This window comes from Biomphalaria glabrata, chromosome 4 (genome assembly GCF_947242115.1).
Source record: "Biomphalaria glabrata chromosome 4, xgBioGlab47.1, whole genome shotgun sequence".
NCBI classification, from domain to species: domain Eukaryota; kingdom Metazoa; phylum Mollusca; class Gastropoda; family Planorbidae; genus Biomphalaria; species Biomphalaria glabrata.
In genome coordinates, this window is record NC_074714.1 from 46722425 (window position 1) to 46794513 (window position 72089).

Genomic DNA, 72089 nt, shown 5'->3' on the forward strand with positions numbered 1-72089 from the left:
CTGTGTTGTGCTGTGAACTGTATTTTCAAGTTAGTTTACTTCCTAAAGCCTAGTTATAAGGTGTGTTTTCTTGAGTTTATTCAAGTAAGGTTACTACAAAGGTTACTACAAAGGCTTGATATTTTTATTATGAACAATGCTCTGGCAAAGTTTGAACCTCCATTGATACTACTGTCCCATGGACAAGCTAGCATGGAATTGTTTCTCTTAATAAAGAATCAATAAAATGTAACATGGGAGAGAGAACACTGGTCACTAAAAGAACTGTTCTAGACAGCTTCAGACAATGTGCTTGCTGAAATTTGGAGTACTCCTAACAGGTATGATGTATATTTAGATGAGCAGAGAAAGAGATCTCATCTGAACATGAACATAGAATCAAGGAACTATATCATTAATAACCATTTCAACCAATCTAAGAAAGTGGGCTTAAGAAAAGGAGTGAAAACTGAAATTCTTGAATAAACAGGAAAGTCAGTAGGAACTAATTAGATAAATTGTGTTTAAGTTAGTTTGACTGGTTTATCCATTTATCAAACTGCATTAATATTTATTTAAGCTGTTCCATTATTACTGGACCAGTAAATGCAGCACAATACAAACAGGGTTGCTAAGACCAATGATACTGTTTGCAAAAAAAGGATTTCAAATCTCTCAATACATTTAGACAAGATGCTTCAAAGGCCTTTATCATTCATCAAGACATTGTTAAGTTGCTGTTTCTGTTGATATTCAACCATCAAGTTTTGTAAGGCTCTAAACATGCCTAGCATAAATCACACAAATTTAAAATTAAAAAAAAAAAGCTAGAATGACCTATATATCTTTGAGAAAATCAAAGATATAGCTTTTTAAAAAGGCTGCCTCTATCGTATGTTGCGAGAGTATAAGTAGAATGCACATACGTGAAAGGCTCATTGACGCAGCCATCATGGACGACCCAGTGTACGACTTCATTCTGGGCTCCTGATATGTTCCATATTTCTCTCTGCCCGTCGGTAGCAGGACGAAAGTCGCTCCATTGTTCATGGCCGACAGCCATGAGTAAACGCTATTCAGAACATTGATAATTTGAGGGCATTCCCATTCCTCTCTTGTAGGTATGGGCAGTGTTATAGAAAATGAGTATTAGAGACTACATAGTTGCTTCTGCCATAAATGTGCTGAACAGGCAAAATGCTCAAACGAAAAGCATTTAGATGAAATATATTAGTTCGATTCTAGGCTGTCTACTTTAACTCATGTAAACATTTGTTTATTTTGCTTAGGTCCTTCTGGTACAATGAAACCTGAAGCGGCCAAGGTAAATTGGAGCAGATCTACAAGTTCCATAACTTTCAACACAACAAAATCGTAATAGATGGTGACCCTAAGTCTAATTTAAATGAAACAATGTCTAACAATGAAAATGATGCAGAAATTCCTATTGTTGAAAAAGACACTAACTCAGTACAACTAGATTTAAATTTAAAATCGTGACACTGATTCAGATGATGATGTGACTAGATCTAGAAGAGGGGCTAGACTGAAAATGTGTTGATTTCTTTAATTGCAGATGTTGGACCTGTACACATTTTAGAATGGAGTGAAATCACCAATTGACTATTATTTTAGTTTGAAGTTAAAACACCAATTGACTATTTTAGTTTGGAGTTAGAACACCAATTGACTATTTTAGTTTGGAGTTAAAGACTATTCGACTATTTTAGTTTAGAGTTAAAGACTATTTGACTATTTTAGTTTAGAGTTAAAACACCAATTGACTATTTTAGTTAGGAGTTAAAACACTATTTGGTTAAAACACTATTTGACTATTTTAGTTTGGAGATAAATCACTATTTAACTATTTTAGTTTGGAGTTAAAACACCAATTGACTATTTTAGTTTGATTATCCCTGAGGAATTTTTTTGTCACAATTTAGAATGGAGTTGAAGCACTATTTTGGTTTGATTACTCCTTAGGAAATTTTTGAAACAATTTAAAATGGAGTTAAAACACCAATGGACTATTTTAGTTTGATTTCCTACCTTTAGGTATAAATAAGGCACATGAGCGCGACTAGATCTAGTTCATTCAATCTGAATCAGTGAATGTGATAGATCTGCGATTTCATTTGTGATTGCCTAGTCTAGATCTAAAATCTAATCATGTCTAAGTGATCTATGCTGCTTCTGCTCCTAGTTCAAAAAAAGATTCAAAAGTTTCGTAAAGAATATACTGACGAATTTCCCTATATTTCGCCTGCAAGACATTGCTCGCAATTCACAGTTAACTATGCTGGAAAATATGACATTATGACAATATTTTTATGTCAAGACGTGCATGCCATCTTGTACACATAGCTGCTGAAAAAGGTGCCTCTTGTCTTCCTCTGTTTATTATTACCTTGACAAAAGCAGCAAAAGGCTAGGAGCTTTTAAAGACACGCAACTTTTGCATAAGTCAAACAAAACAAGATATAGAAGCATGTATGCACGAGTTTTGGATAACTGGGAGCCTCTTCTAGCATTTTTCAAGAATGAAGAAAAATTATCCACTACCTCTGCATCAAATGAAGGACTTTAAAACTAAAAAAAAAAATTTCTTCTCCCACTAATAAGTTAATTTGCCTTTTTTTAAATGATGCCCTGCAACCGTTTGATGAGTTCAACACTTATTTTCAAAGTGAGGAACTAAAGATTCACTTGATACAAACAAAGCTACAAATACTTGTGACATCTTTACTAATTAGACACATTAAGCCATCTGCATTGCTTGGGGTGAGAGTCACTGAAGTTGACAACCTAAACAAGGACAACTTTAAAGACAATCCAGACCTACATTTAGGGCAAGATGCTTCAGATTTCATGGAGAAAAAATGAAGTGCATCTCAGAGAGGAAAAATGAAACATCTTCTATGATGGAGTCAAAGCATTTTTTAATGCTGCTGTAGAATATCTGAAAGTTAAGCTTCCACTGAATGAAGAGCTGCTTAGACAATGAGACATAGAAATAGTTGATGTCCATAAACGAATCTCTTCTATGATGGAGTCAAAGCATTTTTTAATGATGCTGTAGAATATCTGAAAGTTAAGCTTCAACTGAATGAAGAGCTGCTTAGACAATGAGACATATAGACAATTAGACATATAGAAATAGTTGATGTCCATAAACAAACCTCTTCTATGAGTCAAAGCATTTTTTAATGCTGCTGTAGAATATCTGAAAGTTAAGCTTCCACTGAATGAAGAGCTGCTTAGTTGATGTCCATAAACAAACCTCTTCTATGATGGAGTCAAAGCATTTTTTAATGCTGCTATAGAATATCTGAAAGTTAAGCTTCCCCTGAATGAAGAGCTGCTTAGACAATGAGACATATAGAAATAGTTGATGTCCATAAACAAACCTCATCTTCATCTGTATCACTGGATTATTTTTTAAAAAGATATCCAGTACTGTCGCCTAAAAAATGTTAGTGCAGCTGATTTGAAGCTTGAGTTTTCACTATACCAAGCCACTGACATACAGTCTTGTGTGAAAGAAAGATTAGATAGCACATGGGCTGCCGTTGGAAAAATGAATGACAATGGTCAAAATTTGTTTAAAAATGTGGCTGAGGTTATGCTACCACTACTGACAATCCCTCACTCATCTGCACATTGTGAGAGAATATTTTCTCTTGTGCATAGAAACACAACAGAGTTTAGAAGTTGTCTAAACAATGAAACCATTGAGGCTCTACTTAGGCCTGGAGATAGTGAACTGGAAGACCTGAAGAGTGCTGACTACAAGTCACTCCAGGCTTCTCACTCTGGCAAGAAATAATAGGAATATTGCAAAGCACTGTAAATAGTGTAAATAACTTTATATAGTGTATATATTGTAGAAGCACCTTAACTGAAAGCAGAATGTTTCAAGAATGTTTTAATGGATGTTCCAATTGAAAAATCTTGATCTAAAGTTCCACATTTTCAGCCTGAGTGTTCCATATTCAGGGTCTGCTCTATACATTTAGCATCATACCTATAATACTTGTACTCTTTTATTCTTTTATTGATCTACAGTTGGGGCACACCACAAAAGAACTAACCCAAGTTCTTTACAAAAATATTTATGGAAAGAGTTAATTAATAATTTAAGTAACTTCATGTGTAGGAACAATTTTTTTAATGTATTTATATCTAAGAGTTTTATTTCAGATAACTTTAGGTGAGGCAGAGGAGCCATCAGTACCTACCTATGGATAAAAGACATCTTTTGGAATGAAAACTCAGACAAAAAAACATGATGGCTGCCTTGGACTGTAATAATGACGGGTTCGAGTTTGAAACCTGCCACCATCGTGCCATGTCAACTTGCATTTGGACTCGGACATAAAAATTATTCATAAAAAGTGTCCACAATGAACAGACTCAGACTTTTTTTTACACTGAAAAACAACCAGGCCAATAAATCTAAAATCAGATATTTTAGGGACTTGATGGCAATAATTTGAATCATGAAGTAGTGGAATCAAAAACACCAGTAATGGCCAAACTATAGCACGAAGGCATATTTATGGAACACTATCTGGCCACTCCAGCCCACCATGCATAGAACTCACTGAATCAATAAATTAAATAATTTTTGTGCCCTCTGACATGCATGTCAGAATATATACTTCCCCCAAAAGCTGAAAAACAAAAAGGTTTAGAAATATATTAAGTGTAAGTCGACATAAAAATGAACATTAGTAAATGAGAATGATTACAAAAAAATGTGGCACTACTGAGCACATTGAATTCTTGGTTCCAGTTTATAATATCCCTTCATGTAGAATATGAACAAAAGTTTCTAACACTATCTTACATTTCCTGACAGCCAAGTGAAGTACTTAGTTACAAGGAAAAGTGAGTGCGTTTAAGATTAAAGGGTTACTGTGTACTGAAAAAAGTCTAATTTCATTTTTACTTTTATTAACACAAGTCTGTTAATAATTGTTATTTTTAATTGTCTACAGTAATTTATTTATTCTCTGTGAAAACACAACAGATATTGTCAAGACTAAAGTAACTAAACTTTCTCATAATGACAGGGTTAGTTCAACAGGTTGTCCTTTGATAACTGTCCCTTTTGATGGTACCTGGCACAAAAAAGGACACTCATCACATATTGGTGTAAGTGCGGTCAGTGAGTTTGACACAGGACTTGTACTTGATGTAGAAATTATTTCAAAACTATTGTAAAAGGTGAGAATATACCTCACCTCATACATAACCATACTATAATCAGTGGAAAAACAACCATAAAAATTATTGTCAGAAAAATTTTGAAGGCTCTTCAAATGCAATGGAGGAAGAGGCTGCTAGCAAGATTGTTCAGCGATCAGTGGACAAACATCAGCTTGTTTATGCAACAATGATTTGTGATGGTGACTTTAGATCACACACTTTAGTAAACAAGCACTCAAGATATGATGTTCCAGTTCTAAAAGAAAACTATATAAACCATATATCCAAGCACATGTTTAATGCCTTGGAGTCATTAAAAAACACAAATAGGAGCTATACTACAAACTAGCAAGGCCCAAAATAGAAAAACTTACCAACACATATTCCAAAAATTTGAAACTTAATGCTCTTGATGTTAAAAAAATGAAGCTAGGAGTGTTAGGAGGATTTTTTCATATGATCAGTACTAAGGAGAAGCCAGTACATAAATATTGTTCAGATGGAGAAACCTCTTGGTGCAGTTTTAAAAGCCCTCTGGCATTGAAACAACAACCAAGAAACCAACCACACACAGACTTTTGCTAATGAAGTCAGAGAACTAATTTAACCAATAATAAAGAGATTGAACCTCAGCTACTAGAGGGATGTGCTAAAATGAGCACGCAAAATGCTAATGAAAGTTTTCATTCAACTATAGGGCAAAGATGCCCAAAGTCTAACTTTGCATCTTTTCAAACTGTTCAGACAACAGTCTGTCTAGCAGTATTAACATTTAATGATCACCATGAAGGACTATGTTCATTTTACCAAAAACTAAACATTGACTGAACTGTTCAAGATAAATTGTTTTATGAGAAAAAACAAACAGCAAAGATCAAATTACCTAAGCGGAAAATTCCAGAGCTTTGAAATGGAAAAGGAAACCTTAAAAAAAAAGGTGCATAGAAATGGAAAACTAACAAGAAATTAAAGAAGTGGAAACTTAGGCAAGGGGACAATTTAATGATTCAATAAATGTTTGACTATCTTTTCATCAACTAAATTTTTTTTTTAAGTTATTGTGTGACGATCACACTTGCCAGGGATTATATTATCAAACTTCTTAATTCAAATGAAATGAAGAAAGAAATATCTCTATATTATCTTTAATAATACTTCTCCAACTTTCTTATACAAATAACTTCTCAATTCAAATCTTAAAGATACACAAAACTTCACTTATAATACTTCAACTACTGTAACGTCAATTAAGGTAACTTCAACAAATAAAATTAATGGACCCCGTAATATCACAAAACTTATAACTCTATCAAACCATTACTAAGTGAGGACCATTGCTCTACAAGAACCACTACTATGCGAGGACGCTGTCTAACTGTCTTTCCCCTAATTTATACCTTTCTTAATCGTACATTCCAGAATCATGGAAACTTCTCCCCTAATTATTTTAGTAACTTTGACCTTCTAGAAGCTGACGTATGCTATTTTTTCCCTAAAACTCTTTCTTTGATTGGATACCTAAAATTAACTTGTTTACGCTGGACACTAGCACTGGTTTGACCTTGCTTCTAGAACTTGGTCGAAATAGGTCACAGACTTGACTCGTGACAATTGTCAAATGATGAAATGTACTTTTTGCTGAAAACGATAAGGCAGGCGACCCAGAGACAGAAGCAAATGTGATGGATTGATGATGTGGAAGCAGATCTGCTACAGCTTGGGGTTAGGGCATGGAGACGAAAGGCCCAGGAGAGATCTGAATGGAAGGATGTGTTAAAGCAGCCCAGAGCCCTCCATGGGCTGTAGCGCCACTGGGATGGATGGATGGATGTACTTTTTGCTGACCTCCCCCCCCCCCCCCCTGTAGAATATTTCTAGAATTAATAAAAATACAGCTATCAAATTTGACCAACATATTAAGTAATGAATATTAAAAAGAATCAGCTCGGAGGCAGAAGCAAGAGGTTCATTTGACCAAAAACTGAACATAGACTGGACTGTTCAAAATAAACTGTTTAATGAGAAAAAAAACAAACAGCAAAGATCAAATCAGATCAATAGAACATTAGAACTAGAGTGGATCTAATCCAAATTAAAACTCTCATAAAGCCATTACTTTGTCCAATTAGTAAGAAGCCCACACTTACAATTACTTGTGATGAAAAAAGTAGAAAAGGTCTTGCTGTAAAAATCAATGTAATGTGTATAGATGTCAAGAGTGACAGACTACTGTAAACAGTTCATATACATCTGCTCGTTCAGAATCTGATTCAAAATTTAACGTCAACAATTCTGCAGCTTTATCATCGGCTTTATGCGAGTTTGGACCCTATACTTTTAATAAGATCTATGAACACCTCAACATTCCTGGATTATCAAAACAAACTTTTGACCGCACATCAAAAATATTGTACGATAAAGCATCACATTTGAAGAAACAGTTTGAAAAGAGAACAATGAATTTAGTTAGAAAGGCACATTCTAAACTAAATGGAACTACAATAATCCCAGAAAATGTTATTGACATAGCAGTATCCTATGATGGATCATAGTTCTATGATTAGCCTCGGTTGTGTTGTTGACGTTCTAACTGGATATGTTCTTGACTTCCACGTCATGTCATCATTTTGCCTAACTTGTCAAAAAATTGGTAAACCAATCAAGAAAACCTCGCCATTGAAATACAAAAAATGGTATGAAAGACACAAGCCTAAATGCCATATCAACTACACAGGTAAAACATTATTTTTATTATTAAAATAGTTTTTAAACATAATTGTTTACTGTAATTATAATAACCGTTTATTGAATTAATTTTATAAAATAAAAATTAAAAGCAATTAAAACAAAAAGGTTTTGGTGTATAAATACAATATTGTTGTCTTTAACAATTGCTTGAGAAACTATTTGACAATAGTTTATATTATTTCTATCACTAAAAATTTAATGTTTTTTTTTTTTATTTGAAAGGTTTTTCAGCAATGATGGAGACCACTGCAGCAGAATTTCTTTGGACCATTCAAAAAGTTTAAACTGAGATACACCACAATGTTGTCAAATGGTGATGAGAAGTCTTTTGTTAGAGTATCAGAAATTGATCCTTATCCAGGTCTTGTGATTACAAAAGAAGAATGTGTCAACCACGTAGGAAAAAAGTTAGGAACTGCACTTTGTAACCTTGTGTCTGACTGTTGCAAATGAAAGATAACCCTGGGTGGCAACGGCTTCGGAAAGTTAACACAGAATACCATAATGAAACTTTCTAATTGCTATATAAGGGTTATTCGGAAACATAAAAGTGTGGATGAAATGAGAAAGGCCATTTTAGCTACTATGTACAATGGCTTTTCAACTGATCAGCACCTTTGCCCAACCGGTGCATTTTCGTGGTGTTCCATAGTGCAGAACAAAGTGCCTGGGAAACATCTTAAATGTGTCAGTATTCCTCTAAAATATGAATTATTGGCTGAACATCTAAAACCTCTCTATCAGTGATTATCCGAACCAAAACTGTTACAACGATGTCTCCTGGGAGCTACCCAGAACTCAAATGAATGGCTTCACTCTAAGATATGGAGTGACTGTAACAAAACTAAATTTGCCTCAATGGTGCCATTGAAAAGAGTACAATTTTCTGTGCTGAGCTCTGTTGCTGAGGTCTATTGCTGTTAGCAAGTCTTTATAATCAACAACGAAAGTCAGAAAAGCTGGGCATTGTTCAGTCCACAGTCATGTGAACAATTAGTCTGGTCAGACTGGACATCAAAAAGGGAAGATGAAAAGTTTGATATAAATATTAGAACTGTTGCAGCATATGAAAAATTTTGCGGACTTATGAGTTTAAATTCACTGCATAGAAATACATTCCTAATTTTATCAAATGCTGTAAATACTGCAGCTAAAGAAGCAGGAGAGGAATTTATGAACAAAGCAGCTAACATTGTTCAAACATATGCAGTGTCTCTGGCTGCCCAGTAGTTACCATTAGTTTTGATGGGTCATGGCATAAACGAGGTCATTCCTCGCACACTGGTGTGGGTACCACCGTTCACTTCGAGACAGGGCTCATATTGGATACGGAAGTTCTATCCAACTTTTGTCAGTTATGTGCCAAAAGTAAATTACATTAAAAGTGTCAGAAAAATTTTTATGGATCAGAGGCAGACTTTTTTCACATTCCATAAATAAAAGACACCTCGTCTAAAGCACCATGTTATGTGATGGTGATAAGTCACATTCCGTTGCTATTTAAGTTATTGCTATTCTCAAAGAAGACTGCATCAATTCTATTGCAAAGAGATTGTTCAATGCCCTGACTAATTTAAAAGCCAGTAATAAAAAATTGCTGAAGAACAAGCTGACAAAGCCTGACATAGAAAACAACCATATGGGAAACACATGCCAACGAATCCAAGCACCGTCAGTGAACTGATATTTGCTATTGTGAAATGACTAACAGAACCAGACTTATTGCAAAGATGTGCCAAAATGGGAACTCAGAATGCAAAGATGCCCCAAAACTGACTTTGCATTACTGAATTCTGTTCAGACAGCAACATACCTAGACATTCAACAATGGTGGCATTGGAATTAAAAGTTTATTCCAAAAATTAAATATTGACTGGACTTTAAGAGACAATTCATATTATGGGGTAAAACAGAAAAACAAATAGCTGTTAGCAAAGAAAAGAGTGTCAGGGATTTCCAAGTGGGAAAGAAAAAAAATTTAAAATATGATGCAAAAGGAGCATGACAGAGAAGTGCAAGAGGGTGTAACATATAAGGCTGGCTATTTTAATTGTTGAATGTTTTGTTGTTTTTTTGTACTGTATTAATGCTGAATTGGTATAGTATAGAAGTTTTAATATGATTGTTTTCTTATAACATAAAATTCATGTATAAAACTTTAAATGCAGTTATTGTTTTCTCACATTTATAGTCACTGAACATTTCTTAAAATCTTAACAACCAATAAAGGTAGGAAGCTCATTTTTTGGTGTGCAGGAACATAATAAATAATACAGACCCTATGCTAGAAAAAATAGTAATGCTATTGATAGTTTTTGAAAAAAAAATGTTTAAATAAAAATAAAAAAAAAACTTGAAAATTAGGTCATGACAAAAAAAAATATATATATGTATATATTTAGTACATCAAAACTTCTTTAGTATCATGTTTCCCAGTTGCTGGTAGCAAATAAGAAAACTGAATGATAATGTAATTGTAAATAGATCTGTCTGATGGTTTTGAAACCAAAAACAAGTTTAGTTTTGCACCTAAGAATGAGCTTGGCATAAATGAACATTATTTATCCCAGTCATCTTCTGTTCTGGACTGCTTTTCTGCCCTCTTCACATGTACCATCATGGATATTGTGATAGAGTACATCAATGCCTATGCTCTAAAAAAAGTGAAGCAAAACACCCCATTGAGGAGAAGGTCAAGATTTCAAAACTGGAAACCTGTAACCAAGTATGAGATGATTAAATTTTTGGCAACCACCATGGCTATGGGCTTGAACAAAAAGATAAACCAAAAGATTATTTTTCGACAGATGATATTTATTATATTCCATTTTACTCTGAAATGTTACAGAGGGACAGGTTTTTGTCATTACTCTGTTCAATGCTACATTGTGGACAACAAGATGCTGAAGGAAAAAACAAGATAGAGCCATTCATCAATCCCTTGATTGAAAATTACAGCACTGTCTACACGCCTTTCCAAAATGTGGTCGTCGATGAAATGATAGCTATACAAGCAATTTAACCCTTCAAAACCATATAAATACCATATCAAAAGCTTTGGGCTTGTTGATAGCTCTACAGGATATGTGCTTAATCTTCTGACATACTAAGGAAAAAACACCTCATTTGACCCAAACAGTGACACGGACGGAGAGCAGGCAGTACAGATTTTCAGCACTTTGCTTGGCGTCATTGGCAGAGGTTACCATGTTTTTGCTGATGGCTTTTACACGACCAGAAAACTTGTGGACTATCTTTTATCAGAAGAAAAATAAAGCCACAAAGGCTTTCTTGATGAAATAAAAAAACTAACCATGAGGAACATGAGTCTAGATATTGGGAGACAGCTGAAGAAAAACTAATGGTAGTAAGCTGGCAAGACAAAAATGCTAAAAAGCCTGTAGCTATTTTATCTACCATGGGAAAAGTTGAAAACAGAGAAATAAAAAATAAAATGAAGCCTGCTGTCGTGGATACGTACAACAAGTACATGTATGGTTGCAATCTCGTTGATCAGAAATATTTGAATATAAACCAGATTATATCATTTTAAATATTTTTAAAATATTTTTTTCACTCTTAAAAACGATATAGCTCTCTGGCAACAATAGACAAATTTAGCTACTAATAGACAATTGTAAAAAGCTTCAAAGTCAAAATTTAAAATGTGTACATGAAAAAAAAGGTAGCACATGTTGTAGACCCAAAGGATGATATTAATTTGTAAAAAAAAAAAAATTTTTTTGTTAAATTAACTCATTCAATACGTAACGCCGCACAGTGGGCCAACGCGATTTCGCTTGACTACGTATCACCGCAGGCTGCGCCAAGCGTATATTGTTTCTTTAAATGAGTATTTCTTCTTTTTAAAGCACTTTTATTTCAAATACTTTTCATTACTTCTATTCAGAAGAGGTTCTACTTCCTTTATGTTGTTTTGGTTTGATTATAGCGCAGTTTTTGATTTTGTTATAGACATTTTACCACGCTGTGTTACCGTTTTTGACACAAAAATTTGTGACAACAAAAAACAGCTGATTCAATGGCTTCTTCAAGTGATAGCTCTAGACGTATTGTAATAAATACAGATGTATAAAGGCTGAAGAAGCTAGTCAGATGATTCTATTTGATTCTGAATCGGATGATGATAGATCTAGTGATATTCAGAATCTAGATCTAGAACTTGATAGTCTTCGAGACTGTGCCTCTCAGTCTAAGTCTAGCAAAAAAAGGAAGGAACCTGCTTTAGATTCAGATCAGAATCCAGGTAAAAGCATGAAACTAAGCAGTAGTTCTAGTAGACCTAGGCCTAGAGTCTCAAGACCTATTTATTATGATGAAGATTCTGATATGGACCCACAGCTTATATTTGATGACAGTGATGAAGATTATGAGCCACCAACCAGACCTCGCCCTCAGCCAACACTTGTGGAAAAAACTGCTGTAAGTAAAGGGAAAGGGAAATGTTCTAGATCTACTAGTCTTCAGTCTGTTGATACCAGCACTACGTCTAGTACATCTAATTCTTCTGACTCTGCAGATCCTGAATGGGACCATATTACATATGGAACTACTGAAAATAATTTCAGATTTCACCCTCTGAAAATGCCTGGAGTTTGCCCTGATCTACTTTTAAGTGATCAATCTTCTCCACTTGATTTTTTTCATGCAATCTTTGATGACAGAATTAAAGACAACTTGATATATTCTATCAATTCATTTGCAAGAAAAAAATGCCAACTGAACAACCCAACACGAAAGCGATCTGTCTTCGGACAATGGACTGACGATACAAGAAGTGAGTTGGACAAGTTTATGGCAGTGCTAATAAAAATTGGAATTGAAAAAAAGACCGGCTATTTCGGACTACTGGACGACGGCTGCAGAATTTTATGCTCCTTGGATTCACCACGTATTCAACAGAGAATGCTTCCAAGATATCTACCACACCATGCTTCACTGTGGCGATGAAGCATCAGAAGGAAAAGAAAAAATAGAGCCATTCCTGAATTTATTGACAGATAAATTTAGAAAATGTTTTTATCCCTTCCAGGAGCTCAGCATTGATGAGATGGTCATTGGTTTTAGAGGTAGGTGGCAACACAAAATGTTTAATGCCACTAAACCTAGCAAATATCACATCAAAACCTTTGGCCTGTGTGATTCTGCAACCGGCTATGTTGTCAATATTTTGACTTACTTTGGGGCAAATACCTCTTACAATCCTGATGCAGATAAGGATGGGGGACAAGCTGTGCAGGTTTTTGACACCCTCCTTCAACATGTGGGAACAGGGCATAAAATTTTTGCTGATCTGTTTTATACCACCCGGAAACTCATCAACTATTTGCTACAAAAATAGCAATACTACACAGGTACACTCAACGTCAACAGACTCGGATTTCCAAAAGCAGTCAAGAGTTTCTTACTTACTTTCTTACAAACATATGAAATGGTTCCTCCACAAAGAAAAAACAATGCCCTGTGTTGCTTTCAAAGACAAAAAAGCAAAAAAAAATGTCATTATGGTTTCAACAGATGCTGAAGTGGGCACCGCAAAAGTGAACGATGTTGACAAGCCTTCGATGGTCGACACTTACAATCGAAACATGAATGGGTGTGACAAGCTAGACCGGAAAGTGACCTACTACTGTGTCTTTGAAAGAAAAACCATCAAGTGGTGGAAGAAATAGTTTTATTGGCTGTTTGAAATATGTCAAGCCAATTCCTACATTTTATTTTGCCTCAGCCAGAAACCTGGTGCAAGAAAACTGTCTCTGAAAGACTTCAAGCATGTTTTAATTCGACAGCTTACACAGAATGTAGTTTTGAATGAACAAATCAGAGCTAATGGTAGACAACAAGAGACAGGTTGCCTGGAAAAAACTAAGAGTCAGCATATAGTGGACTACAGCAAACGGGACAGAGACTGCGTTTTTTGTTCTACGAGCACTAAACGGGCCAGAACCCATTTTTTTTGCTCTGGATGTGAAGCAATGCCTCATTTACATCCAAAAGGATGCTTCAAATCCTTTCATGAAGTGCAATAGCTTTGTTGGATGTTGGACAATGTTTGTTCTCTCATTTTCTGTATATAGTGTACAAAGTTCAGTTTTCATAAAAAATGTGTAAAAAAAAAATTTCAGGTGTGTGGACAAAAAAATTCATAACTTTTTTTATTTCTTGTGCAATTTAAATGAAACTTTGCTACTTTCTTACAAACATATTTTGGTATAAATTGTGTAGAAACCAGCTTCTTTGGATTTTAATTATTGGATTTCCATAACCGTAAGTTGAGTTTAATTTTTTTTTTAAATATATTTTTTTCCACAGTGTTATACTTTTGTAGTTATCTTATTCATGTTTACAGTATAACTTTTTTTTTCCACAGTGTTGTATTTTTGTAGTTATCTTATTCATGTTTACAGTATAACATTCCTCATTCAATGACAAAAACATTGATATGCTACTTGCCATAGAAACTAAAAAAAAAATGATTGTATATAAGAACATACAATACTATCACTAGAAAATTTTTGAGCCGGTTTTTTTTTTGCTCCGTTGCATTGACAAAAACTAACGTATGGAATGAGTTAAGATGCCTTTCAAAATGATTGGAGCATAGAGTTAAGTAAGGAACATATTGGTGACATTTTTTTTATCATCTGTAAATAATACATACAAACATAAAAAAGAAATAAATATCTAATTTAAAAAATGACACTTCACTTGTTAAGCCCCCTTTCCATCTGTAGCTACCAGCAGGATGAGACTTTCAATGGCTTTTTCTGGGCCCAATTTCTCCAGCATTCCATAAAATATTTTTGGGGATGATTCCAATATATGTTTGGAATCTAAGGCTAGAACTGTGGAATGAGCCAAGAACAAATATTTAAATTTAGGGTTGATATCGTTACATAAAAGCTTATTATTTCATTAAATCCTATTGCAATATATTGTGATATATACAGTTAAATCTTAATGCAGTAGAATAGGATAGAAAATTACTGCATTGTAAACATTGTTGATGGTCTATTTTGTTGATGAGTATATATGTTAATGGTGCATGCGAGTCCATATGACACAACAACAGAATGAATCAAGAATATACTTAATAACGCAGGCTGATAACTTCAACAATTTAATGAGCAATAAAAAGGGCACAGTCCTATGTCTTCGCTAGCCTAGCGTCGTCTCTAAGGCGTATTGTCCGTTATTCTTCTTGTTCGTAATCCTGCTCTTTTATTACTCGTCACATTACTTAGGAAAAACCCGATTAACATCAACTTCTACGCATCTTGTGTCATTACAACATTTACACAAGAAAAAAATCTTCCCGACTTGTACAAAAGATAGTTTTTGTTTTATTGAAAATCTTTGCAGTGTCCAAAGAGTGGAACCAAAGCGTTTAAGACCCTTACGGAAGGATTTTACATAGAAGCCAGGGATGAGAGACTGACTTTTCAAAGATACTGTTTGGACACTAGAAGTAGAGCTAATGAGTTGACCCTTTTATTAAAACTAAAAACTTAAAAGCATGGCCTTAATTTTACAATTTTGTTATAAACTATAAGACCATTAATGTTTAAACTTTACCTTCTTCAGGTGCATCCACTTCTAACCTGATGTCAGCATCCACTCTGTCAACAACCACTTTTCTGCCCCACTCTAAATTGAAAACAGGCCTGACAAACATAAACCAACATATTAAGTTAAATGACACATTGTCAGCATGAGACCTGTAAATAGTTATCTGCAGTTTAAAATTTGCATAGAGCTTAATAAATACACCATTTTGTTAAGTTAAAACAAACACAATGACATAACTCAAACAATACTAATTTTAATCCATGCTTTACAAACTGCCTATTCCAACTGACCTATTTGGTTTAGTGCTTTTTATTGTTAAACAACAATTTCTCCTTTCGTTGACTGAAGTTATGACATTTTCAGGATATGTCTTCAGAAATCGGTCTAAAGTTATTTCTTGCAAGTTCAGCCACTGGATATAAGACTTTAACAAGGAGAAGGTTGAATGAATGGCCACATTCTCTACGGCCCTAATTGAAAGAGAATTGGAATTCATGTTAGTCAAACTTTAAAAATCTAGTTACATATATCAGGCTAATAAAATATTCTATACATTAAAAAAATGATATGGAAGTTAAGAAAATAATGAATGTTTTTTTAATCTCCTTAAATGTTCTCAACATTTTAAACAGATAATTAAAAATGAATTGTAATTTTATAATTTATTTTGGCATTATTTTTTTAAAAATAAGAATGAAACAAATCTAAATTATTATTTGTAACAAACTGTACAAAAATTGTTATCCTAAATTAATTAGTTCATAGCTAGGCTACATCTTTTTTTAACTATAAATTTCAATCCATACACCAGCATGACCACTGATCAGGATAGTCTTATCAATTCCTGATAAAATGAGTCTAAATATTTTTGAATTTCTTCCCAAACAACCAAAAGCTTTTTATTTTTGTGCGTTTATGCATTTTTTACTAATAGTGTAAAAAGAAGCAGTGTAATCACTTATCACTGTGTGACACTTAAGAAATACTGATTGCTTACTTAGTTACTTCATCCCCAATGACATTATTGATATCCTCAGTAAACTTCACTTCAAACCATATAAGCTTGTTTCTAGTCGTGTCAGCTTCTTCACATGACTGAAAAAAAAAAAAAAAAAAACAATGTTATTATTGTAAAAAAAACACTATATATATATTATAACTAGAAACTGAACTTACATAAATAACATGAACAGTGATGGGAATAGACTATGAGAGAACTTTGAGAGCTTTATAGTTAGTCCAGGTAATGGGTGTATGAATATGATAGTTCAAAGTTTTAAAAAGTATTGTGGTGATATCTTTCTTAAACAATTCTAAAGTAGTGATGTGTTTTGACTTTTGAAGAATGAGCTACAATAATATTTGTTTCACTAATTTTTAAACTGTTCATCAATAAAAAGGAACTCTACGTTGTATTCACTTAAAATGGTTAAAGCAATCATGAGAAAGCATTTAAATATCAAGTTTTTAAGCAAGAGAAATCAACCAAGGAGCAATGCCATAGAGTTGGATATTCAGCAAATAAACTGTATGTATAGGACTCCTTGTCATGCTAGCATTGACCTGCATGGCAGTTGCAGGTTGTTCTTAGATCTAGAATAATATAAATATCTATTTGTAGATCTATTATCTAAGGATAATAATCTAGCTGTTAATCTGTAAGTTTTCTTTTGACTCCCGAAGTTTTCAAGTTGTTGAATAATTTCATGTTAACTGTTATCATTCATTCTCTAGTGTAAACAAATATTGGTTTAGGTTTAGATTTAGGTTTTATGGCACATCAGCACAATTTAGGCAATGTTGTGCACTTAGTACTTCAAGGACTCCCTCCTCCTTTCAAGTATCAGAATCATAACTCAAGCTTAATAAGCAGATATAACTATTCTAAATTCTTGAATTTCTATGAATCATAAATTTATATCCATCCTAGAAGACCAGACATCTAGATTAAATCTAGATCCAACTATCTAAAGCAAAATAATCCAGAAAATAGATCTAGATTAAATAAGAAAATAAAAGTTTTGAATGCACAAACAAACTGATAAAATTGCAGATTTTTCCGAAATGCAAAAATTAATTCTGATTTTTATTATTATTTTTTTTAATTTTGATTTTTTTTTCTCATTTATTTTGGCCATAATAATGAGTCTGAGGAAGTTTTCTAAAAATTCCCACCAGTGAACAAATGTACACATAGCTTTTTATAGAGACACTATTAAGAAAGAGGCATACACACGAAACAGATTCCCTACCAGTGCTTCCTGTAGTTTGTATGTAACAAGAACTTTTCTGTCCAAAATTTGCAGCTCCAAGTGAAATTGTTTAATGCACTGACTTTCATCTTTGAATGGTTAATGAAGCAAGACAAAAATAAAATATTTTTAAAAATATTCCAGTAAAAAAATAAATACTTCATTCTACAATTATAACAAAAAATGATATTTCTTTCAGATTATGTATCAGAAAGTAAAATATGGTTGTATATTCTAAAATATAAGGATTTAGTTGACAAAAAAGTTAAATTACCTAACACAATAACATGTCTCTCTATGTTCTCAATATTCACACCTGTCAATTTAGCAGTCTCTTTAAGCTAAAAAAAATAATATAGAAAATTTACTTCATATATTTTAAATGTAACATGCGCATAAACAAAATTGTAAAGCTAGGATGGTGTACAGTACATGAAAAAAAAAAAATGTAAAATTACTAAACTTTAAAGGATCAAGTCTGATCAAGAGCAAAACAAGTTGTAGAAGACTGAGTAGAAGTTAAGATAAATTGTCAACTTTCATTTGTGCTTCTAATAACATTTGATATTAGGATCACCAATACCATTGCTTTGTTAGATTACAAACCAAAAAAAGTTTTATACTTAGGTTCCAGTAAAGTTTTCTGATTCTCAAAAAAAAAAAAAAAAAAAAAAAACTATACCTACCCTGTGAGTGTAATTATCAATTTCATCTTTCAGAAAGCTGGTTAGTTCATCATCATTTGAACTGTCTTTTCTTTAAGATTACAAAAACATTTTTTTAAGTAATAAAAAGAATTTTAAAACTCTAGCAAAACTGAAGCAATGAAGAATGTATATATAGTGTAGTGAGAAAATGGAAGAAGAAAGGATGGGTGGAAACAATTACAATAAAATGTATGCAAGTCAATAACAGAGATTTATCACAGTAGCTATGGCAGTCATAATATACCATTCATATCTTCCTTAGTTTTACAGTGACGTTTAAGCATTTATTTTTTGTTTCAAACTTTTGTCCTTAAAAATTTTTTTTTAAAAAGAAATTATTTATCTAGATATATAGGCCCCTACTTTTGTGTCTGCAACTTGACCTAGATGACATTGAAGCCAGTTGGTATATTTAATGAATACTATTATATACTCTCTAATCTAGTCTAGACTAGGTCTCCATAAAAATCTAAAACTAAAAAAGTAGTTAAGAAATAGATAAATTTAATCTAAGAAACTGCATATGTCAATATATATGGATTAAATTATGGTATAATAATATAAAATTATAGGTCTAACTTACTTACCTATTCTTTAGTCTTCTACTATTATGATTAGACATAGACCTATGTCGGCTATTACTGATATCAAATTTTGACTCAATCAATCCAACAGGTCCATATTGCTGTAAATTTCTTTCCAGCAAAAAGATATCTTTTTCAAGATCCTTAATTCGATCATTATTAACTTTCTGAATTTCATCAAGTTCTTCTTTGCTAAAAGCACTGTAGTCTACAATGTCATTCATTATATCACATCTGGACTAGTAGTGAAGAGTAACTGTAGAATATGAGCACAATAGATAATATTAGTATGTAGATATATCTCAATGATTCAATGTTTACTCTTATAGGCTTGATCTAGACTTATAGAGTAGAGCAAGATAAATGTAAATGAGCAGATAGTGAGAGTCTTGACACAGTCTAGTCAGTCTTGAGTCTAGTGTCTTAAGTCTTATAAAATCTTGAGTCTATCTTAATCTAATTCTAACTAGATTCTAGTTTTTGTTTGTCTTAAAATTTTATTTATTTTTTATTTACTTCTCAATCTAGATTTTTACTGTAGATTCTAAGACTCTTTATAATCCCTATTAACTATTGGTTATTGACTCTAGCTCTAGCTAGATCCATATCTAGTATAGATTCTAGATATATAATTTTATAAAAGAGACTGGTTAAGACTAGTACTAGTGCTTTTAAACGCCCTAAAGTTTGAAGTAAGAGTGTAGTGGAATAAATCACTCTTCTTCTTGCCTACAAAAATCATGTCTACTACGCAGTGGTACTCTCAATACTTCATTGTCACTTAATTCAGTAGATCCTATTCCTATGCATGATTCAATTATCGTTATGATAATAATAATAAATATATATTATATATAGTAGATTCTTATATAAGGCACACCTCATCAAATTCTCCTTCAAGAAACGCATCGCTTTTTTGGTTTATAATTCATTTGTTTATATGTTTGGAGCTAAAAACGACGTTTCGGAACTGAGCATGTCCAATTTTAGATAAGTTCTGGTATTTTTGTTCCGCCCCCCAGCAATTCATATCCATACAAGGGATGAGGGCTATATTATGAGCCTGTTTGGTCGTAGGCTGATGGATATATCAAAATAAGCTTCCAAACATCTTTAGAAAGACATTCCAATCACATTTGTACTGTTAGCTGTTAAATAAAATTAAAAAAAGGAGGTGTTCCAATGAATAATAAAGAATTTAACACATTCTCCTGTAGTAAACAAGGCAAAATCGTAATAAGAAATATTATTGGGATTAATAAATCTATGATTTTTTCAATGAATAAACATGACCTAGATATCTAGAATATATATATATATATAAATTATAATTTATGAATGAAAGAAAAAGTGCTGCTAATTTGAAGCCAGAGACCATCACCATGCCCACTGCAGGTGATCACACCAGGTGAGCTGGTGGTGAGGAGAGGTATACACTAAGTGTGTAGTGTCACAACCTATTAAACAGGCAGTGGAGGGAAGAGGGAGAGAGTCATTATTATAAGTATCTATGACCTATGGGAGGGAGGGGATGTTAAGGCGTAACAAAACGAACATCCAAATTATGAAAAGAAGAAGAGGGTCCTTGGATGGGAATTAAAAGAAAGAGAGAGAGAGAATACATGTAGCCTAGTTGAAAATATCATGTTTATTAAATTTTAATAATTAATTTATACATCTATAATCTATATAGATATATATATAATTAATTATAATTTATTAGCAATTACATAGTGCCAATAGTGGTGTTTACAGACGGTGCTCAGTGTCCACTGAAGGAGAAAGCACAAAAACTGCGTTCAATATACAAATATAGGTCTTGCAGGAGCATGAAGTGACCTAATTTATTTTAAAATAAAATCTTGACTATGAGTATGACTGAGACTTGAGTGGTAATTCAAAGAAACACTGCTATTTTTATAGTCCTTTTGTTGCAGAATAAGAATCTGCTTTCATTTTTGTGTAAGTTAAACCGTCACCAAATAAAAAAAATAAAATAAAAAGTTGACCTAGTTCCCAAATTGAATACAGCATTATGGGGATGATTACAGTGTGCCTTATTTTATATAAGAATCTACTAGAGTATTTAAACATTTGGAAACGTGCACAGTTTGGAAACACCCATCGTATTTTTTTAATCACTGGCCTTTTATTGTAAAAGGAAATGGAAAACTACTACATTGGTAATGTGCATGCATCATTTCTGTTTCTTTCCTGCACGTCTGCTATTCGTTGCTATCCAGACGATCGAGGTTACATGAGGTCAAAGACCACAGGTACATGAACTTTTTTTTTCTCCTACGTAGGGAAAATGAAACAAGGTCAGGGGTGATTGCTATTTTAAGCATCCTGACGTATTAGCTATAGGCAGACTTGTGTTTTAGGGTTTAAAAATGGTTGGAAAACACGCACTAAACAGCCCAGATTATTCACTGAACAGAATCAGAAATAAAAGGGGGGTGATTACAATTATTTACAAATGTCATAGAGAAGCAAATGGAAACAGTAGTAAAATAAGAGTAGTCTCAGTAGAGCTAGAATAGAATCAATAGATTCTAACTATGACTAAGTTAGATCTAATTGCTTTATTAATTTCATTTGTTTATAGATCTAATACTTTTTATTTCTCTGTGACAGTCTAGATCAGTGGTCTTCAACCTTTTTTGGCCTACCGCCCCCTTTTCGAATTTTCTATTTTAAAAAATCCGCCAGCGCCCCCCTCTAAGAAAAACAGTTATAAAGAAGCGTGAGAAGGCAAATTTGAACAAAATATCATCTATCTATTAATTTTTATGCTGTCAATAACACTTATCCCGCTTGGGAGACGACCGCATGCCAAAGGCAATTGTTGTGAACTCCTTGGCCTATGACTGACGAGCCTTGAGGAGGACTGAGTTACAGAGGTGCCCCCCTCCCCCGTGAGCGCTATAAAGATTTATTCATAGAGGAAAGTACCTGGCAGCATTCTCTGGCAGCAGATAGCCTCTGAGAGAAACAGTTCGAGAGCTCTTACAAAAACTGCGGGACAAACATTTGATACTCAAAAACAAAAACGATCATACAACGGCTTTGTCTGCATAAAATTCGGGAAAATATGTAGGTCGCAGTTGGGTTTGCGTAGTTATGTGAAACACTGGACTCAGCCGTAATCTTCGGAATTAAAGGCAAAAACAGCCAATATTATCATTATACAAAAATTATGTCAAATAATTTGCAGTGATTACACACACAAAATTAATTGTAAAGACTTTCTTTCAAATCCTAAGAATAGTCTCCGTTTAAATTTTTGAATATTAGGGCCTACTGTTTTTAGGTTTAATTGTAAAGTTAGTTTTATTTTTTAATATAAATATTATTATTGCTGAATTCACTACAAAATGAAATTAAGCTAATGGTAACCTTGTGCTTCCTGCAGTCTGACAATATTAGAAATTTCAAGCTTTAAGTTAGCCAAGGCAAGGCGAAGGTCTCCTCTGTTGGCTACATCCAGTCTATTTCTTTCCTTATTCATTAACTTTGTTACGCACTAAATCTAGGTTAACCATGCATGTTTAATGAAAAGCTAAAACATAATTCCAATTTCGACCACAGTTTTGGAATTTTACTGAAACATTTAAATGCAGTCACATCTCTGTTGTGCTTCCAGGGACGTAGCTAGGAATTTCCATCGTTTGGGGGCCAGGGGGCTTGACATCTTTTGGGGCCACTATTTTTTTCGTAATATTTAATTTAATTAATTAAAAAAGCACTAATTTGCCCCCCCCCCTTAAATGGGGGCCCGGTGGATTTTCAAATTCCCCTTCCCCCCATTCTAGCTACGCCACTGTGTGCCTCCTATGTATACATTCTTTTTACTGAAGACATAGTTTTGTAAATCTATTTTTTCATGCAACTCAATTTGAACGTCAGTAACAGATGTTTAATAATTGTCATTTTTTTTTTTTTTTTTTGTATTTTAGAAGCGAATCCTAATTTCTTCATAGAGCATTGTTATGGGAATTGCATAGATATCGGTGTCCTTGGGCAGTAATTCATTTGTCAACAAACATGTTATGTGACATTGTAAAACTCTTTAAAATAGATTTAATATCTTCATAAAAGAGAAAATGATATTATCGATAAAAGTCAATCTCTTTCCAAGCAGTCGGAGGTTCGTTTCATTCATTTGTGTGAGATGCCTACCCTGTAAAACAATTTTTTTAGCCTGCTTTAAGTCATCGCCAACCGTTGAATCTTCCCGTTTCTCAAAAAAAAAAAAAAATATTTTAAGAGCTTAAAAAAAACGAGCCATAACCATTAACAAACCCCTTTCGAAATCCAGCGAACTTCAGTTTACAACAAGTCTAACACCTTTTTCATCATTTGTTTCACAAAACTATTGAAAGATGCGCTTATTTTCGGCATAGGTTTGTATTTTATTTACAGTTTTATAATTAGATTCAAATAGAAATGAAATTGCGGGCTAAACTTTTCTTGTGTATCAGAACTCACAAGGTGAATAGTGAATAGATTTGTTCTTTATTATATATTACTTATGAAGTCATTGTAGCGTCCAACCACTGATGGTTTCCTATATGTCCTTATAAGCTACACAACTAGACAATTTTGAAATATTTCATCTCTAACAGAAAAAAAGTATTTTTGTGTTACATATGTTTTAAAATAAATTTAGTTTTAATCAATTTTTCAATAGTATCATAAGAATTTTTAAAAAGCTATGCATTTTACTAAGAAGCCATTAACACATATCCTGCTTTGCCGTTTTTTGTTTTTAATATAGTTTTAATTTTAGATTTTTATAATTGTTCATGAATATTCTTAAATTATTTTTGGATGTTGCTATATGTTCGTGAAGCCGACTTGGTTTCATAACCTCATCTGAAAATGCCATCAAAGAAGAACTTACTTTTTTCTAGTGGCAATTCACTAAATCTCAAGGAAATATTACATGACATACCAGTGAGTTTTCGTAACAAGATTTTATCAATGTTTATTCTATTAAATGTTACCTTTAATGTTTTTTTTGAAATTAACATTTACATATCAATATATGAACATTAAATGTTACCTTTAATGTTTTTTGAAATTAACATTTACATATCAATAAATGAACATTTGTAGATGAAATATTACTATAACAGGGTCGGACTGGGTGTCAAAATCGGCCCGGGCATCTATATTTCGTCCGCCCATAAATTGTATATTATATGATGGACATCCAATTCTAGGTCAACATGTCCTCAAAATCATTCTGTCAAGTTTGATAATGTATCGATACACATGCCTATAGTGACTATAAATACTTCACTCAGAGGGCCTCTTGTAAGAGAATACTAGAAAACCTTTCACAATTTAACACATGCCTTAGTGACATCCATGCGACATTTATATTTTAAAACAGACGTGATTTCAAAAAAAAAAAAGATGATTACTGTGGTCCTACAGGCCCATTTAGGTACCGGCCCACCGGGCATTTGCCCGAATGCCCATATAGCCAGTCCGCCCCAGTACTATAATCTAAAAGGCGTATTACCTACTTTGTTTCTCAAATCTTAAACGTTTATACGCGCGAGATCCAAGGACAATAAATACCCTTCAATTACAGCAAAAGAGTATAAATTTAAAAATAGAAAATGGGATTCCCGAACTCAATTTCTAACGTTGTTTTTGTTCTTAAATTAGAAGCAAGTTAACTTGTCTATATAGTTTCCAAGCTTTAATGTTGAAGAATTTTTAAATTTGTTTTGTTTCAGAGCACCTTTAGTTTATTCTTACCGCCTTTATGCCCAGCGCCCCCTTACCGCCCCATTTTGTGCCCAGCGCCCCCCTACCGCCCCTTTCGCTCTCAGCGCCCCCCAAAATCTCGAAAACGCCCCCTCGGGGGCGATATCGCCCCCGTTGAAGACCACTGGTCTAGATTCTAGATACCCGTATCACGGCGTATCCAATACTTCATCTTTTACTTGATGATCATCTAAAACTATTAATGTCTATATCTCATATGGCCATATCATCATATGGCTTCAGACGTCAGAAAAGAAAAGAAAATATATTCACAAGCCTGAAATTGTTAAAGCTGCCATGGCCATAGAGACTATGGATAAAAATGAAATGTCTAAGTCTAGGTCTAGAACTCTAGAGTAGTCTAGACTCTATAACTTGACAAAGTGACAAAAAAAAATAAGCTAGGCTAGGGCCTAGATCTAGACTAGAGCCTAGGCTAATCTACTAATTCTTTTCTAATAACTAATTTTACTAGTGTATATCAATCTAGATCTATGATAGATGCGGATATCTACATAGATCTAGTCTAGCTAGTCTATATATCTAGATCTAATCTAGACTAAATTCTAATATTCTAGATCTAGATCTAGTACAATACCAACATAAACATTGAACATATCACTGAATTCACCGCCAAAGTTTACATTTAGATTTATTCCAGTACAACAATGCTTTTCCTTCCCACAGTTCAACATCAATCACAGACCTATAAAAATATAAAGATATTGGTCTGTACGTTTAGCTCTGCTGTTCGTACTTAAATACCCAGAAATAACTAGAACTTTACTTCTCTGCCGATAAAAGAAATCTGACTTTTAAAACAAGCAATAAAAATATTTTTTTTATTTTTAAAAATTTATTTAAAGGAAAGAACCGCAGAATCACTACCATATATGTCAATACTTTCTAAATATAAATCAAAACTAATCAATAACCACTAATCAGTGGCGTAGCTAGCCATATGGGAGTGGTGCGAGTGGTACGGGGCATCAAGTGGTCAGGGGCATCAAACTAAGGATAAATTTTCTCAATAAGATCCAAGCATTGTGCATACATGAACAAAGACAGACTACTAAATTTCCAATTTTAACTAGAAATTAATTTACTTTGCTACTTTTGTTGATCTCCTATGTTCTTTTTAAATTAAACGTAACATGTTAACCAGGTTGAATCAAGTTCACTAGATTGGTTTAAATCTCAACGCACTTTTACACGCCCACTTTCTTCCATTTTTCGGTAATCTGGTTTCATCTAAATCTAGAGCTTATAAATAAATGCCTTAGACTCTAAAATAGCAGAATCTGGCACTTAATAGGCATCGTGAACAAGTTGAAGGAGAATGACTAAGATAAAATCTAGGTCATTTCTAGGAGTTTGTGAAACTACTATTCAAGTTCAATCTACTCCTGAGAGAACATGTGCACCGAACCAAGATTAGTTCCTGACCAAATATTACGTCTCCACAAATAGGCCTACTTTACGAACCTATTGTAATATTGGGTGATAATGAGCCGAATATTTTTCAATTTTTTTTTTTTTTTTTTTTGACAATTCATCTGACATCACAAAACTGGATCCATTTTTTTCAAATGTTGAGGTTACGTTGTCGTAGATAATGACGGGATACAAACTCTGTAGTCTTTCATTGACATCATCTTCATTTATTATCTGCTCGAACCATTCTCTGAGTTTGGCTGGAATTCGTGCTGAAGCTGAAATCTATTCCGTAACATTTTTCGGTACACTGGACCGTTTACACACCTTTTATCGACTTCAGCACACCGCTAGGACGTGCGTGTTCCAATGGACCTATGTTCCTAGCACCATAGTCTTGGTCAGTCACTGTCTCCTTCTTTAATAGCTGCGAAAAATGTAGTGAATTTTACACTTGTAGCAGTGGCGTAGCATCCATGGCGCGAAGGGGTTCAATTAAACCCGGGCCCATGACCAAAAAAGGGCCCACAAGTTCATTTTTAAAAAATCGAAAATCTACTGTACAAATTTAAATGTATTAAATTCTTATATAATTTTACTTAACATTCATTGTTTTCTTATACTTTGGACATAAATGCGAAATAACAGATCGATGTATGCCTTATTATTAAGAAGCAACAATCCTTCATTTGGCGGTCATCGCGAAGATTATCATTTAGGAGACACGAGTAATAAAGACAATTTCTTAGCTGTGATATATTTGATTTTTTTTTCAAGTGTTAAATAATAACAAAAAGTACAAATAACTTCAAAAACGAAGTCACGGACCTTTTGGGCAATCTAGTTGTTCCCTAAAAGAAAGGGCGATTCAATTCTTTGCTAGATTAGTATTAATTTCTAAAATTGTTTGTTGATCTTTATTGATGAGATACCCAAAGAAATGGCAATGAAAACTATTTCTGATATTTCACATCTGAGAGTAAAAGAAGACTACAGACATTTTATCAATAAAATAATTGCATGGGGGCATCTACATCAAAATCAGAACAGATTGGAGCGTATTGGATTTGCGACAATTACTCTCCCATATTAAAATTAAAGAGATGTTTTTTACTAAGCTTCTTTATCCGGATGATTGCGTCTTTCTTACTGCTGCTTTTGTTTTTTTATCCACATCAGAAAAACTGAGGTCATGATCCAGATGTAGAAAAAAAAAAAAAAAGAGGGCCTTTCCCAAAACAGGCACAGACGACGATACGAAAACTTAGACCCCCGGTGGACATTAGATGTGACAAAATATGCAGGTCGCAACTGGGTTTGCTTGGTCATGTGTAATACTGGGCTCATCCTTAATCTTAGGAGTCGAAGACATTTCAAGACAATGTCTTAGGATTTTTTACTTCACAAGTGACATATTTTTGTCAGTATCGAGGTCATCTTCAAAGTTGCGATGTGTAGGTCATTAAATAAGACGTTCTATAATACAGACATGGCTTCACTTGCCATTCTTTTCATTTTAGCGATAAAAACAAATAGTTTATCAATGCATGCCTTTTTTTTTCTTCTCTATTTGCTACTCGGAATGACCAAAACAAAACAACGCAGTTTTAGTTTATTGGTGTGCTATAAACTGAATAAAATAGAAAATTGATGTCTATTGATTAATAATTTATTGACACATACTTTATCAATGTTACACAATTCTCACATATGCGTTGTTGTTGTTTTCAAAATTTATATTATGATGAGACATAAGATATGATAAAACATTAATATTACATTAATATGAAACGCCAGATAATCAGTTACTTTAGAATACAATTTATTTAAACACTTGAGTGTCAATACACAATTACTTGTAAGAGGTTGTAATTGAGCCGAGTGTAATGACACTATACCTTCTAAAAGGTAGTATCAAGCTATCAGCAATGTATTTTTTGTCTTACTCAATCAAGGGACGGGACCACCATCAGGGGCGGAGTGGGTGTCAAAATCTGCCTTGGCATTTCTATGCAATTCGGCCCACAAATTGTTAGCCACATGATTGCTTTAGATTATTGTTAGACTTTAAATTGTAAAAGATCTCTTAAAATAATTTACTGGCATTCATGCGACCCTTTCGGTGGCCCTATTGGCCCAATTAGGTACCGGCCCACCGGGCATTTGCCAGAATGCTCATATAGCCAGTCCGCCCCTGACCACCATCATAATCTTGAACCCGGGCCCATGAGCTTCTTGCTACGCCACTGGCTTGTAGCATGCTCGGAATAAATAGGCCTAAGTACAGCTCCTGATTTACGATAGTGCGTATGCCAAGGACTTTACGGTCTCTAGCCCTCTATAAACTAAAAAAAAATATACACTTTCTAAAACTAAAATATGCATATTAAATATTTATTTAAAGGAAAGTGAGATTAAAATTTACAAGAACCCTTTTTCTTTTATCTAAAATATTGCATCCTTTTACAAATAAATATTTTCATTCATAAGTGGATCTTTACTTAAGTTTTCGAAAAATCCTGCCCTCGGGCTTCCACATGTTTAAATCTTGCCCTACCCCTAATTCAAATACTATCTCTTGAAAGATTCGTTCTAGTATTCAAAAGACATATATAATTATATGAAACAATATCCGAAAAAACAACAACAAAGAATAAACTGACTAGCCTTAACTGACATTCAGCATGTAAGCCTAAATTTGGATTCCAAATATATTGTTAAATAATAATTTAATAATAATTTTATTTATAAAGCGCTGTTAACAAACAAAATGTAGGCGCAAGGCGCTGTAATAACATTACAAACACAAACAAGACAGCTTAAATGACAGTTAATCTAAAAAAGTTTTAAACAGATAAGTCTTAATGTTCTTCTTAAAAGTGGTGTAGCATGTTGTCTGTCTGAGATCAATGGGGAGTGAGTTCCAAACCTTTGGTCCGTGAACTGAAAAAGCCCACAATGTATATGCATAGAAAAAACGAAAAAAAAAAATGTATTCTAATTTAATGTCTTTAAGTTTCTTTTCTTTTCCATTGAATTATTAAACCCTCATGGTGTTACGGAGTGTGTGTGTGTATAGTTCTATGGTGACGGTGGGAATATGTTAGCGAGTAGTTGTGAATGATGCAAGATAAACGTCACTGTCATCAGCGGTCTGAGAAAGAGATAACTCCATATCGCGAGACTGAAAAGGCGTGTTTTTGTAGTGAGTTAGATTTTTGTTAAAATACCATTTGATATTATTACTAAAGTCTACTACATTTATTTCATTGTATCTCAACTTGGTTTTGTCTATAATAAAAGTGTTTAGTATCACATGCAAGTTATTTCAAGTTGGATGCTACAAGTCAACGACCCTCAACAACACATGGAGCCCAATGTTGGAGCGTACAGCAATCTCATGTTGGCTTGGGGGGGGGGGCACACACAAAATTGTGTTTGTGTTTATTTAGGGAGGCACCTTTGGCAAACATTTGAGAAACAATGATCTCGCGTCTGTGTTTAAAGATCTAGATCTATTCCCAACGTGAAATGTCTCAAATGGCGTAGCCTACATGACGAACACGGTTACCATAATGTCCACAATGGCAACCAATACACATGATACACATGATCTTATCTTATAAAATACAGACGTTACTTCAAACAAGAAGATGATTACGTCCTACGCGTCGTGCATCTAGTCATGCATGTTAACCAAGGAGTCGAAGGATTTAAATTCTGCCAAGTCATTGGTTTTCCTGGCTGGCTCAGGCAACCCAATTCCATGCTCTAATAGCACTAGGGAAGAAGGAGCATAAGTAGGCTACAAATTTGTTCTAGCATATGGAACGAGGAATGTGTCTTTATCTTTGTGTCTTTCTGAGTATTTTATTAGGTTTTGTTTTTCTATTTGGAGATACAATACACATGATACAATTCAGCATTTGCCTGGATATTTTTTATCCAACGTTGAACTTTTAAAGATATTGTTAAAGTTTAGTTGGCCTAAGTGTGGCCTTTTTTTCTCTCAATCCACGTCTAATTTTTAATGGCCAAATAGCGACAATGGTTCACTGAAGTTTATAATGGTTTCTGTTAAAATATAACAATTAAATTTTAACGAACGCTTGCTTAAAGCGCGGTTTCAATTGTCTTGTTTTAAATAAATGTAAATAAAAATTCTAATGTATTTTTTTAAATAAGGTTAACAACTAACGTTAAAAAACCAAAGTAAGAGTGCTCTTGGTATGGCATACGGTCCTCCCCATATGGAGGGATACGTCACTACGTGCCCTGCCTGGCGTATATGTCGAACTATATGCAGTACCCCTATGATATCCATACCGGCATTTGCAAGAATCTTATATATCTTATACAATATAGACGTTACTTCAAAAAGAAGATGAACATCGCTATATGTATATAATCAATGTACATTTAATAGTTTCTGTTTCGTTTGTTTTTTTTAATCCAATAATTTGATATTTTAAACTTCGATTTTAAAAAGATAAAAACAAAAATGTTCGCATACACTTATCGTAGATTTTCATACACCGGGACAAATCCATAAATAGCCACACTTTTGGTGTGTCCTGGTACATAAGACCCAAGTATTGATAAGTAAAGTATTTCAATAAACCCTATACATACATGTAGAATGTAAACAATTTTATGCTCGTTTCAGTCAAATTTCTAAAATGTTTCGTTTGTTACACAAAGTCTATCTTATTTTTTAATTGACAACGGTCAAAGTTATCTTTCAATATGGCGTCCTTAACAATGTTAATTTTGTTATTTCAAATCCAATCCAAATCTTTGTTGTTTTTTTCAAAACTTTTTCTAGTTTCCATTACATGGCCACCACATTGCTTCATAATATCGCTTTTCTTCTTTTTCTCTTTTACTGAATTAAATGCTCAAAGAATGTAAACTTAGAAATCAAAATGTAAACAATGACTGTAATTAAACTTTTAGTGTAATTATTGTATATTAGAGAGAGAGAGAGACAGAGAAAAAAGATAAAGAAAGAGAGAGAGAGAACTTTAAGTATAAAAAAATCAAATGTTTCTAGTAATTATTTTAATTAAATATTATTATTCGTTCAATACGAATGTAACACGTGTATATATACAAGCAAAAAAAAGTAACTTCAGGTATTTATATAACAATACATTGTGTTAACTTAAGCACTTTACATTTCTATATACATTATATGGGGCACATCTGAATATTAGAATATATACATATTTTACAAACTTGACTAGGCACTTCTGATAATTTGACATTCATGTCACACACAAACTCACACAACTCAATCGCCAGCAATAAGGAATAGACGTGTTTGTCTGTTTGTTGTTTTTTTACTTTTTAAAAAAAAACATTTTTTTTACTAGTTTCAAAAATTCTAAAGGTTAGGTATATACCCAGGATACAACCCAAAAGTTATGTAAAAAGAAAAATGGATTCATCGTGTGAAAGCGCTATTAGCCTACAATTGAGTTTCACGTGGCAGAACGTCTACATCAGATTTCTCTGACGCCTCCCCAGTAAAAACTAATGAATATAGTTTAGTTTTTTAGGCACTCAAGTTATAGTCCAAGTGTAAATGTCTATCGTAACATAAACGTTATAGTCCAAGTGTAAATATCTATCGTTACATAAAAGTTATAGTCCAAGTGTAAATATCTATCGTTACATAAAAGTTATAGTCCAAGTGTAAATATCTATCGTAACATAAATGTTAAAGAAACGTAACAAAGAATTTTCCAGTTGAATTTAGACATTTTATTTTTACGGAAAGTCTAACTAGTGAGAAATACTGGATTCTACCGCTCCTTACGAAGTAGTTTGAGACTTGACAATGACACTGAACCTGCTACCCGAACCTAGATGTGAACAGGTTGTGAAAAGCCTAGTACATAAAAGTACATAAACATTTGTAGAGTCACTGGCATATGTTAGGAACTTATCGACCATGTCCGGGATTTTATATGCATAGGCAAAAGAACAACTCTGGTGCGGATCGGATTTGGATGGTTAAAGACGAAATATTCATTTTTAAAAATGGAAGAAAAAAGCGATTACTGACCATTAACTTTGCTACCAAACTGGCACAGAGTGACTCTGAAATGTAGACTAAAAATGAGAGAGAGGGATAATAAAAACAACAACAGATTTTGTCTTCAGCAAGGGCAGTGGGAGGAATTTTAGGTTATGTTTGTTATGAATATGTTAATAATAAGATTACACCGCAGCTATTCGACCTGATGTCAACAGAAAGTTTTGGTATAAAAGATCTGAACTGGAAACGAAGAAAGAAGACCTACGATCACTTGGAAGAAAACTAGAAAGAATGTTGACTGACCTGTGGGTTATGTTTACATTAAACTGCTTCTTTTTTTTTCGTCGGATTTTTTTAAAAAAAGATGATTTGATTAGGAAATGTTTCCCTTGTGTGGTAGGCAATTTCTAAACAAAGAAACAATAACTGAAAAGCAATTGTTTACCAACAGTTTAACAAAGATTTAATTATTAGTTGATTCAAATAAATACATGTAACGAGTTTGCGATTCACACCGAAATCTACTAAAAAATACTTTAATCATTCAGGTATGCATGAGTAATTCAAAAGACAATAAGTCTTCTCACATATATGTTATCATTTCATTCATTCATCTAAATGAATCGTATTTTTAGAGTGTAATATTACAGTTACAGCCAGTTAGGATTTAATCAAATACTTTCGCCCGTTCTTTCCAATCCAACAATGGCCAGGATTTTTTTAAATTCACAACATTTTTGGATAAACTTGCACCAAAAATTATATTATGAATACTTGTAGTGAACAAAACAGTCTTATTTGGCAATAGTGAAGCATGAAATTAAACATTTCTAAAAGGTAATACTTATCTATTCTTAGATTTAAAGGTAGATTGAAAATTAAATTAAATATTAGCTTGATTAACTTTAAAAACATAAGCACGTTATTTATTGTAGGAAATTGTGAATATCCGATAATATTATAATATATTTTATATGTTAAGTTATATTAAGCCTACTAGTAATGATGCCTCAACATATTTTTTCATAATACAAAAGCTTATTTAAAATATACATCGTGTGAAAAATTATCTGAAGCTAAATCTATGTAGGAATTCTAACGGAAGTAAAAAAAAAAAAAGGCGATATTGTGTATAATGAATATGTATTTTTTTTAATCCCGTGATATAAATTGAGAGATATACCAGATGACATAATTGTTAACCACAAAAAGGTAGAGATCTAAATTTTACATTTCTGGTCATATGAGTCATTAGTTGTCATAGAAAGACGTTTTGATTATTTATGTTAAAGGTTACATAACGGCTGTTTGTGAGACATGTAGGCCTATATTTTTTTACACTTCGACTAGTTTCGTAGTTTTAACTGTTACGAGTGCTTCCTCGGCAAACAGCTTATAGTTTGAAACATTTAGATACAACACTGAATCCTAGTTAGGTTTAGAAGCAACACTGAATCTGTGTTGACAATATACCTCGGTTATAAGATTGCTCAATTATGGTACGTTGTTTAAGAAGCACTGCATTTGTGTCATTGTGTTTCATAGTTTTGTCAACACCGGGGTGTTGATGGAGGATCGTGGGATCGTTTTGGGGGATTTCATCCTGTTCAACATGATCTTTATCAGCACGCGCGCTATGTGGATGAATGTACCACCACCTTTCTACTTGTCTACGTCACTCAAGCCAAAAAACCTAGCACGACCATGATTCGATGGCATTGATGGCCGAGAGCCTGACAGGTTTCTGTATCCAGTCCAAGGCTTGGGATACAGTAACCACCCACACATCTTTCTTGTCGGCCAGCGATGCCAGGAACTCCACCAGGCCTTGGAGGTTTCCATCCTTCCTACCGAACCAGGAGGCGTGGATAAAAATGCCAAACGGCGCCCTGTTTGTGGTGTAATGTCTCATAAAGTTGTCTTCGATAAATTTATAGCTTCCTTTGGTCCCAACACCTGAAAAACAAAAGTAACAATAATTCACTAATTGATATGTTTAGTGACTTATTAAGTAGGTCAGAGATACGAAACAACTTCGAATTAAATTTCAGTTCAATATTCAGAAATAGTAGTTTTAGTTTGACACCTTTCTAGTTTCTATCGACTAGAGAGCAGAATTAGGCATATAAATTATTCAGCTAACTACAAATATCTACCATCAATTTAAGCTGGTAGCGGTGGTCCAGGTTCAAAGTGCTAGTGGGCCCACGACCCTTTAGAAACTCAAAGTGTGACAAAAAAAAAACTAAACCGACTCTTGTTTTCCAACAGCAAAGTCTGAAACAAGTGTGTCTATTTCTAAACGTTTGTTCGTTGTTTTCTCAATAGTGAGAACAGCGATACAAGCACAAGGAATGAATTAAAATTAGACTTTCGTCGCTTCAGTGGAAAATGGTTTTAGTAGAAGGCCTACTCTACTCAGTAGTTTTTAACATTTTTAACCCGTGACCAACAGAACAAAAAATAAATGTCCTTAGTCTGGAGTAGGAGGCGCGGTGGCTGAGCGGTATAGCGCTTGGCTTCTGAACCGGTACGAATCCTGGTAAAAAATTGGATTTTTACTTTCGGGATCTTTGGGCACCTTAGAGTCCACCCAGCTCTAATGGGTACCTGACATTAGTTGGGAAAAAGTAAAGGCGGTTGGTCGTTGTGCTGGCTACATGACACCCTCGTTAACTGTAGGCCACATCATCTACCCTATAGAAAGGGGAGCTAGTCTGAAATACTTACCTATGGTGCAGGCGTCTGGCATTGCACAAGCCATTCGATTGGAACCGTACCATCTTATCAGAGGGACTTCCCAAAGACCAGGATACGATCGAGTCGGACAAGGGGTCAGGCTGCAGGTTTTGCTGTCCGGTGGCGTGTCCAGGGTGAAGGGCCACGTTGGAGGCTCTTTGTTATCGTAGAGATAACCCGTTACCATGGAAGTGTCATACCGGAACTTGTTTTCTTTTAGCATGGCGTACTGAGCGTCACCACCGACCTGGAACAGAAACAGCAACACAAACTTAGAAGACAAGAACTAATGTAGTTTATATCTGGAGCAAAAAACATTCTGCTGTGCCAAATCAAAGTCAAAGCCAGTGTGTTTGTTTTCTGACCCATGTGTATCAACGACTATATAATGCTGAATAATATAAACATTTAAAAATATCAAAGCAAAAAAAAAAAAATTGCATAAGGAACCACACGTGACTCTTTTACAACTTCATGTCATCCGTCTCGGTCCTCTGTTGTCCTCGATAATTCAGCTAAAGACGAAGTGATGCGATCATGGGTATTTTAAATGGGTATTTTAAATGTGGTATTTTAAATGGGTATTTTAAATGGGTATTTTAAACATCCTTTTTTTTTAATCTAACTCGCTTATTTTGATCTTTTATCATTTTAGCCCTGTGGCTATTTTTTTTTAAAGATGGCGGGGATCAGGTCATGTGAATTATCTTGTAAGTTATTTGGTTCTGACAATGTTGTGAAATTCCGCAAGATGTTCTTCGCTTGTGCACAAAGAGGGAAAATGTTATGAATCATGTCACATTTAGATCTTTTTAGTCATTCTCTTTAACAAACTTTCTTAGCTACTGGGGCACGTACTCCACGGGAAGTATGAATGGCTGTGCCAAAAGATGAAGAAGACTCAGACAATTTTGAGATCTTTAAGAAGGATAGTGATATCATCAAACTTAACATTTAATTCCCTTTACAGATGACCTTAACATCATCTGCCCTATAGATCACAAGATCTGAAAGGAGTGCTTTTTTTTTATAGTTGTCTGCTAAAAACTAATTTATAACGCAGAACTTCTTCTACTTTAGATTATTCTATCGAATAAAGTAGCAATTCAAGTCTTTACAATTTTTTAAACAATTCCCTACCCTACCAGGTTTTGGGGGCTACTGGAATAAGCCATGGCCTCTGTACACCCTTCCGTCTGTTATGGCACGATTAGGAATTTGGCGGGAAAAATTATTTGTTTCATAAAAAGGGAAAGTTTTGATTAGAGACAATGATGCGACGAATTAACAAGGTTATAAAGACAGTATGTGTGGAAACACAAACTCAAAATCGGCCCCCGAAGTGGTCCATCCAGGCAGGCTTCAATATTTTCAGAAAGAACATCTGAATGAAATTATATCAAAGACTAATAAGAGATAAGAATGGAGAAAGAAGGTTAACAGATCTTGTGTAGTGCCCCAACGGTCCCGCAGATCAAAGGATAGGTGAAAGTGAATGCAAAGTTAGATGTGAACCTGGCGTAACTAGTTCCCCTTTCAGACCTTGTGGTCTATAGGACAGATGATGTTAAGTTCATCTGTTTTTGTGGCCTACGGTTAACGAGGATGTTATGTAGCCAGCACAACGACCAACCGCCGTTACTTTTCCCCAACTGATGTCAGGTACCCATTAGAACTGAGTGGACTCGGAGGCGCCCAAAGATTCCAAATTTGAAAATCCCAGTCTTCATCAGGATTCGAACCCAGGACCCCCAGTTCGGAAGCCAAGCGCTTTATCGCTCAGCCACAGCGACTCCTCTGGCCTAACTGATATCTTATAATTGATCTAATTGTTTTGAAAAAGCTCAATCTCTTATTCAAATCCTTCCGCAATAAACTAAAAGTTCAGAAACATGAAGTTTACAAGATTACTATTCGTTTAAATTAGGTCTAACTTATAATGCATACTAATTAGCTTTTTCTCTTTAAAAAACTGCTTGCATAACTGATTTTAAAAATTAGATTTTTCGCTTTCAGAAAAAAAAAAGTAGCCGTTGCATCAGAACTTTGAATGGTCTAAAATAGTGTGATGTCGGATTTTCAATATCTTTTCTAGTTTACGAGATCTAAACGAGACGGGCGGACAGACGACAGACATTTTGCACAAAACTAATAGCGTCTTTTCCCCTTTCGGGGGCCGCTAAAAAAACGAGGTTTTTAGGAATAATAGAGAATGTAAACAGAATACTTTTGATCGCTTTAGAGCAAGATAGCTTTTTATGAACGTATAGATTTAGCTTGACGACATTCGACTGTTGCCTTTGTTATTATTACACTTCTTGTTCGGCATTCGCTATCAGAGTCGACTAACTTTAATTGTTGGCCTTTCGCTATTTGATTTCGTTATTTGAATGTTAACCTCCGTTTGACTTAGCAGCATAAGACACAGCGTGGAAGTTATTGTTATACCAACCAGTTGTTAGAATTCAAATAAGATTACTTTTTAATGTATTTATTAATTTAAAATGAAAGGGAGTATTTAAAAAAAAACACACTAAGGCCAAAGAACTACCAAAAAAAAAAAGAAAGAATATTGCCAAACTAACCTGCAAGAAAGGTGCTCTCATTCCAGTGATCTCTTTCAATGGAACTCCAGACTTCTCGTTCAGCCTCTGCTTCATCCCAACAATCTCGTGCTCCCAGTTGTCAAAGCCAGCGTCTGCCCACCAAGTTGTCGGACTTCGATGGCTGAGCGTGTGAGAAGCTATTTCGTGCCCATTTTTGTACATCTTCCTGACCATGTCGTAGTCACTGTTGTCCCCGGACACAAAGAAGGTGGCTACGGAAAGAATAGATAGGCCTACGTTCATTTTCATGTTCATATATCTATCTATCTATCTATCTATCTATCTATCTATCTATCTATCTATCTATCTATCTATCTATCTATTTATCCTATCTATCTATCTATTTATTTATCTATCCATCTATCTATCTATCTATCTATCTATCTATCTATTTATCTATCTATCTATCAATCTATCTATCTCTCGATATATATATATATATATATATATATATATATATATATATATATATATATATATATATATATATATATATATATTATATAGGCCTATATACTTACATACCTATCTATCTATGTTTCTTTCTATTTATTTTTCTATCTTTGTATATTTGTTTGTTTATTTATAATTTGGCTTTATTTTTTCATTTCTTATATTTTTCATATCTCGAGCTCTTTCATTCTCATGCTTCCTATGCCATCCATGAGCTACGCAACTTTTACCTTTTATTGGACATCCGTTTGGATTCTTGGCAGTGCCATTAAAAAGGGTCCTGTAGTAACCCATATTTTGGCTGTTGATGCTGTCATCAAAGGTAAGCATCACTATCTGCGGTATGTCCTTGGCATCAAGTTCCCCTGGTATATCTGATCCTATACACCTGCAGTCTGGAAGTTTACACCAACTGCTGCTACATTTTCCTGTTAAACAGAATGTACCCTTAAACAATATTGCTTACGTGTTCGAACTTTATCATAGGCTACATAGCGTAACGTTGTGACCGGGAGGGGAAATCGTTTGGCTTTTGAACAGAAAGATTTTTAAGTTAAGAATTTAGTAACGTATAGGTGCATGATGGGAAAAGTAATATCAGGTTGTCGTAAAAAAATGAATAGCAAGGTCTGATAGGGAAGCTTTACATGACTTTCCTACCTAGTGTTTTTAGAGCACAGAATGGGTAATTTAAATCAGCCAGGAAAACCAATGACTTAATAGTCTCTAACATGTACGGCTGGCTTAACTCATGTGTACTCGCGGAGATGTGTTGTTTTTTTTTAAAGGAACTTGTGTGATTTATGAAATAAGAAGATTATCAAATAACTTTAATTGTGCCTTAAAAAAAAATTCTAAGCCAACTTACCATTTTTGTATTCGTACTTTTCGATTGGAGACTGGATTTCGATATTCTTTTTGTCGTCAATATCTTTCGCTAACTCCTCCGTATGAATTATTATTTGGTCAGAGGAGGCTGCTGCACTGATAGCTCCACTTGGTCTTCTGTCTGCGGCAGCAGCAGCACTGTACTGATTGGTCTTGCTGTTCAGTGCTTTGTGCAATGCGAATTTTCTATCTTCACCTGGGCTGTCATTCCTTGAAGGATTGCTGACGCGGTGAAGGGAAAATCGACGCTCATTCTCAGAATCGGAATTTGATTTGTGCAATTCGAAGCTTCTTTCTTTGGGTTTAGAGAAATGCTCGTTGGGTTTGTACAAAAGCGTGCCTTTATCTTCCCTATGGTCTGAAGATTGGGCGTCCTTGTCAAAGATAGGTGTCCTAGTTTGATAGTTTGGCCTGTGTGCAAACTGACGAGGTAGGAAGGCACGGCGATAAAAGGAGATTTGCTTGCGTTCAGTTCCATCCTTTTGCTGTGTGGGTGATGTGTTGGTGTCGCGCTCAGTGGATAATGACCACCAAGGTAATTTATTGGTCGTTTTTGGCATAGATTCCTGAACAGCATTCATTTCTGATGCTTTTTGATGTCTTTCGGAATGTATACGAGACGCGGCTGCGTTAACACTTGGCGTAGTTTTCAACTGGAGTGTAAGATGACGGGCATCTGTGGTGTACATCGACGTTTTGGCGTATGTCCAAGACGGTGTTCTGGAACTGAGAGGTCTTGTTGTGCTTTTGGCGGTACTCTGTCTAGTTACTTCTACATTTTCAGTTGTTTTAGTTTCAGAAGTAGTTGTCTGTTGTTCTTCTGTAGGAAGCCACCGGTTCTTCTTAAATATACTTTTTGACCACTGGTAGTCCTGATTAATTTCTGAATGGCTCTTCCTTTCGTTGAGCCATGCTTGTGACAGTGGTGTCTTCGATTTGAACCTTTTGGTTTTCAACTTACTTGTCGTCTCTGCAAAAGGAGTTGTATTACTCTCCTGTGTTTCTAGTGATGTTGTTTTTAAGTGACGCGTTCTGTGACTTCGTGACTTAATAATGTTCCGTACCCTCTCCATCGACTCTGCAGAAGATTCCCTTCGGATAACGCTATCAGTGGTAGATTTGACCCACGATAAAGTGGAGGATTTTGTCGTTGAAAAAGGTTTTTCTGAAACTTGTTCCGCAATGTCGCTATGTGGATTTCTCTCGCGCCTGTCTTTGTCTAAGCTATTTTCAGAGGCGCTCTTACCGATATTGTTTCCGTAGGAATTGATGCCTGGTTTTGACGCCATTGCTTTTTTCACATCACCAAGCTCATACCACTTAGGTGTGTTTGTTCTGTCATCGTCGTAATTGGTGGCCGACCTGTACGGTGCAGGAGAGATGTAAGGGTTCCATTTTGATCTGTCTTTGGAAGGGGAATGTCTGGTTTCCTGCGGTTTTTTAGTAGTTAGCTGCGGTGCGTACTCCCGATAATCTGGCTTGGTTCGGTTTGAAAGAAAAGGGTGATAGACGACCGTTGTTTTTTTAAAAGGGCTGCGTGAAGTAGTCACGGGGCGCCTTGGGGGAGCCGCAGTGGTTGCGGTGAGAGGTCTGCTGGTAGTCGTGAGCCTTCTCGTCGTAGTGACAGGGGGCCTAGCGGGGCTCGCAAATGGTGACCTTTGATAGGGACTGATAGACGGGCGTCTAGCTCTTTGGCGATGAATGGGCCGCGTGTACAGAAACACTTGGGGGGAATCTGTTGCTTTGTAAGTTTCTATCATGTGACCTACAATATCGTTTTCTATTGGCTTAGTCGGCGATGGCTCACCCGTCACTCCAAATGTGGTTGTTTCAGAAACAGATTCATTTGTTTTCTCTTTTCCGTCGCTTGTATTTAATAATTCAATATCTTTCTTGGCATCTATATTTTTATTATCAGTTTTCGGAGAAGTAATGTCTTCTTTGAGATTGATTTCTGACTCAGATTGGCGTTCTCCAACCACGAAATCGTCATTTTCCTTTCTTTTCTCTAATGTTAGCTCCTTTTCCTTACTTTTCTCTAATGTTAGCTCCTTTTCCTTATTTTTCTCTAATGTTAGCTCCTTTTCCTTACTTTTCTCTATTGTTCGCTCCTCTGCGGGCGTTTCATACGTCTCGATAACATCAAGGGAGATAGTATTCTTGTTTTGCACTTTGGGGTTTTGATCGTAAGAAAACTTGGGTTTTTTAACTGCTAAGTTCGGTACCTTCTGCTCGCTACCTTTGTCTATTGTCTCAACGTCTTCATTGGCATATACATCTATGGTATTACTGTCTTCCAATACATCGACTGTGTTCCGGTCTTCCATATTCATTTTACCTGATGTTCTGCTGGCGTGCAGCCGGGCTTCTTCTACACAGTTGACTGCCTTTGGCCAATCACAGTTCTGAGTTCTCACATTGTAATGAAGATCGCCGGGGCACCTGTTGGTATACTTCTGATTTCCCAAGCATATATGGAACACTTGGGGATCATGGTCATCGCATATAAATCTTCCTCTGATTCCTCCACAAGGATTTGGAAATGTACTCGTTGAGCTGATGCCAACTAGAAGATAAGCATATAATATAATACCCAACATCGCTCCTTTTATGCTGCCAAAATTAGAGTATTTCTCAAAGTTCATTGTACATAGAATACTCTGATATCATAAGTTTTTTGTCTCGCAATTGTGTTATAAGGTTAAGCGAAAAGAAACAAACAATTCTGTTACACTTGAAGCTATCCAGAGATGATGATCTGAAAATATTAAGTCCAAGAATAAAACGTTATAAGCCTATAAGAATTTCAAAGACAGATGCTATTGTTGCTTAGCAATTTTCGAAACTTCATATTTTACAGCATTTAAACGTGAACTGTTGAATAATTTGAAACTTTCATTCAAGCGGCTACTTTATATACCACTCTATTTGGGCCAGATTACTCTAGACTGACCGCTACAACCGGACCACGGTCCACTACTAATTGTGATGAGACCAAGGTATGTTTTAAGTCTGCACGAAGAAACAAGTTCATTTCTGTTATATCAACATTAATGGGCAAGAAAAAAAAGTTGTCATCAAACAAATGGAAACTGGAGGCTCTCTAAAAAAACTTTTAACAACCAAAGGTGATTGGTTTTTACCTTTTCGGTAACTTCAAACACATGCCAACAGTTAAGAAAACGCACCGAGCGGAATGGTTCCATCTGTTGACTTTGTTGGTTCTTGGTAATATTTTAAAATAGAATGTGCAAATAGCAAGCTACTTTGTAAATAGCAATCAAGTTTTGACAAAGTGTCTTTCAAGAGGCAAAGAGTGTATGTGAACACCTCAGCAACAGAAAGAAATATTATTTTAGTTTCCAATGTGTTACGCTGTTTTAGTTGTTAGAGTTCCCCGAATTGGTGAAAAGCCGTTATCAGTTTTGTGAAGTCTTTCCGTCCGTCCCGTTTAGATAACGAGTTAAAAGGATTTCTGCTACATTTTAGTTATAGGCCTATCAAAAATAAATCTTATGTCTATAGGCATACATTACTATTGTGTTTTTTGTTTACTAACTCATTGCATACACTAGCCTTCATGAGTTTTCATTGATTTGAATGTTATTGATCAACTCGATCTATTATTGCATCAATAACATTTTCAAATCGTTGGATAAATGAAATTAAAATATTTACCGTTAACTGCTTTATATATGTATATCCTAATAAAAACATACAATTTTGCGTTCATGCAGAATATTACATTATCTTACAATAGCCAGTTTTTATGTTTTTTTTTAAAGAAAATTATCCGAATAGAATACATCAAAGAGAAACTTAAATCCACAACATGTTTGAAGGTGTCTGATTCTGCATACTATTGCCATTGAATGCACGCGGGGGCAGAAGGGGGAGGGGGTAAATCCCATGAATACATGACTAGAATGCTGTCCATGGGTTTTTTTGCCAATGTTGACAAGTTTACTTCCAAGTGACAGCCACACCGTTGAGATAACTTTAAAACGTGATGGGATCTTTTCGAAAAAGCCTTTTACGAAGACTTTGTTTAGACATCTATTTGTAGATATTGACTAGACTATATTATGTTGAGGGAGTAAAACTTGACTCTGTTTAAAATGACACTGATACTTTTTGTTTAGTTTTTAACGTTTTGTTTCAATTTGTTTTTTATGCAAAATTTCTGTTGGTAACAGAATTTGTTTTCAAATGATTAGATCTACATAATGTTAATATTACAAATAGAAAAAAAAACCTAATGAAATACCCACAAAGATAGAGCTACATTTCTTATTCCATAAGCTAGAACAAATTCGTACAAATGCTCCTTCTTACCTGGTGCCATTAGAGAATGGAATGCGTTGCCAGAATCAGCGAGGAAAACCAACGACTTAGCAGAATTGAATTCATTGATTAGCATGCATGATTAGATTGAAAGGACTTCATAGCTTTATAGTTGTGAATAACGAGAGATGTTTTATTTGTAATTAAAGTTGTGCTGGCTAAAGATTTTAGCGGCTGCCTTGTCATTTAGTAAGCGATTTTGACTGTTGCCATGATGGTCCCGGGTTCGAACCCTGCCCGCCCCAGGCAGTTTTGGGTTGGACTATGGCGTAATAATCTTCATTTTGAGGGATCTTCTGAAACTTACAATAGTGAAACTTTATAGCAGGAATTGTGCACAAGGGATAAATGTTCTAATGATGTTTATATTTTTGTTTATTTACAACACTGGATTTGAGTTGTTTTTTTAAAGACAATACCTCCTTTATACAACTTAAAGACTAACTATAATATATAAGATAAGATAATGAATGTTAGATTAAAAAACAATGGATGATTTTTTCCCCAGCTACATTCCATTTTCATGAACATTAATTTCTTAAACTTTTTAATGAATTCGGATAATACCCAACCAAAGACGTATAGTCCATTTAAGCTAAATATTTTCTCGATCTCTAGCCAAATTTAAATTTATTTCTTTTTTTTTTACTTTAAAAAATTATAACGGTCAAACCAGAGTTTTGCCAGGTGTGGCCAACGAGCTAGTAATTTCTTTTTTCTCAGCAATATACATCAACTGTTAAATTTTTAAAGAAATCGTTTTTGAGATCCGTGTCCAGGTAGGTTCCACGAAGAGTTAAATAGAGGTATTGTAAAAAATAAAAATAATAATTCCCCCCCCCGCCTAATATAGGTCAAATATTAGGCCTGAGTTGTCAAATTATGCATAAATTACTTTAAGGTACCTACCTGTTACAAATAAAGTTAAATCACATTTATTCTACTTTCCAGATTGTTTTATTCTCAATGGCAATGTTATTATATCAATCCCAACTATCCATAAAACTTTAAGGCTAAATCGAACAAGTCGCTGTTAACAATCAAGATGTCATTTATCTTTTCCACAAGCCCGGCGATGAGAGGCCCTTTTAAATGGTCGTTTGGGAATTCGCTCCAACATTTTCGGGGTTTCTCTGCCAGGTCCCTCGGTGTGAACGACTGGCTGCCAATGTCAAGATCGGAAAGCCGGTATGTTATCGGTAATCACTCTCGAGAGCGCCTCAAATCCTGTGGCTTGGGATGGCAACACAGAGCATCCTTTCCGGAGTTTACTGACATAGCGAGACATTCGTCGGGCATTATCCTTAGTGGGAATTTAAACAAGTTGTCCGTGTGGTCACAGCTGTCTGGTCAATTCAGTGTATATCTCAAACAATTCTTTTTCAATGATGAAATTCGAGTTAGAAAGACATTTAAATAATATTTTTTAAAATATATATTAAGTGTTGTTGTATCCATTTGTTTGGATCAGCCATGTAATTAAATTTGTATTAGATATAGATTATAATTAATAAATCTATGCGATTAGAAATATTTTTACCAATAATTGTTTTTTATTAGCGCAATTTCATGCTTTTAGCTTTTTTAACGCGCTATGATCTTATCACGTCTGGACCAATTGGAAAAAAGAGAGGGGGAGTGAATGAAGATACATAACAAACTTAGTAACTAGAAAGGATTAGGGTAAATTTGGGACAAAAAGCCCCCACTTAGCAACTCTAGCTTATCACAAGCATATATATTTTTTTAAATCCTTAAAAAAAAACAAAAAAAACAAGGTAACAAAGACAGTTTTTGTGGAAACACAAATTCATAATCGGCCCCGAAGGGATCCACCCAGGAAGGTTAAATGGCAGGTTTCAATATTTTCAGAAAGAACATCAGAATGAAGTTCTATCAAAGACAAATGACTGAGAAGAATGGAGAAAGAAGTTGACAGATCTTGTGTGGTGCCCAAGAAGTCCAGCAGACCAAAGGATAGCTGAAGGTGGATGGTAACCGTAGTGTGAACCTGGCCTAACTGATGTCTTATAATGAATATCTAATTGTTTTGTAAAGGGTCAATCTCTTATTCAAATCCTCAAGAAAAAATAATAAATTTTTCTTTAGTTAAGTGTACTATAGTCACCATGCATTACTGCACTTACAACTATATATCTCAATAATGTAGAAGTTATTTCCCTTATTCGATAACAAACAAAATAATGAATTGACTAACTGGTTAAATTTTTAATTAACGCACGTTTTGTTGGGTAGGCTACTATAAATAACTTTTAACTTGTCCAAGAATGAGCGTGGAAGAAATCGCCTGTACAATTATCTAAGGGAACAAAACCTAAGTATTTAGCCATAACTGTGAATACTGAAGGATTAGTTTCCCTTGTTAGTATCAAACAAAATAATTAATTACCAGTAATTAATAGACTAACTGGTTAATTTTTTATGGATTCATGTATTGTGTACGCCAATAAGTAATTTTGGCAAAGTTTCAACTTAATCCGAGAATGGGTGTGGGAAAAATAACTTGTAGAACAGGCCGACGGACAGCTTGAGTTGACATAGGCCTAAACTTTGTAAAAAAAAAAAAATTATTATATTGTATCCAGCACCTCCTATTCTGTTGGAGGGGACAGTTATTTATCGGGTGTCTTATCATTAAAATGATTTGAACGACTTTCTTGCTGGTCAAACATCAATAAGGCCATTCAGCCAAAAGAATCATCGGCACTTGGCGAGGTCCAAGAATGGGTTTTGCTGCGTCTTCTTTCCTTCCATCGCATTCTTAATTTATTATTATATCGCTAAATATCGCTTGAAGTCATTCACAATAAAGGGGGAGGTGATTCAGGAGAGCATTTCAAGGAGCCATAAGAAATATTTAGCTTTAGACACTGAAGAGTCCGTCTCACGACAACAAACAAGTGCATGGCGACAAGACGAGCGATCAGCACGTTCAACCCCCTCCCCCCCTCCTCCCTCGCTCTATCTCTGGGACTGATTGAAAAAAAAAAAAAAACAGAGCACACAAACTTTGTCGACGTGCAACGACGCGATCACACAAAGGAAAGGGGTGAGGGGAGACGGGGGGGGGGGGGGAGGGGCTGTGTTTGTGCGTTTAACAAAACATTTGTTGGGGACTTTCAATCGCTTGCCGACAAGTGAAATAAACATTAACCTGCTCAAAGAAAAATAATGTGTAAAAGAAAGAGGTTGGGTGTTGTAGTGTGTGTGTGTGTCTTTGATGACGGTGGGAAGAGGTTGCGAATGATGCAACATAAGTGGCATAGTCGTCATTTGGTCTTAGTTAGGAACAGTTCTTTTTTTGTAAAAAAAAAAATAGGTGCCGGTACTCAGTGATTAGGTGCCGGTACTCAATAGTTGATTGCCAAAATACAATACCGTCACAAAAAAAGCCCTGGTTAGGACAGGCGACTCCAGAACGTGAGACTGAAAGATTTTATTATTGTAGTGAGTTAGACTTTGTTCAAAAATATTATTACTAAAGTCTACTACATTTATTTCAATGTATCACTAGTTGATTTTGTCTATTTTCCTTTTTTAGCGACCCCCGAGAGGGGAAAAGACGCTATTAGCTTTGTGTGAAATGTCTGTCCGTACATCCCGTTTAGATCTCGTAAACTAGAAAAGATAGTGAAAATCCGACATCATAATATTTTAGTCCATTCAAAGTTCTGATGCAATGGCTACTTTTTTCTTTTCTAAAAGCGAAAAATCTAATTATTTTTTAAATCTCTTATGCAAGCAGTTTTTTTTTCTTCATAAAAATGCATCCCTTTTACAACTATTTACTATTAATAGTAACAAACACGGGAAGCTCTTTAGAGGGAGAGATGGCCATTCATCATATTTTCAACATATTTATGCAAATGGTTTTAGACTTTTTGTTAAATTTTTTTTTTTAGATTTATATTGCTACGTTATGTAAGTTCTGTCCTATTAATTACTACATTTACCCAAAAATAATGTTTACTTTTTTTTAAGAGAAAAAAATGTTTTTAGTATGCATATAAGTTGGACATAATTTAAAACAGCAATTAATAGGCCTAAGTAATACTATAGAACACTTCTAACTACAACACATACAATGACAACTCCTTCTTTTTTTGAGGATTTGAATAAGAGATTGCGCCTTTACAAAACAATGAGATCAATTAGATATTCATTATAAGACATCAGTTAGGCCAGGTTCACATCTAACTTCATATTCACTTTCACCTATCCTTTGGTTTGCTGGACCGCTGGGACCCCACACAAGATCTGTCAACCTTCTTTCTCCATTCTTCTCTGTCATTTGTCTTTGATAGAATTTAATTATAAAGTTCTTCTGAAAATATTGATACCTGACTTATTACCTGCCTGGGTGGACCACTTCGGGGGCCGATTTCGAGTCTCTGTTTCTTCACAAACTGTCTTTGTAACCTTGTTTTAAATTGCATTACTTATTTAATTTTCAAAGAAATTATTAAAATCATATCATTGTTTTTTCTTCATCCCCCAACTTTATGTCAATGTCTGTCTATAGACCTTAGGCTTTGTGTGACAAGATTATACATTATTTCGGTTCTACTAATAAAGGGTGTAGCCTAAATTAATGACATTCTCCTATGATCACCTGCTCCTCTTCACTTTGTGATAATCATTCCAATTAAAAAATATATTAGTTACATTTATGTTTTTGTATCATTATATAAATAAAATTATGTCATTAAATACATTTGGATTAGCTTTGATCCAATCAAAAGTCCTTTTTTTTAAATTTGCTATTCATAAATTATAGATTTAGTGCGCGTATTTATGAAATATTTGAAAAACTTGCAGTTTTAGGAGAAATGGTGCTCGTGATATGACCTGTTATGACACCGCCATGGCGACATGGTGCAAACGTTTAACATTATTCTCGTTGAAACCATTGGGTTTTTTTTCTTCTGCACTGGTTAGTACGCCATTGATTTTGATGACAGGAGCAGGAGACAGTATCGCAAGTACTTCCTAGAATGTCAACTTAACACTAACGTCCAAGTGTGACTGAAGACTAAGGTCAGTGTACAAGGTTGATCCAGTGCTGGGCTGTAGTCTTTTTTTAGTAGCTTCTTCTATTTAACCTGGAAGCACTCCAAAAAGATGAAATGGGAAAATGATAGTTTACACGAAACAAGTGTTTTTATTTAAAAAAAAAAAAAAAGCCAAAATGGAGGCCTCTTTCGCTGGACAGAACGAACCGCATGGATGCCACTAACACTTGTATTAAATTGTCAAAAGATTTTATAGTATTATTTTATAAAAGAAGCACTCCAAGCGTCGTGATTTACAGACTCTACAGTGTATACATAGTAGGGCTACTAATCTAACACATTTTCCGAAATAATGTAAAAGCCTATATACAATCGCGCGCGTACACAGTGCTTCTTATAGACTTCATCCCTTATAGGGGCCTACACACTAAGCTATTAAAAAGCAACATGAGGCCTATATTTCCTATAAAGTTCACGTTAGTGTGAATATATTCGGATGAGCCTATAAAGGGACCAATTAGATTGCTCCCAGTCTTAGGCCTATAGATTCAGTCACATACGAATTGTTATTGTTATTATGGTTGAGTTATCGCATGATCTTGAGATGTCCTTCACAATTAGACCTACACATTTTTATCTTGAGCAGTGTAACAAAGTGGCCCAAGCATAAAAAAGTTTAGAAAGCAAATAGGCCTATTACTGGAATCCTTTGAAAAAAAAAGTGAAATTATAAATAGCAACAATTGTTAAATGTCAAGCGTCTATGAATGAACAAAATACAACGTCATTTATTCCTAGAGATCAAGCCACGTTACCCAAGGAAAAAACACTAATATGTCAAGACAATGAAGATGTAGACTTCAACCGAAATACAAAGAGACTTTGCTAAAATATAAAACAATCTTGACAGTATTTGTTTTCCCACAAGGATATTAAATTACCTTTAAACAAATGGACGTGATGCTCTGAGAGCATATATAACATTGTGTGTGTGTGTGTGTGGCCAACTCCAAGATGTAGATACAAGCTATTAAGAAAGCAGCAGATGATCTTTTAAACTGTGTGGACTAAAGAATTGAGGATGAAGAGTTGACATGGGTGTATCTTGTAATGATTCTGTCTTGTACGCAAGCCAAGGAGCTTATAAACGAAGTCACTGCATCTTAAAGATGCGTAAAGAATAGGCGGATAAGAATCATGACGCACGGCACTTTAAAAGATCAAATTTATAGTGTCATTTAGTAATACCAAATAGTTTCATAAAAATCATGAAGTGAATTGTTCATGCAGGCTACCTACTACGAGAAATGCATTACGTTACGTAAGCTCAGTTTTCGTCACATTATGAAACTTTGCAGATGATTTTGAGGATATGGGTTGTAATTTGGGGGCTGGATTGCAGAGACATGCCCGAGCCGATTTTGACACCCAGTCCGCCCCTGTAGGCTATATAAGGGCATATTAAACGTGTGAGTGCGTGTATTTGTGTGTGTGTGGGGGGGGGTATGATTTATAAAGACGGGTTATTCTAAATAAGGTTCCGATCTAGATCTATGAATGACGAAATGAAAATAAATATGTAAAGAGTGAACTAAGTTGCCAATAGAGATAGTATTGTAATACTTGCTGCTCCACAGAATATACATACCGGTAATTCAAAATGAGTTTTGTTAGGGTAGGGGCGTTTCATTACAATTTACATATTGTGTGTGTGTTTGTGGCATTCATTGGCCTCCTTCAGTCGTAGAACGACTATAGTTCATCTCAGAGCACACTTCCTCATGTGGCTGTGGAGCCCTATTTTGGAGAGACACTCCCGTCCACAGATAGCGCATGTTAAGGTGGCTTTTGCTTCGATGGTAGAGGAGCTGGCCGTTTTTCGGATTGTACGTTTTTCTTCCTGAGCTGAGACCCATGTACTTTCACTGTCCATAGCTTTCTTGGTCACTGTCTCCCTCCATCTGTTGCGTTCTAGAGATATGTCTTCCCAATTGTCAGTATTGATGTTCACTGATTTGAGGTCACGTTTTATTACATCTATTTAACGGAGGTGGGGGCGACCAGTTTTTCTTGTGCCAGTCCCGAGTTGTCCATAGAGGATGACTTTCGGGATGCGCTTGTCCTCCATCCAGCGAACATGTCCAAGCCAGCGCAAACGGCGTTATCCGAGGGCTGTAAAGATGCTGGGAATACCTGCTCGCGCAAGGATCTCAGTATTGCACACTTTTTCTTTCCATATGACATTCAAGATCCTACGGAGACATCTCAAATGGAATGAGTTCAGTTTTCTCTCTTGCTTTGCGTAGGTGGTCCATGATTCACTGCCATACAGCAGTGTACTCATAACGCATGCCTTGTAGACTTCCATTTTGGTCACCGTAGTTAGCTTATAGTTTTCCCAAACTCTTGGCCTGAGTCTAGCGAAGGTCGAGGCAGCCTTCCCTATGCGTTTTTTTATCTCCTCTTCTAGAGACAGGTCATCTTTACTTGTGGATCCCAGATAGCAGAATTCGTTTACGCGTCCAGCTTGTTATCGTCTATGAGGATGGAGGGTGGAGCTGTAGCAGGTGGTCCCATAACATTTGTTTTCTTCGTGCTAGTAGTCAAGCCATATTCTTTACAGGCCTGAGAGACGCGGGACATTAGTGACTGAAGTTCCTCTTGCGTGTGTGCCACTACCACTGCGTCATCCGCGAACAGCATATCACTTACGAGGGTGGCTCTGATTTTAGTTTTGGCCCTCAGTCTGGCAATATTTAGGAGTTTGCCATCAAATCTGGAATGGAGATAGATGCCTTCGGTGGATTTGTGAAACACGTTGTGGATTAGCAGTGAAAATAGTATTTCAAAGAGGGTTGGGGCCAGGACACATCCTTGTTTAACTCCGCTGTTTATATTAAAAGTGTGAGTGCGTGTATTTTTGTGTGTGTGTGGGGGGTATGATTTATAAAGACGGGTTATTCTAAATAAGGTGCCGATCTAGATCTATGAATGACAAAATGAAAATAAATATGTAAAGAGTGAACTAAGTTGCCAATAGAGATAGTATTGTAATACTTGCTGCACCACAGAATATACATACCGGTAGGTCAAAATGAGTTTTGTTAGGGTAGGGATGTGTGTGTTTGTGGCATTATAGTGCAGGTAAATAAGAAGTATTTATGACTACTCCTTAATGGTTGTTTGCGGGCCGTTCGATTTGAGGATGGAAGAGACAAAATAAAGGAGACATAGAATTTGAGGGCTAGAAAACTGTGGCTTTGGGGTAGCATTGTAATGCGGGCCGTTTTTTGTGTGTGTGTGTGGGTTTTAAAGCGTTCAAGGCGATTTACACATTTACCAACTATTTTAACAGAAGCGTAGCTTGGGTAGGCTATAAGGTAAAATTGTGTGCTTTTTTAATTCAAGGACAGACGTTTCATTAGAAGATACAATGTGAAATTCTAAATAATGTGCCTATCTAGATCTATGGAAGACACAATGGAAATAAATCTGTAAAGAGTGGACTATAATAAGTTGTGTGAATAGTGATGTTGCCAGCAGGAGCTTTGGGCTAGGAAGTAGGTATCTTCATTTCTGAAAAGAACTTTTGATAGGCCTACTCGTTAATTGCAAACATAAGAAAGAAAGAAAACATTTATTTAATAGTTGATTACTTACTTTCTTTATTTAAAACTAATCAAAAAAGTTAACAGAAAGATTTTTCAATGAGAATTTCATAAAATGTGTGTGTGTGTGTGAGATTTGATAATGGCGTCTTATATGATATACAATAAATCATTTTTACATTTTAAATTACATGGCAAAGAAAAAAACATTAAACAACATACTAATTAAAATAAATAAATTTTATCAAAGCAAATGTTTTTATAATTTATATTAAAAAATATCACATCATTAAAAATTGAGATTTTTTGGCAATTTTAAATATACAAATATTAGTATTGCTTTAGTAAACAGACAACATCAAGTTCATCAAGATCAAATTTTATTTGGAATGTTTACATATTTAGAATTCAAAAATACTACAGAACACTGAAATAACATGTTTTATTTCTCTACAAGAGTAGACCCTTGATAAAAAAAAAAAAAAAAGGTTTTTAAAAAATATAAATATTCATAAAATATTATGGCACATTTTTAATTACTGCCCAAGTGAAGGATGAATTATGTAAAAATAAATACAGTAGATAGAAAAAAATAAGACACTGTATGGCAATAAAATATAACAGCACCAAATTTATTTTTTTTCATTTTACTTGGTGCCCTCTGTATACATCAAACATTATTTTCATCTAACAGAATCCTTTTAACTATAAAACAGAGATTCTCACTCATCTTCTTATCTGTATATAAATCTTCTAAATAGTGGGCCACTGAAATATGTTCACTCTCTTAAGACTTCTATATCTAACTTAGGAGCAACATTTTTGTTTGTTTGTTGTTTTTTTTACTTTCACTCATATCAAGCTATTTTTTTTAATGCTACAAATAATCATTAAAAAAATGAAAAACCTAATGCATTAGAATAATGCACCACAAAATACAATTAAAAAAAACAACAACATTGTTTACTCATTACATTAAGAGATCAAATTAATTAATCACAAGAAAAAAAAATATGGATACAAGAAGAAAAAGTAAGGCAAAAATAAAAATGTATAATATCAATGTTAGCCATAATTTGTGAGACAATGATATGTTTTTCTATAGTAATGCAATGATCTGACATGAAATGGTTATTCAAACTGACTAGCAGTTGTTAATTTGTATATAAAAGAAAGTATATTTGGACAGTGGAATTAATATTATGGCAACTGAACATGACAGTACCTTACAAAACCAATCACTTTTGGATCAACAAAAATGAGACTTTGTCCTTTACTAAAAACTTCTTTTCAAACTTGTAAGTAAACCCAGTTATCCTGGACAAGTTACGACCTCTTATATACATTTTTACATTATAACTGTCAACTCTAAATACTCATTGGAATATTAACTTTTCCCCATGTTTCCATGTTGGTGAGGTCCATTTCACAGCAGTCTTGCTGAATGCTTCTGTCATCATTCTGAGTACACTGCTACTCTGTCCATTTTCAGTAAATTTCACAGGTGTATCTAGAATATCTTCCCCTAATTAGAGACGCCCATTGTGTTTGGTCAAAACATTTCTCAATATTTGCTGCAAACAGGTTTTCTGGATTTGATAGAATTCCAACATTAAACTATAGATCTAGTTATGTATAAATACTTTATAAAAAATCAACTTTTCCTGAAGTGACTGGTTTTGTCTGGCTGCATCACAAATATTTTTTTTTAATTTTACTTCTTTTTCTTCTTTCTTCCCTTTTTAGCTCCCTTCTTTTTTTTTTTAGTTCCCGCACTTAATGAAAATCCTCGTTTTTGCAAAGCATCGGGTGCATCATGAGCAATATAGTAGAGATTTTCCATTGCTGCTGGGCTCAGCATGTCTGGTGGTGGAGCCTTGGCCTTAAGAGATTTGGCTGATCCTGATGACCTTTTACTTTTGCCAGATTTCTTGCCTGTCTTTTTGCCAGATTTTTTCCCACCTTTTTTCACTCCTTTCTTGCTTTTCTTACCTGCCTAAATAAAAGACATATAAGTTGAATTTTTTATATTTTTAATGAACTGTTTAAAAATTAAACTAAAAATTCTGGAATTAAAAAACAAAACATTTTAAACAATAAAAGAAAATTAAATCATGTTCTTCCATTGGAAGAGAATAATTTTTTTTTAGGAAATTGTATGAAAACAAAATAACAGCATTTTTGAAATGTTAAAATAAAAACTTTTTAAATTGATATGAAACAGAATGAAAAAAATAATTGAATGAAATAAAAAAGGAACACACAAAATTTTGACTTGAGAATTGTGTTTATTTTTGGATGGCCTTAAAACTGCATAATAAAGAAGAAAATAACAAAAATGGTACAAGATTTGAGGGAGAAATGTTGCAGAATTATCATTATCTTTAAGCTAGAGGCTAAGCTAAAGGCTTAATCTTTTTTTTTATCTATCAAAACAGAAGCTACAACATGCTTTATACAAAATATTTTAGCTTATTTAACATATTTTAACAATTTAATACTTTAATACAAAAGAAATTTCTTTGTAGAATCAAATGTTTTGATAATCTACAAAATACATTGCACTTTACCAACCCTTGTTTTCCTGCTAAAGGCCTGAGATATGATACAATCTTCATTTACATAGGAACATACTGAAAATTACAGAAAAGTCATAACAAGCTGTGCAATTTTATTACTTTTTTTTTACTTTTGGAATGGAGGGGTTTAAGGATTAGGTAGTTAGTAAAAAACTTTTTTTTAAATGAGTTTCTTGTCTTTTATGGAAGACCCCAGAGCAGTGGACACCAGGTGGGAAGAGGCTTCAGATATTGCCAGCGACAGATCTTTATGGAGACAGCTTGCCCCCCAATGTGCCAAGCAGTTTGGGAGGACCTAAGTCTTGAGTAAGTCTTATGTGAAGTGTTGTCTCAAAATAAAACAAAAAAAACACCCCTTTCTAACGAATATCTCTTTTTATACTTCACATATTGCGTTGTACTTGCGTTATAACAGTAAAGCAAAATGATTTATGATGAAAAATTCAGAAGATGTAAAAAAAAAAAAATAGAATACGAAGTTTTAGAAATTAAGTTTAAGTTATCTGAGTTATCTATTACCGGTATCTGAGTTATGCTCTTAAGCTTGGTGAAAACATCCAATTTAATATTAATTTTTTTTTCAGATTTTCATATTAAGTTAGTTCTTGGCAATAGTTTCTGGGTGAAACTGATACAAATGTTAACGTTTCCTTGAAATAGTTCATAAAAGATGACTACTGTACGTAAAACATATATTTAAAGATTAGTTTAAAATATTTAGAAATTCAATCTAAAAAGATATAAAGATATTGTGTTTCTCTTTTTTGTTCTTTACTCTACTTTAAAAAATCTTCACTGACTTTCGTACATAATTTTTCTAATCAGTTTTAATGTAAGATCATATTTAATTTTTCAAAGCCTCTAATTTTTTTTTTAAGATACACAATAAATGGATAAAATTAAAAAAATGTGAATAATAATTATTAGCAAATAATGTTTTAAGATGTACAACACAAACAAGCTTCTGCAAACTAGTATCAATTCGCAATGGATCAGAAGATTTTCAGTTTTTTGCTTTCTTTTTTCCTTTTCCCTTTTTCTTTTTTGTTTCTGGCCAATCAAATCCCCGTATCTGCAAAGCATGGGGTGCATCATGTGCAATGTACTGCAAGTTAAAGAAAGAGGCATCACTCATCATAAGAGAGGACATAGAAGCTCTGAGGGATGTTGAATGACCATCCTTTTGACCCTTTCTCCCTTTGCCCTTTTTACCTTTCCCTTTCTTGCCTTTCCCTTTCTTGCCTTTTTTACTCCCATCTGTTTTCTTTCCACCTTTTTTTCTCTTTTTCGTACCTCCAGCCTTTGTATCTATAGATGAGGCTGTTTCCTCTACAATGAAACTTGGACCTCTAGTACTTTCTAAACTGCCTCCTTCAGCAAACTGTGCTACCATATTCTTTTGTTCCTCATCATGGTACTCCTCATCCTCTGCCTCAATGAGGACATCTGCGCTGTCGATTCTACTAGCAGATGGAGTATTTAGAATAGTGTTTTCTCCGCTGCTTTCTGAAGATGTTTCAGTGTTCTCTGGAGCTTCTTCAACAATTTTTACATTTTTAGTCTTCTTTAAACTTCTCTTTCGCTATTTAAAAAAAAAACAGAGAAAGTGAAAAGTTTCCGTCTAACAATATTTAAACAATTTCACTATAGACAAAAGAAGTGAATCCTAAGTAAAATTAAAAGAATCTTTTCTGTGAGTTTTTGCAGACATATGTACTTGAAGCATTATTAGCTCCAGGAGACAAAAGACATATACTGCTTAGTTTAAGCAAATCTGAAAATGTGGAAGTCATAAATATTCAAGAAAAAGGAATCCAGTCTGTTAGCTAACATGAAACCAAATGCTTGAATACATGACTCATCCAAACTAATTGATAAAATTACATTTAATATAAGCTTTGTTTTTTTTAATGTTTTTTTTTTTTTTACTTTCTACATTAGTTTTATTCAGTTTCACTGTGATGTTTTTTTTGGCAAGGGGAAGCAATCCTCTCACAAGATTTAAACGTTTGATAAAAAAACAACAGAAGTGCATCTCTTCTCTGAGACTCCACATCAATTTAATGAAGCATTGACTTACATACTTAGACTTAGACCCTCCCGTGCCATTCAGCACCTTGGGTGGCAAACTGTCTTCATAAAGATATGTCACCTGCAACATCTGATACCTCTTCCCACCTGGTGTCCACTGATTATCCATGAAAGTGTTGTGCCAATTTATACAAGAGTTTCTGTTTGAGCTTCCCTCATATTGGCCTCCATGTCATTGCAACTCTGGGTATGTGTAATTCATTCTGTCTGAGACATATCCCACAAACCTCATGCGATGCTCTGTTACAACCTCATTAAAGTGGTTGAGTCCCAGTTATGCATAGAATTTCTTTGTTTGGGATCTAATCTCTGTAACTGACTCCTAAAATTCATTGTAGCCAATTTTGCTGAGACACATTTAATCTTTTCTCTATTTCACATGGATAAGTTGGGATGACAATTGTTTTAAGTAGGTGGATATTTATCTCAAGTCCAATATCTTGGCTTGTCCAAATAGGCTGAAGCCTTTGGAAAATGGTCCCTGCCTTTCCTATTCGGCATGCTACGTCAAGGTAGCCAGAATCAAATGATGACTTGGACTTCGCTGATGACATTGCACTACTCAGGTCTACAAGTAAATGCATATAGAAATGATGGAGAGACTAGATTGAAAGCCAACAGAAACTGGCCTCCACATAAATTTAGCTAAAACTAATATTGTGTGAGTGGGATATAGGTAAAGGGTGCCCCCATCAGTCTTGGCAAATCAGAGCTTGAAGAGGATAAGTTCACATACCTAGGTAACATCATAGCATTGAGTTAGTCACTTTTTCAGTTATTTTTTTCTAATACTTACTCACTATTTTTTTAAAAGAAACACAAGAAAATCCACACAAAAAATATTCTTTTTGGAGAGCTATTGTACCCTGGTTTTCTATAACCTATTTTGAGATAAGAATCTTAAAAAATGTTTTGTAATTAGTATAATATTTGAATACAATGCAGGCTTACCTGTGCTTATGTGACACATTTTTAATAGAATAAATTGAAAACTTGCATTACAGTTCTTACATAAAAAATATAACCTTTTTTTTTGTCAAGGTTGCTAGAGGAAATGCTACTTGAGACTTTGAAGTTTATGAGTCTGTTGGTTAATCTGTTTCAATGTGTAATTGAGGAACATTCTTTACTTTCTTCACAAAGTCCGCTATCTAGAGGTGTTTAAATTTAATACTTTAAAATCTAAATTTCTAAAGCACATCAGCTAATGGAATTCGAACACTAAACTTTTGATTCCATACTAATTTCAACATTTATTTCAGAATTGTGAATTCAATGTAAAACTCTTGCTAACCAAGAAATGCTTGACATACTGTAGACTAACAGAATAAATGTCTAAAAATAAATAATTTGTCCACCATTTCTAAAAGAAGTCATACAATTATTTTAATGTATGTATTAGATATAAACTTTTTAAAAAATTCAATGAAATTGAAATCAAAATTTATTCAAAAGATAAATGACAGCATTATATATCAGGGTGTGGCATAATGGAGACTTAATGTTTTCTAGTTACAAAGTTAATTGAAATTAAATGTGCATTTTTGAGTGAGTGTATATATTAATTTACATAACCAATTATCTTTTTATCAATTGCATGTAGCCTAGGCTACTTATAATAAAATATTTACAAATATACATATATATATATATACATAAAGTAAATACTAGGCTTATATGGTGGTATTTTTTATTTTAAAAAAATTTCAATATAATGTCATTTGTAAACATAAAAATGAAAAAAAAAAAAGAATTGCAAAAATCATGGAGTAAGCCTACTAGCCTAACAGCTCAAGATATTTTCAGTGAACTTGTAAATTAAACTTAAATAAAACTACAATTTTTGGTATTTTTAGAGAAAAAAAGTAACAAACTGCTGTTAATAAGTCATAAGGTGTTTTGCTCTGCACACCATCAAAAGGTGATGTTATTGACAACCTAGCTCTCCATGACTCAAGTGCATAGACAACAACATTCAAAACTGTTATGAATATTTCAAAATGTAATACATTTTAATTTCTACAAATAATTGCAAGGAAAAAAAATTGTGTTTAATTGAAATGTAATCAAGTTTGTAAAAAATGCATCATGCATACCATATATGTTTTCAAACATTTTATGCCTTTTTTAACCTGAAATAGACCATCAGTGTCATAGCTAAATGTATACCAGTACATAACATTTTTACAGTTCCTCTATTCAGTTTGTAAAGACATGGGAACTGGAACCTAGGTGGACATGGTTCTAGAAAATGGCTCTAACAATTTTCCTAGAAATTTGTGAAAATTATTGCTCGCAAATTGGCCACAATGGGAAAACTCTTGTTTGACCATTATAATTTTCTGAAATATTATCATCTAAAATTAAATTTGATCTCGAAAATCATTATTTTTAATGGACAAGTCAACAGGTTTTTCAGCATTTAGATGCTTGGCTTCTGAACCTGGGGTCCTGGGTTCAAATCTTGGTGAAGACTAGGATTTTGAATTTTGGGATTTTTAGGTTGCCCCTGAGTTCACCCAATTCTATTGGGTACCTGACTTTAGTAGAGGAAAGTAAAAGCCATTGATCATTGTGCTGGCCACATAACACCCTTCTCATTAACAGTTGGCCATAGAAACAGATGACCTTTACATCATCAGTCCTATAGATTGTAAGATGTGAAAGGGGAACTAACTTATAGCAGATGCGCTAGCCCAACTTACTGAAGTGTTATAGAAATATAGGATACCTCTTGTTGCCCTACAGGAAATCAGGTGGAAAGACCCGGAAATTCTCAGAACCAAGGAGTATACTATATTTTATAGTGGTGGAAGCACTAACAACTTAGGTACATGTTTTGCTGTTAAAAAGGAAATGGTAGGTAATGTCATTGGATTTAAACCTGTAAGTAATAGACTCTGCTCACTATATTTGAAAGGAAAATTCTTCAACATATCATTTATCAATGTTCATGCCCCTACTGAATATGCAGAAGCCTTCTATGATGGACTGGAAAGAAGTTATGATGAAGAACCAAAGCATGACATCAAAATAGTCCTAGGAGATTTTAATGCAAAAATTGGAAAGGAACCAGCATTCAGACCAACAATTGGCAAAGAAAACTTACATGAAGAGACCAACAATAATGACATAAGATAAGTGGATTTTGCATCAGGAAAAGGAATGTCTATCTGCAGCAAAAAATTCCAACATAAGAATATTCACAAGGTAACCTAAAGGCAACACCCAGAATCAAATAGATCATATACTCATAGATAAGAGACATGGATTAGATATACTAGATTCTATGTAAGAAGTTTCAGAGGAGCAAATGCTGACTCAGACCACCTACTAGTAAAAACTTAGACAAAGAATAAGTACCATACACAATTACTAAAGAAGAGAGCACAGCAATATGACAGTCAAAAACTCACAAAGGATCCACTTGTGGCAGAAACTTATAGAATTGCACTCCAAATGCAACTAGCAACATTGGAAAAGGACAGTGACAATAACATAAATAAACATTGGGAAATAATAAAGCAGGCTATCAAAAGAACAGCAGAAGTAGTTGGGTTTAAACAAAAGAACGAGAGAATGGGGTGGTATGATGATGAATGCAGACAAATTATAGAAGAGAAAAACAACGCTCAGATGATAATGCTACAGAGAGAAATCAGAAACACTAGACAGCAATGAAGCAAGAAGAAGGGCCACAAAAGTTGTGAGAAAAAAAAAATGGGAATGGGAAAAGTCCAAGATCACTCAAATTGAGGAACTAGCAAAGGAGGGAGGCATGAGAGGAATGTATATGAAAATTAAAGATGAAAAGAACGGATTTCAAGCTAGATCACACATGTGTGAGAACAAAGATGGTCAGCTTATTACAGAAAACAGCAGGGTCATTGAGAGATGGGCTGAATACTTTGAGGAGGTCCTAAATACCACTGAAGATGGAGACAATGGAGAATATGAATTGCCACATGGTGGACCAGATCCCTTAGTGAACCCACCAACATACATTGAAACATCAGAAATAATTAGGACCATGAAGAATCACAAAGCACCAGGAGAGGACCAAATTACAGAACTAATTAAATATGGAGAGAAAGACTTACATTCCCAAATACACAGACTAATATCAAGAATTTGGGAAGAAGAAGCAATACCAACAGAATGGGAAATGGCTCTTATAACCCCAATACACAAAAAAGGATCCAAGCTAAAGTGCTGTAATTACAGAAGTATCTCTACTAAATGTCTAGGCTTATAACTAGGAGACTTGGAAAATATTCAGAAGAAATCTTAGGTGACTACCAATGTGGTTTCAGACCCAATAAATCCACAACCAATCAAATCTTCACACTAAGATGTATACTAGAAAAATGCCATGAATACAACATACCAATCCACCAACTCTTTATAGACAATTGATTTAAAAAAAAGACCTACTAACAGAAATAAAGGAAAGAATAGCAGGAGGCAACAGGGCATTTTATAGCACCCACCATTTACTTAAGAGCAAAACAATTTCAAGGAAAACCAAGAAAATAATATACAAAACCATAATAAGACCAGCAGCAATGTATGCAAGTGAGACTTAGACACTGACTAAGACATCTGAAAATTTACTTAAACTTGGGAATGAAAAATTCTTAAGAAAATCTATGGTGCCATACAGGATGAAACAGGGTAGAGGATATGCACTAACCATGAGATATATCAATTGTATGAAGACCCACCAATAGTGACCAAAATAAAAAGAACAGACTACGTTGGGCAGGTCACCTTGAAAGAATGTCAGATAACAGAGGAGTAAAAATCTATTACAGGCAAAAAAAAAAAGGCAGGCGAAACAAAGGCAGACCCCGAATGCAATGGATTGATGATGTGGAAGCAGATTTGCAACAGCTTGGGGTTAGGGCATGGAGATGAAAGGCCCAGGAGAGATCTGAATAAAAGGATGTGTTGAAGCAGGCCAGAGCCCTCCATGGGCTGTAGCGCCACTGGGATGGATGGATATATATATATGTTGACTGAGTGGTAAAGTACTTGGCTTCCAAACTGGATTTCCTGGGTTTGAATCATCACGAAGACTGGGATTTTTAATTTGGCTCTTGGGCGCCTCTGAGTCCACCCATATCTAATGAGTACCTAACATTAGTTGGCCACATAAAAATCTTGTTAACTGTGGGCCACAGAAGCAGATGACCTTTACATCATTGGCTGAAAGGGTTCGAACTACTTAATTAAATATATAGATAGATAGATAGATTTTAATATAATTACCATTTATATCTTTTTCAATGAAGCTGATGTTATACAGAGAAGCAGCATCTCTTAATATGATGGTCACCTGCTAGAACAATTTAATCAAGCTTTATAAATAGGCTTAAACATTATGTAAATATTTATGAGGTATTCACTTTTAGAAAACTGCTTTCAACATATAAAAACTTAAGGCAGTATACCCCTAACGCAAGTTACTTTTAAATATATCATCCTTTATATTGATATAATTTGAATAGCTTTTTTTCTTTATTTGGACAATGTGTCAAAATTTATGAATGGGAAATAGAATATAAATTGCAAGGTCTCAGTAGTTGTTTGTTTTTAAATTGTCTATATTTATTTCTGTACTTATCTGCAGTGATATTTTTTTAAAGGATTATTTTTGAAAGAGTTTAAACATGATAACACTATTGCATGCTGAAATGTTTCAATTTATTTTGAAACCACTTATCCTGTTATATAGGCATTAATTCAAGAAAAAAATTCCCTTTAATATAAATATAATAAATTCTTTAGAAATCTGAAAAAAAATCAATGTTTGACTACAGTATATAGTAAAATTTTCTCCTAAGATGCAAGAAAATTGTTCTATATGTACATGAGAAGCCTACAACCAATAAAATTCAACTCTTTTCTTTGAGGGCATACACTTTAAGGTATCAAAAGTAAAGTTTCACGCATCAGAAGAATGGCAGTTGTTCACGTTTTCAAATATATAATGCTAAGCTTCTATTATTATTGTTCTTCCACATACTATTATATGAAAAAATGTAGGTTATAACAATGAAAACATAGTATCTATTCTTAATAGACCAACCTACTTATAAATAAATAATAATGAATCATATTCTTTCATAAAGAGAAAAAAAATGGGGTGTTATACCAATTAGTTTCATATACAACAACTTAACTATATTCATCTGTATTATCAAATAGAATGGATTTACTTATTTCAAAGTGGAAGGGAGTAGGGAGTGGTTTAAAATTATAATACCAAAACTACACTTCAATAAAAAAAAAATAGCTGAATAATATGCAGGATATCCAACAGTTAATTTGTTATTACAACATACCGGGTAGTGCATATATCAGGTAACAAAGAAAAGCCCTAGTACAAACTCAACTTATGAAGCATATTGTCCTTGTATGCATTATTGTGGGAGGAGAGGTGTCAGTAGGCCAGTCACTATAGGCAAACCTGCCCAGACTAGGTTACTTGACACCTATGCATGATGTAACATAACAAATGCCATACACATGCACAATACAATATCATAAATCAATAAAAAAAAAATAAGGACAAAAATGGAACAAAGCAAAACTATGAGAAAATGTTATTGATGTGAGTTCAAAGTATACAATTGAACAAGTAAATAAATGTAAGCCAGAGCCAGGTAGTCTAAAAAAAAATTAACAAGAAATTTAAAGTTGAACTCAAGTTGAAGTATCTATTTAATATCCTTCATATAGATCTATATTCTATATTTAAAAAGTGACAACTTATATTTATACCAAACTCTTGTGTGACAAAGTCAAAGTGTCTAAACTTCAACTTAGATCTAAATGAAATCTAGATCTAGTTATTAAATTAGATCTGAAACTGAAAAACAAGAACCTTCGTTCATTATAATTCATTTAATAATTTCATTGTATTGTGAATGGTCAGGTATCATATTATCTTATGTAGCCTATTAGTATATCATCATCATTTGCTCGTTCAGTCAACGATCTCGAACACTTTTTAGTATAATACTAAAGGTAAACTTACATTTCTCAGATATACAGAACCATCACAACAAATTTTTGATGGATAACGCCATGGCGTTCGTGGTGGCCATAGTGATAAGTTTAGTAAAAAACTAGACTGGAAGCGAGTAAAGAAATGGAGAAAAATAACTAAGACCTTAATATAAAATGTACCCACATATAAGACTAGATCTATTCTACTTATAAAAACTTAGTTCAATGATTTATACAACAAAAAATATCGAGCATTAGAAGGTTAACATCTTTTAGAAAAAAAATCAGACGTGTGAATAGATTTAGGACATCTGAAAAAATTATTCTATTTTTTTGTTTTACTTGTACACTGACCTAGATCTATATGTATAATGTATAGCAATATAAATAAATAAAGCAATTTTATTCAAATAAGGGAAATGTTGCATAGATCTACTAATAATTTAGCCATTAAATACTTTCGAAATGTTGCCGTATTTGTTACCTTAGGCTTTGTTTTTTTAACATGTGCTGAAGTAAACCATGAAAAGGAAAAATATACCAAAGGTAAAGATATAGATTTATACAATTTATACTATACAAATACAAGTAACATGAAGTACTAGATGATGAGTAGGCAGTAGATTAGATATAGATATAGATCTAGTAGATATATACTAATTTATATAGTATACTAACTTTTACTAAGTAACTTGTATTAGTTGTATTTAAGTTTTAAGTTGTATTAGTATTACTACTTGTAATACTTGTATGTCACTATGTGACTTTGTCTAAGTCTAAGATTTAGAAATAGATCTAATATTCTAAGACAAAGATCTATCATCTACTAGTAGATCTATGATAATCTATCCCTATCGATTGTTTCTATCTAATAATTATAATACTAATATGATTATGAATATCTCAGCTCAGGAAGAAAAATGTACAATACGAAAGATGGCCAGCACCTCTGCCACCGAAGCAAAAACCACCTTAACCTGCGATATTTGTGGATGGGAGTCTCTCTCCAAAATAGGGCTCCACAGCCACATGAGGAAGTGTGCGAGATGAACCATAGTCGTTCTACGACTGAAGGAGGCCAACAATATGAATATATCTTTACTATACTCTGTATACTAATATAGATCTATATAGATAACTATTTAAAATAGTTCTAGATTTAGGTGCGGCAAAAAAGTAAAAAAACTGTTTTTTAAGGCAGTGTAAGGAGACTTATTTTTAATTTCCAAAGTTTTTATTTTTCAAACATCATCCTCCTCAAAAAAGTTCAAAATGGTTTTCCCCAGGCAGCTACACACCGATGGAGAATTTGTTCCCACTTTTGTTAGTAGCGCTGGAAGTTTTCAACCTTTATATCGTCTTCAACATGTCTGTTACTTTTTTCGGATGGTTTCTGAAATCCCTCCTTTGAGGACATTTTTCTGTTTAGGAATAAGTCACAGGGCCTAGGTCAGGTGAATGATGGGCTGTGTTACATGAGGCATTGTTATGATGGAGCATCAATTTGGCTTTAATGTCTGGTCTTACACAAATTACTTTTTTTTTTAGCCTTTCAAGGACATCTTTATAAAAAAAAAACTTGGTTATAGCAGTTTGGTCTTCAACATTCTTTATGTTAAATTATCTCACCAAAGTGTTCACTTGTTTAATGTTGGCTTTCTAGTTAAAGGCATCCCTTAATGGTGTTCATATTCACTGTGTTTCTGCCTTTCAAAAATGATTTGTGCCAGTGAAAAACTTGATCTCAGGATAAAGAATTAACTTTTCAAATATCAAACTTGCTGATTCTCCAAACTTCACACAAAATTTAATAGCACAATATTGCTCTGAATTGTACTTTTTGCATGATGCACAACCAAAACACAACTTCTCTAAAAGCATTAAAACAAAAATTGCATTATTGTTAATGGAAGAAGTTGAAACTCACACTGAGCTATTTGAGTCTCATTACTTTACTGCAATGCTTCGTATAATATTATATCTATCTAGAAAAATGTTTTAGTTCTAAGTTCTAACACTAACATGATAATCTAACACTTCAACAACTGCGAACTTCTCATTCTAAGTTGACTGCAAATGGCTGAAATTATTCAATTACTGTTTCTGTTAGTGTTACTTACTTAGATGTAAACCTACTCCTATTACAGGGCTAATGCCTCTCCTGACAGGAGAGGCTCCTTAGCCTTGGCAGGCTACCCATTTAGAAGAATGAAATGATGATACACTAAAATCACAATTACAATCTATAGCTAATAAGCAATGATGTTCTATCCAGATATTCAGAGCATGTTTCATCTGAGACATAAACAGAAGTCTTACAGTACAAACTACCTCCCCATCATTTGTTGTTGTTTTTTTTACTAGTCCAGTTGCTTTTTTTTTTGGTACTCTCAATCTGAAATTCTTATTCACAACTCTTTCTCTTTTTTTTACATTAGCTCTTTCCTAACCCACTTTCAATATAAAAATCCTTTTAGTCTAAAGATTTCCCATCACTTCATCCCCTGCCATTTAATCCTCTACTCATTTAATCCACTCTGTCCTTTTTATACAAGATGTGAATTGTAAAATTTATAAGAACAGCAATATTTGAAATATTTATTTGCACCTACATGCCAAAAAGTGTGACACATTAAATAGGCCTAAAATTTAATGTCATTAGAAGAATATAAATATTCAATATCTTTATAGATCGAATAAACTTAAATTGTTCAGTAACATTTTCTTTTTTTTTCCTAGTTTTGATAGTTCTCTTTATTATTGTAGATCTCCTCTATGAGCTAAACATTATCTTGAAGAGGGGAGGGGAAACACTTTAAGAACAGGTTAAACATTTCCACAAGCAGTATATTTATTTATATATTAGATGAAATGGGAGCTTAAAGCCAGTGCATAACAGCACCAATACACAAAAACTTTAAGAAAACAAAATTAATTGGGGATTAAAAGGACTAAGGGATGAAGTGAAAGGACACCAACTTATTAAGGGGGCAGTTTGTTTTTTCACTAAAAGACTAATTCTGTCAGGTTGAAGGATTAATTCACAACCATAAACCTCTGAACCAAAGGTACGAAACTAATCTTGTTCTTTTTTTTTTTTAATTTAGGTGCAAGATGGCATCACTATATAGAGTTGATTAACCAAGCAGTCAAAGACTATAAGGATTGTTCAAATGAAAACTGTTCATGCTTTACTAGGTAATTAAGTGTCTAAATTGGAACAAAATTATTTTGACATATAATAATAATTATAGCGTTTATATAGCTCTACTTTCATACTTATAGCATCCTCAGAGCGCTAAGGTTCAATCTCATTTGTGGACCAGTGGGAGAGGGGGTATCTGGGAGAATGTTCTAGGTGCTACCTGTAGGTGCTCAGTAAACACAACTCTGTTGAGTCGGGTGTCGAACCTTGAGCTCCCTTCATGGGTAGCTAAGTTCAAGCGTACTTAGCCTCTCGACCATGATTCCCAGATATTGCAATGTTATACATCATTCATTTTTTGCTTATATAATACAAAAACTTGTTTGATGAATAATAATATTATATTTATAGGTGAGCCTATGTCAAAGGAGGCTGGTGCTATAAGGCACTCAGTTACAAAATGCAGATTAAAAAAAGACATGCATACATTTTCTACATGGTCTTAAAATTTACATTGGTTATTCTCTTGCTGGTCACTTACTAAGTTTATGCATACATTATATTGAATCCACACATTTGTAAAGTATTTTAAAATTTCTCCTCCTAAAAATAAATTAAAAAAAAAAAAAAACAGTGTACTCAAGGATGACTTTGCTGTTTGGATTAAAAAAGGTGGAATCACTAAAGATGATCTGAAAGCTGCCCACAGCTTTGGTGTCAACTACCAAATTCTCAGCCACAAACTGTTTAGACAAGAAGAATGCATGTTTCCATTTAGGTAAATCTACACTTAAATTTAAAAGAATGTATTGGTTAATGCTTATAAGTTACATATCCTGTATTCTTTTTCCATGTCTGGATTTTTTTTTTTGCCGATTTAGATTAGGATTAAGTATTTTAAATCTATATATAGTTTTTCTATTCTACGACCTACAAATAACACAATGACAAATCACATTTAATGTTAACTACAAAGGCCAGGAACTCATTAAATCTGGCTGGACCCTAAAAATCTAGGATGAAAATCAATTCTAATTGTTCTTAAATTGATATTCAGGGTCTCCAATTCTCTACCACCCACTCTTGCTTCAATCTGTTATAAATACAAATGGTAAATTTTACTGACACTACTGGTTAATATGTGATTTTAGGCCTACTAGTTAATCAAAATTATTTGTTAAAAATATATTTTTAACAATATGATTTTAAGTTATCTGATTTTAAATAAATTGTATCAAATAAAGTCCCTTCTTTCTCTCCTCCTAGACTGTTGACATTGCTCTGACTCTTTTTTTTTGGCATATTGTTCTAATTAGTAATATCATATTTCCTTTGCACTTTAGATGTTAATTATTTTTAAATTTGAAATAATAAAAATGTGTGTTTGAAATATATTACATTTAGTGTTGGCATTAATGTTGTATATATATTATATTAATAATATTTCTTTTGTGTGTGTGTGTTTTTTAACTTACTTTAGTTTGGAAGTTCTACTATTCCTTGTGCCTGTGACATTTCATAGCATTTATGTGGAATTCTCATTTTCCAACAGGTGTAGCGGAGTGGAGCATTTCCTATTAGAAATTATTGATAATCTTCCTGACATGGACCTTGTTATCAATGTGAAGGATTGGCCACAAGTTTATCATCACCAGGAACCTCTTCCAGTGTTTTCTTTTAGTAAAGTGGTCAGTTACAATCAGAGATTAAATCTTGTTCTTATCTTATCTTATAAAATATGACTTCACTTTAAAAAAAAAAGATGTTAAAAACAATTAAATACCCCATATATATATATATATATATATATATATATATATATATATATATATATATATATATATATTAAGATGTAGTCTACACAATGTTTCAGGCTGATGTCAATTGGGATATCATGTATCCAGCCTGGACTTTTTGGGAAGGTGGTCCAGCAGTTTGGCCAATTTATCCAACAGGATTGGGCCGATGGGATCTGCAGAGGGATATTATAACCAGGTAGTTAATTATTTTGTGTGGTCAGTCAAATGACTGATGAGCATATTGAAGTATTTCCTTTTCAAATGATAAACTTCAAAAAGAACTATTTAGGCCTAAATTCTCATGTATTGATTTTGGCATTATTTGGTTAAATTGTTGATGGCAACCACAGTGGTTTTGTTATTTTGTTTTACATGTTTCGGATGTTACTTCAGATAGAAGATTATTACATCCTAGCCTACACTTAAGGCAAAGGATAGGGTTTGAACCCTGGACCATCAGGATGACAGTCCAGAGTACTTACCACATGACCAGGATGCAAAAAGTGTTTTAATGTTGTTAAAGAAAAAAGACTCCTATGCAATGCCTAGTCCCTACAGTGGCCCAACTGTAAAAGTATTTCAAGATATACAGTTGTAAAAGCCAACTGTATAGAGAAACAACTAAATTTTTTTTTTAAATGACCCTATCTGTATGTAGCTGGTGTGTAAAATTCATGTATACAAAAGCAAAAAATCTCATTTAAAAAAGAATAAATAAATGTTTTTTGCAGCTTTTTATCCATTCACTATAAAACTAATCAAATGTATTATTGAAATGATCAGATGTGTATTGTTAGTTGTATTTTAACATGTATATAGAGATAACGTAATTACCTTTTGGCATTAAATGGAAATGTGTTGAATTTAGTACCTGTAATATAAATTTATGGTTAATTTCACAGAGCTGCAGAGGCATGGCCTTGGGACAAAAAGGAGGACAAAGCATTTTTCAGAGGTTCCAGGACCAGCTCTGAGAGGGATCCTCTTATACTTCTGTCTAGAAAAGAGCCTGCTCTTGTGGATGCTGCTTATACCAAAAATCAAGCTTGGAAGTCAAATGAGGTATCAGACCATCTTCTTATATTTAAACATAAATCCATAAAGAATGATTTTACCTTTGAATCACAATTTTCAATTCACATGAAATAGATTTATTTAGCCAAACAAGTTATATGAATTAAACCTTGATTCTATGCTCCAGTTTCTTTACTATTTTACATCACAAGAATTTTCTGAGCTAGAATGCAGTAGTAATGGATGTCCTCACAGTTGCACTTTTGACAAAGAATCTTCTAAATCTATCCACACAAATCAAAAACACAATCTAACTTTTATATTAAGTCTTCTATGTGGCAACTGCATTTTATTTATTTTTGCTTGTAGAAATTTTGAAATGTATTTTTAATTAAATTTTACTGAGTACAAAGAAAAATGTTAAAAGTAAAAATATAAATGTTTGTAAATTGTAAATTATCCAAAAAGAAGGTGAAGATAAAACTATGTTGTTGTTTTTTTCTTTTTAAGGATACATTATATCAGCCTCCAGCTTCAGAAGTCAAATTAGAAGATCATTGTAAATACAGGTACTTTTATATTCAGCATATACGTTTGAGTAATTCATAGAAACGTGATTAACTTTCAAATGACTCACTAGGATGTGTTTTTCTCTTACAGATATCTATTTAATTTTCGTGGTGTTGCTGCAAGTTTTCGACTCAAACATTTGTTTCTCTGCAACTCGACTGTATTTCATGTAGGCAATGATTGGTTGGAATTTTTCTATCCTGCACTGAAACCGTGGGTCCATTACATTCCTGTCAAGTCTGATCTCGCTAATGTTAGGTACAAACTGTTTCTAGCACTTTCAGTAAAAATACTAATATGTAATCACCATTTATCCGTATCCAATTTCATCACTAAATCCTTTGAACTTGAACCCCTACAGGAGCACCAATACACCTCCAATTATTGATCTTTGTAATAACAAAACATTTCATCATTATTATTGCTTTTCTCTTCCATGCTCCTGTAGCATTGTCAGTTTTGTGGACATGTTGGGGTGGGGTGGTAAATGTCAGGTTTCTATGTTGCCCTAAGGTTCTCAGATCAAATGGCTTTCTAGTTGTGTGGCATGTGCTTTAGACTTATTTTGATGAGCCTAGCTTGAAATCTTGCCGTCTGCTGGTGTCCTGTGGGAGGTTTGGACTAGGGTGTAATAATCTTCAATTCTGAAGGAACATCTTCACCTACTTCACCTATCCCTTAGACTGTTGGACCATTGGAGCACCACACAAGATCTGTTTATCGTCTTTCTCCATTCCTCTCTGTCTTTTGCCTTATATAGAATTTCTTTGAATGACAGGCCTGTCCATTCTTTTATGTTGTCTTCCCATCACTTTCGCTGCCTTTTTTTCTTTTTCTTGGTACTGTTCCTTGAAAGAAGGTATTTGCGAGCCGTGAAGACATTGTGATATGACCATTGAGTTGAAGTTTGCTTTCTTTTGACAGTAGTTAGCAGGTCATCATAGGGTCCAATTGCTGTATTAATCCTGTTCCTAATCACTTCACATATGATGTGGGTTTTTTTTTTGTAAGTGATACCTAGAATTTTTCTATAGCATCTCAATTCCTTTGCTAGGATCCTCCTCTCGAGATCTGCAGTCAGTGTCCAAAGATTCGCAAGCATATAAGAATGTGCATTTCTGGAACATCTGAAATGTGTAACACTAACTGACAAACAAAACTTAGCCCGAGCCAAATCTTCAATGGTATTGAAATTCTAACACTAACTCCTCTGAGTTAAGTAGACAAGCAATTCTCACCACTCAGCCACATCACAATTATTGAAAGATTTTTTAATACATGCTCTTTATCAACCTACTGTTTTTTTTCTTGGAAGGGGGAAGGGGTTTGCTCCCTTCTAGCCTGCTTCCTTGGTTATCTTGCCTGTTAATGTTAATTGTCTTTTTACACAAAGTTTGTCCTTTTCTTCACTTTGTATTGTCCACCTAACCTTTTTTCTCAACATATTAGAAAGATAGTATCAAATTATTATATAGTCTTCATTACATTTAAGAATGTATAAATTATGATATATTTTTATGTCTTGTTTCAGTATAATTAGATTATTTTTTTGTGTGTTAAGATGCTTTATATAACAATTTTATTTATATTGTTTGCAGAGATTTGCTGCTATTTGCTCAACAGAATCAAGATGTTATGAAAAGTATAGCCAATAGGTATGAAAAACAAATTTCAATTAATTAATAAATAAATTGGATCCACATTTAAACTCAGATGTTAGCTGCATTAGTTTTACTATACCACAGTTTTTGTATGGCTCTGAGATCTGGGTGCTCTGTAGAAGGCATCTAAGTCTCATTTAACATTTCCTTCAAAGGAGCCTTCACTCCTTGATGGGCATACACTGGCAAGACTACCTTACAAATAACCATGTT

General features: G+C 34.0%; 4 protein-coding genes across 12 annotated transcripts in view; 1 reads left to right on the forward strand and 3 right to left on the reverse strand.

Moving 5' to 3' along the window:
- Positions 1–7040: 7040 nt before the first annotated feature.
- Positions 7041–25542, reverse strand: LOC106054998 (uncharacterized). 2 transcript variants are annotated; one of them, XM_056027118.1, is made up of 9 exons: positions 25458–25542; positions 19075–19327; positions 18467–18536; positions 18055–18121; positions 17781–17869; positions 16526–16623; positions 15819–15998; positions 15535–15623; positions 7041–14804 (listed from the first exon to the last, which is right to left on the reverse strand). In XM_056027118.1, the coding sequence occupies exons 2-9, from the start codon at positions 19293–19295 to the stop codon at positions 14671–14673; spliced, it is 948 nt and encodes a 315-aa protein (XP_055883093.1). In that variant the 5' UTR covers positions 19296–19327; positions 25458–25542; the 3' UTR covers positions 7041–14670. The 2 variants fall into 2 exon arrangements, with proteins under 2 accessions (XP_055883093.1, XP_055883094.1); XM_056027119.1 differs by having other exon boundaries at positions 25454–25510.
- A 6409-nt stretch (positions 25543–31951) lies between these two features.
- LOC106052585 (uncharacterized) lies at positions 31952–44414 on the reverse strand. Its single transcript, XM_013208002.2, has 6 exons — positions 44272–44414; positions 38999–41776; positions 38361–38558; positions 37657–37889; positions 35063–35318; positions 31952–34288 (listed from the first exon to the last, which is right to left on the reverse strand). Exons 2-6 carry the CDS (start codon positions 41661–41663, stop codon positions 34026–34028), a joined length of 3615 nt encoding a protein of 1204 aa, XP_013063456.2. The 5' UTR covers positions 41664–41776; positions 44272–44414; the 3' UTR covers positions 31952–34025.
- An 8064-nt stretch (positions 44415–52478) lies between these two features.
- LOC106055003 (uncharacterized) lies at positions 52479–63925 on the reverse strand. Of its 8 annotated transcripts, XR_008777514.1 has the most exons (5): positions 63716–63925; positions 61945–62011; positions 58770–58805; positions 57625–57824; positions 54272–56164 (listed from the first exon to the last, which is right to left on the reverse strand). XR_008777514.1 is itself a non-coding variant. In XM_013211109.2 (4 exons), exons 2-4 carry the CDS (start codon positions 61945–61947, stop codon positions 55586–55588), a joined length of 618 nt encoding a protein of 205 aa, XP_013066563.2. In that variant the 5' UTR covers positions 61948–62014; positions 63716–63862; the 3' UTR covers positions 54272–55585. The 8 variants fall into 8 exon arrangements, 4 of the variants coding, with proteins under 4 accessions (XP_013066563.2, XP_013066562.2, XP_055882721.1 ...); XR_008777515.1 differs by lacking the exons at positions 54272–56164; positions 57625–57824 and adding an exon at positions 52479–53999 and having other exon boundaries at positions 63716–63874; XM_013211109.2 differs by lacking the exon at positions 57625–57824 and having other exon boundaries at positions 61945–62014; positions 63716–63862.
- Positions 63926–63971: 46 nt separating this feature from the next.
- Positions 63972–72089, forward strand: part of LOC106054990 (protein O-glucosyltransferase 1-like) — a 12005-nt gene continuing 3887 nt past the window's right edge. The window contains exons 1-9 of the mRNA XM_056026744.1: positions 63972–64233; positions 66795–66885; positions 67467–67610; positions 68385–68520; positions 68706–68827; positions 69534–69693; positions 70156–70214; positions 70306–70473; positions 71814–71870. Coding sequence (XP_055882719.1) covers positions 64107–64233; positions 66795–66885; positions 67467–67610; positions 68385–68520; positions 68706–68827; positions 69534–69693; positions 70156–70214; positions 70306–70473; positions 71814–71870 — 1064 coding nt within the window. The 5' untranslated portion in view covers positions 63972–64106. The remainder of the gene's footprint in view (positions 64234–66794; positions 66886–67466; positions 67611–68384; positions 68521–68705; positions 68828–69533; positions 69694–70155; positions 70215–70305; positions 70474–71813; positions 71871–72089) is intronic.

What these genes read in the sequence shown, in the direction of transcription:
- LOC106054998 (XM_056027118.1), bottom strand. Translation starts at nt 19,295, where the DNA reads ATGAATGACATTGTAGACTACAGTGCTTTTAGCAAAGAAGAACTTGAT. An exon ending in AGTAGAAGACTAAAGAATAG is followed by an intron (nt 18,537 to 19,074) that starts GTAAGTAAGTTA and finishes GTAATCTTAAAG; the next exon opens with AAAAGACAGTTCAAATGATG. An exon ending in AGTGGATGCACCTGAAGAAG is followed by an intron (nt 14,805 to 15,534) that starts GTAAAGTTTAAA and finishes CTCATTCCACAG; the next exon opens with TTCTAGCCTTAGATTCCAAA.
- LOC106052585 (XM_013208002.2), bottom strand. Translation starts at nt 41,663, where the DNA reads ATGAACTTTGAGAAATACTCTAATTTTGGCAGCATAAAAGGAGCGATG. An exon ending in AAAGTACGAATACAAAAATG is followed by an intron (nt 38,559 to 38,998) that starts GTAAGTTGGCTT and finishes TCTGTTTAACAG; the next exon opens with GAAAATGTAGCAGCAGTTGG. An exon ending in GCCAGACGCCTGCACCATAG is followed by an intron (nt 34,289 to 35,062) that starts GTAAGTATTTCA and finishes TTTGTTTTTCAG; the next exon opens with GTGTTGGGACCAAAGGAAGC.
- LOC106055003 (XM_013211109.2), bottom strand. An exon ending in AATGTTTGAAAACATATATG is followed by an intron (nt 56,165 to 58,769) that starts GTATGCATGATG and finishes TTTTTTAAATAG; the next exon opens with CGAAAGAGAAGTTTAAAGAA.